This window comes from Solanum dulcamara, chromosome 4 (genome assembly GCF_947179165.1).
Source record: "Solanum dulcamara chromosome 4, daSolDulc1.2, whole genome shotgun sequence".
Taxonomy (NCBI): Eukaryota; Viridiplantae; Streptophyta; class Magnoliopsida; order Solanales; family Solanaceae; genus Solanum; species Solanum dulcamara.
The window spans coordinates 1,735,087-1,805,963 of record NC_077240.1 but is presented as its reverse complement, the minus strand read 5'-3'; the positions used below and the strand labels follow the sequence as shown (position 1 = coordinate 1,805,963).

Here is a 70,877-nt window from a genome sequence, read left to right as displayed (position 1 = left end):
CTGACTTCATTTCTTTGAATGTCAGCTATACATACTAACATTGTTCTATTTTTAGAACACTGGTTTAGAACAATCAACGTTCAATTTGTTTATTTCACTATTCTTTATAATCTGTTTTAGAAAAAAAAGAAGACATTTTCTTGCTTTTGATTCGCTTTCTACGCTTATTATCGTGTATGACATTAAAAATCACAAAAAATTTAAAACAGTTTAATTAATCCCACACCAAATACAAAATAGTAATAATAATAACTTTCTTCATATTAAGTCAAATTAAAATACATAAATTGGAATGGAGAAATACGTAAAATGAACTTATCAATACCTTTATAATAAGTAAAAAAACAAAAACAAAAATTATAGTAAAGTAATAAATATTCATTCATTCTCTGTCAATGCGGATATAGAAAATCAAAATCAAAAAGAGAAAAATAAATAGGGAACATTCAATGCATTGGTGAGTGTGTGTGGTAGTTTATCGTAACGTTAAAGGCAAAGGTAAATGGGCCCATTTTGTATTTACGTCATTAGGTGGGTTGGAGCCCACTAAGAGTGGTGTGATATGTGGTATATATGCTCACTTTTGTTGGTGTTTTCAAATAATATCTCCCTCTTCATCTATAATCATTCAGAATTTCAGTAATGACTTGTGACCACTTTTAATGCTTTCTGACTCACTCTATTCTTCTATACAATTAAAATGATTCAATTTTAATTGACTTCATTTACTTGGGCCCTATCATGGTTTTTTTTGGAAGGATGGGACAATTGGGCCGTAATAAACAGATGGCCCATCGATAATGCGGCCCATATTCCAGCAAATCAATTAATGTAAGAGAGATTTTCCATAAGAATCACTCATTTTTTTACGAGAGAAAACTACACACACTCATTTTTTTTATGAGACAATAAATGCAAGATATGTATGATATAAATTTATACAAGTCAATTGTTGTTAATTGATATACTATATTTTCATGGTTAAATCTTTATTTTACGATTAAGTTTTTTTATTTGATATAAATATCATGGGTGTAAATAAATAATTTTGGGAGAAGTATTGGGGGCATGTCATGTGAACACGTGAAACGGTGGAGTGGTTAGGAATCATTAAGGACGTGCTAACTGTAATGAAAGAACATGGGGTTCTTCTGCCAATAACTGTCGTTTTCTTAAGCTATTTTAATATTTTTTTTCCAATCATTACTTTGGGTAGAAAAATAAAACATCACACAGTGGATTGCTAGCTGTGATATCTGATTTTTGACGAATATGATAAAGGTTATTCATTGATTCTTTGGTTATCGAACACAAAGTGTTTGGCTCCTTAAAGATTGACTCAAATACAAGTACATTATAGCAATAAGAGTAATTAATGGAGTAGGTAAGTCCATTAGCAGACTTCAAATCTAGATCCATTGTCAGAAAGGCAAAGTATCTCCAAAAAAGGATGTCAATTCTAATGAATAATTTATAAATAACGAATAGAAAATAAATTTATGCAATTTTGAAAAGAAGAAAGATCCATCGAATAGAATTATTTGATTATATGTCAATTATGTAAAAAATAATCATGCTATGACCATAGTATGATGACCGTTGAATCTTCTTCTTTTTTTTCCCCTCATGACTGGTCATATGTAGGGGTGTTCACGGATAAAATTGATTCAAGTTAAAAAATTAAAACAAATAAATTAAATAAATTATTTTTTAATTTGATTTGGTTTTATATTTTTAAAAACTGATAATATTTGGTTTGATTTTGAATTTATTTTAAAAAAATGAAAAAATAATCGAACCGAACCAATAAATTATATACATATTTTTTTATAATTATATATACATAATATATTATTTTTTATGAACACTTTTGTATGCAAAAAATATGGAACACTAATTTAAAATAGTAAGGTATGATACGTCTTTTATTTGTACAACTTTATCATTAGCTTATGCATTATTCAGTAAGTTTAAGCAGGAAGTTAAACATAATTAAAATTCTACGATTAGAATTATAACTTTATAAGATCCAAAATGGAATGAAGACACTTTATTTTTTTGAATAAATTATTGTTTTTTCTTCTATTTTGAATGAATTATTTCTTTTATTTTTGTGTATGGTTAATAACTGAATAACCGAATCAAACCAAATCGAAACCGATAACAACCAACCGATGGATGTATATTTTAATTGGTTTGGCTTGATTTTGATAATTTTAAAACCGATTAAATTGATTTGATTTTAATTTTGACCAATAACCGATCCAAACCTACCCGTGAACACCCGTAGTCATATGCATAGAACTACTTTTTTTCCTAAATATGACCATCCCCTCCCATAAAGACAATTTTATTACCTCCATCGATGCACACTATTATTCTGCTATTATCTCCCGCGCTTTTTACTATTTCTTGAGATATTTCTACTAGGCATGAATGTTCGGTAATTCGATTTGCTTTCGATTTTTGAATTTTGTTTTTTTCGATTTTCAAATTATTTGTACCGAGAACCGAACCAAATTAGTTCGCTTCGATTCAATTTTTGTAAATTCGATTTGGTTTAAAAAGATTTCAATTTAATAATTTCGAGTATTATGGTTTAAGGCCGATTTTATGGGTTAAATTTTATTCGTAAATTGGACTACTTTTAAGGCTAAAAATTATTTCATTGACGTTTTTCAATTAAATAGCAGGCAACTCTGAGTCCCCTCATCCTTGGAGGGTGACGTTTGCCGCTGGTGGTCGTAATGTCGCATTCAGTGAAGAAGCTGAAGTGGTCTATGAGGTTATTTTAATTTGGAAAAATTACTTTGCTTAAGTATTTTTTAATAAATAATTATTAATTTTAGTGACATTTTTTAAATTTATTACGATCTATAACAGTACTTAGCAATATTATGATAAATATTTTATGTATTAAAAGTTAATTATGCATGCAATATAAATGTATTATAAGTGTTTTAAAATATATTATGCTTGTTTGGTATGAAATTGACAATTTATTATAAATGCATTAAAGTGTGATAAATGTATTATCCATAAATAAAAATTGTATTATATGTTTGATAAATTATTCTCGATAATATGTATTCAAACTGTATTATAAATATTCAACAAAAAAAAATATTTTTGCTATAAGTGATAAATATTTTCTTAATATAACATATTCATGTACGTTTCCCTTTTAGTTTTTTAGGGCTTGGACTGTTGTATATATTATAATTATATGGGTTGTTGTATATAAGTATACATGAATGGGTGGTCCGATATATATATAAATAAAATAAGTATATTATAAATTTGGTTTAAACCAAAACACCGCATTACACAACCCAATAGTCGAAAACCGAACCAAAATAATAAATAAAATAAATTGAAACTGAACTTTCGAAATAGAAAAATCAAAATAGTTCGATCGGTATTTCGATATTTATGCCCACCTAATTTGTGCTGATGGCCCTTGAATTATAGCCGGAGCAACCTGTACCCAAGGGCTTCCTAGATGCTTGGCTAATGTATTGTCCACTAAAAAGGTTGGACTTGAACGTAATAATTCTCTGGCATGGAGAAATTCTTTTCTTTACAATGTCTCTTCGAAAAATGTAACAAAGAAAAAAAAGAACTCTTTCTTTTAAGGTATATTATGTTAAATTATAACTCATTTGTACAAAGTTGTTAACCTTTCTGCCAATTCAAATACTATTACAATTGATTCAACTATGAATAAACATCTACTTAAGCTCCCAAAAGAATAATGTCAACAATTATATCTCTTCCTATTTTTGAGGCAATATAAATATCTTTTGGAACATCTCTTTAAGCATATAACCGAAGCACAGCAAGGCCAACAGCTGAGATAGAAACAAGGCTTCCTATACAATATTTGATGACTTCATATTTTCCAGCTTCAAGTTGGGCCCTCATGGCATGGATTTCCTATTCAAGTGTCACAATATTAACGTAGCATAGTGAATTTGATTAGGTATTTTATGATACTACACTCATTTTATACATACACAACATTCACATAGCTTTACACTTTGGAGCTTCCCACTTTCAGTATAAGCAAGAGAAAACACTTACTCGATCTAGTTTGTTAGCAAGGTCAGTGGTCCCTGTACTTTGCTTGGCAAGCTCATCGCGAATGCTTCTGCAACCAGTTGCAATTTGGAGTGAGCCTCTACTAGTCATTCATTTATTATGGAGTAGAGAAATGTCTTCATTTTTAGCTAGGAATTCTTGAAAGTCTTACCCTCTTTCGAGATTTAAATCCAAACGTTGGCCAGCAGTAAGCTTATCAATCTCATACCTATATCAGCAAAGAAGTGGTTCACAAAGCATGTGAATACAAGTAATATCAGATTTCACACAATTCAGATGTACCTCAATTCAGTACGCACTTTCTCAATATCATTCCGAAGCTTTTCAGTTTCATGTTGCAGTAGAGAAAAATGATTCTCCTGCAATCAGATTACTTCAGATATCAAACTCCAATATCAGTTTTTGCAAGTCTAGAAACATGAAAAACACAAGACATTACTGTAAGCAATAATCATCAGTCCAACAAATAGAGTTTGAAGCTCCACATCACATTCATCACAAATTTTATGCAAAAGATCAGTAGCTATGACATCATATCACTCAATTAGTTATGGAGATCGACTGAACAATTCAGTCATATGAACAAGGCCGATCTTTCATTTCAAGCCATCGTACTTTCCGTTTATACCATGAGTAAGCTAACATTACTTTAGAATTTGCTATGTAGTAGAAGATTTAATAAATAGCCTGAATTGCTTAAGTGGATTGCTCCTTGAAGCTAGTTCTTCCAGTCAAACAGAGGAATCACGGACTACGTGACAGTGTGATCTAAGGATTCAGTGTTCACATGTGAACACTGAATACTTAGATCACAATGTCACATAGTCCGTCATTCTTCCAATTGGCAAGTTTAACTAGATTTTTATTTGGTCCTTCCTTTGATCCGTTCATAAACTGTGGATGTAGCGAGCCTTGATTAAGGATACGCAGTCTGATCCAATCAACAGAGTCCCATAAAAATCTCTTTCCTGAACTTGGATACATTATTAGAACCTATCTGATTAATCACCGAATAAGTTATACTGGAGTGTTGTTTCGTTGGCTATATTCAGAGTTCACATACTTCTGTACTTATGCATCAAAGTACATGTATGAGTTCACCCTGACCTAGATTGAAATCTTGAAAAATAGGGATAAGGAATGTGTATCTGGAACTAAGAGACGGTCTTTTGAGCATACAACAACAATAACTACGGCTTAGTCTTTTGAGCATACAGTTTAAAGTCCAAATTCAGAGAAAATGTCAGAACAGACTTGAAAAATGGGTATCAAACTACAATCTTCAACTATTGGAGTATGAGTTATGGAAAAACATTAGGAACTATTAGGAGCCATCTACAAGAATTTTGAGAAAATATTTGAAGGATTGTGCTTGGCCCTCTAAAAATGAGTTGAGTGAACTTCTAGCAAAAGCTCTTTCTGACAGGAATTTGATCAATATAGGTAATAAGAGGGTCCAAGCTAATTGTATTTGAATGGATACTTGCAATCATTTCAAGCAGTATATTCAGCATTGGAAGAATTCCTCTTCCACGTCATGTTAGAGTGAGTTAGAGTCCCCACATTCGTTAATAAGCATCTATCTTTCTTTGCGACACTGAAAGGCAAAAACTTTCATAAACTAAGGTTGCTGCAACAGCTGATTAGGAGCAGAAGATCCATGAACCATCAAGTACTTGCAGAAACTTAAGGCATCAATTAGGAGATCCGACAATGTTTAATTGATGTAGCAAATGGGATTAATCCCCAAATAGCCCTGCCTGTCTATCCTAAGAAATATGCGCAGAGCCCTATGAACATCCAACTCGAAATCATACCATCAAATCTCCAATTATAGCCTAATGAAAGGGGTAGAAGACAGAACCATTTATAACGTCCACATTATCATAGCGGATAAGAGAGTTTCTTCTCATGTCATTTGTGCCATGCTCATTGTGTGTTTCACCATGCAGTGTTTAGCCATTTTTATATTTTCTAACAGTTCACAATAAAGTCATGCGATTCTCCAATTTTAAGTTATTCCACCTAACAATTAACACTAACCTAAAATCAAAAAAAAGAAGTAAAGTAGTATATGCAGGATTGCATCTTTTTGCTAACTAAACAATGAATTATACAAGTTTTAGAATATATTTACCTGAGAACTTTTTACATGGGATTTGAACTTGGAAAGATTCGCTTCTTGAACCAAATCAGACTACAGAGACAAACACACAAAAGAACATTTTCATATTGGTACAACAATGGCACATTGTTTTAAAACCAAAAATAAATAAATATATTATCTGTGAATCTCTTACTTTCTGCATTTCAGCTAGTGAAACAAAAGAATTAGCAATGTTTTCCAAGCTGTCGTTTAAAACCTCAGTAATCGCAGATGTTATTGCCTCTGCCTGCTTTGAAGGTACACCGTGTGCTTCTAATCTACGAACCTGTCAACACACCAACTTCCTAATTATAACAACAGCTCGCATCAATTCCAAACAAGTTGAGGTTGGCTATAGAAATCCTCATTAGCAGTGTCCCTCTATTTAAACTCGTCTCAGATCAATATTAAGCAAAACAAAAACAACAATATAAGTGCTAGAAAGCGTGTAAGTATATATATATACACACACACACACACACACTTCAAATTAACACGAACAAACCAGAGCAGTGCCTAAAATTGTAAATTACAATTAGACCTCTCTATAAATGTCATCCATCCTCTATAACTACACTTCACTATAACAACCAGGTTCTCTGTGGAACCAATCTCTCATGTTATGTTATATTACATTACATATAGGTTCTCTATAACAGTATTTTGCTATAGCAATCAAAAAGTATCAAGACAAATGACGTTGTTATAGAGAGGTTTGACCATATCATATTTCAAAACAAGGAAATTGAACAAAGGAGAAACAAAATGGAAATTACCATAGCTAATGTATCAACGAGAAAGGCACGTTTGCTATCCGGTTTAACCAGTTGAGAGATCTGCCTATAATCAAACTTGTTATGAGCATAAGATTTCGACGAAAGTAAACTGGAAAATTTGAAATTATAACCAACGGCCTTGCATTGAGACCTATTTACAAGCAATGAAGCTGCAGGAACGTTAATGGCTACATTGTTAATCCCTCGCAATTTGGACAAACTAATACCGTAATTAACACCTAATGGAATCACTCGCTTAACAGCAGCCATTAAATTTCTTCAAAATTTTGCTCGCATTATTCTAACAGAAACCTGGATTTTGCGAGCAAAAAAAAATAAAGCTAAAAAATTGTTTGGTTCTTTCAGATACTAATAGGAGAAGAAATCAAGAAGAATTTGTAGTCAAATTCCGATTAAAAAAAAAGGAAAAATATATCTAATATATATATTTTAATATTGAAAGGTATGGACTGATGAAAGGAAAATGAGAGAAAAGCGAGATTCAAGCTAAGAATGGTAAGTGACTTGTGTTGGTTAATGAATTTTACAAGTTAGTCGTTCATTGTTTATGGCGGAAGAAATGAATTTCAACGTCTTTTGCAACCTACGGTTACTTTAATTATATTTGTATGCTCTCGTTTTTTTTTTTCGTGTCATTTTATTTTCTTTCTGACATTTAGAGTCCCAATGTTCAATTATTGGAAGGAAAGATTTATAGGTATTATCTTCTATACTACTCCCTGTTTTATAATTAGTTGACACTTGATAATTTTGCAAGCCTCGAAAAAAATAAACTGAAAATGGTAAAAAAGAAAATGCACTTAAAACTATAAGAAATGAATAAAAATATTTTTTATTTATAATTTAATTTAAAAATATTGTTGTCGTTAATATTTTGGTCCAAAAATATTTTTAACGGGTAAAGGATACTTTTTTTCCAAACAAATATGTTATTTATTTTCTTTTTGAACACATTTTGTTCCTAATAATATTTTTTATTAGCAAATGTTCATCCTACTTTAATTCAAATCAAATTTAATTAAAAATATTTCTTATTTTATATTGTTATCTAAATAAAAATTAATAATGAATTTATTATGATCTTATATATATGATATGTATTATCCATTAAGAGGATATATGTAATTATTCTATTTTAATTGATAAAATATGATAAGGAAGGGAAAAATTATTTTCTACATTTTTATTAGTTAAAGTGGTTTTAAAAGAACCAAAACAATAATAGAGTTATGTAAAAGTATTACCTTCGTCTCATATTAGATGGACACTTTGCATTTTACACGGTAATTAAGAAATAATTAATAGATTTTTTCACTTTACTATTTTTTCCTTTGCTCATATTAATTAGTCTCTTGAAAAACGAAGTTTTTGGATCTTCAAAATCTGTTTAAACTTCCAAAGCGTATTAATTGTAAGGGTAAAATGATTTTTTTAATTGATTCTATCTTGATTTAGTAAGTGATTAAGTAATATGAAACAAACATTTTTAGTAAGATGTCCATCTAATATAGATAAGGATGGTAGTAATATTTTTATTAGGAACAAGATGTGTTTAAAAAAAGAAGAAATAGTATATTTATTAGAAAAAAAACATTTTTGACCATTTAGTAACAATAAATATATTTTTGAATCAAACTATCAACGACAAGAGCATTTTTAGAACAAAGTATAAGCGGAGGAACTTTTTTTGCATTTCACATAGTTCAAGGACATTTCTATCCCTTTTTCAAAAAATTTAAAAACATATCAAATTTTAAATTTAATTATTATTATTTTATATATTTATTTAATATTAAAAATATTATAATAAAAAATAATAAATATTTTTTAATTTGCTAAAATAAACAAGTAAACTGAAATATCTATTTTTGATATAAAAACTAAGTAAATAAAACGACGAGTGTATATTTTAAAGGTTCATACTAAGTATTCTACTTATCCCGGGCAAGAAAGTTCTAAAACATGAGGTGTAAGCTTCATCAATCTTTTAATTTTGTAAATTACTAATAAAATATTATAAAAAAATTAATAGGATTAAAGATACTTGTAGAAACAAAATATCTATCATGCTTTTTAAAGTATTTTAAATTACAAATAAATCACGTTTCACATATGCATTTACTATATATTTCAGAATTATCACCGAAATTACACACTAATAAAATTTTCGGCCAAAATTACACATTTTAGAAAGAAAAAAAACACTACTCATCCACAATCTTAAAAAGCCCAAGGAGGAAAGCACAGCCAATTTTTGCCCCAAATTGAACAGGCGCCAAATTTTAAAATCCGCCGAATTCCCGAAAGAAAAGAAATGAAAAGAAGCGAAGTGTGTTGCTACGCTCTTCTCGTTTTCTTCTGATTCCGACTCTCAGAAAGACTCTCGAAATCGGTGAGATTTTTTTAATTTTTTTTTTATAACTTTCTTTCATTTGTATTAATTCATTTGTTATTTCTGGTTCTTCTATTTAATTACTACTTGAATAGTTCATCTTCATTGTTAGGCAGCTTATGAATTTTCCCTTTTTTTTTAAATTTTTTTTGCTTAATTGACATGTGTTATAGATACTACAGGACCTCAATGTGATGAGGTAATTCAAAATATAATGAGTCGAGGTTCCAAGACCTTTTATCAAAATGATTGAATTAAGTTTGGTTTTGAATGAACTTAAATGAAGTAGTGATGATTCATATAGCCGACACTAATTTGTTTTGGAATGAGATGTAGTAGTTGTTGTTGTTGTGTCATCATCCATATTGGATTGAGGGCTTAGTTGTTATTGACTAATTGTGTCGTGTTAGAACACCATTGATGGTGTTCAAGCTCACTCTTCCATAGATGAAAGTGAGCTGAAGAGGAGACGTCTGTGAGGAGAGAAGAGTAGATAGAGAAGAGAAGAGAGAATAAGAAGAGTAAAGTTAGAAAGAGAGAGATTTCCAAAATATCAGTATGTCTCCTATATTATACTGTACTCAATCATGTATTTATACTTGTACATGGATAGGTATGAATACATCTACTAACTACCTCCTAACTGACTCTTAACAGAATACTAACTACTTTTAGTTAGTCTAACAAACTCCTAACAACCATTAGCTTGTCAAATACTCATTTTGTCAACACTCCCCCTCAAACTTATGGTTTAAACAAATTCATGACTCCTAAACCACTTAGGAGTGTTTGGTGTTGTGCTTTGCCCAAGCTCTTTGTGAGTAGATCAGCCAGTTGATCTTCAGTGTGAGTGAACTCAGTTTTCAGAACTCCTTGGCAAATCTTTTCTCTTACAAAGTGACAGTCTATGTCAATGTGTTTAGTCCTTTCATGGAAAATTGGATTTGCTGCAATTTGTATTGCAGATTTGCTGTCACACATCATTCTAACAGGAAGATCAACTTGAATACCAAGTTCTCTGAACAAGCCAATTAGCCAGGTTACCTCTGCTGCACAATTTGCCATACTCCTGAACTCAGCCTCAGCTGAGCTTCTGGAGACTGTCTCTTGTTTCTTGGATTTCCAGGAGATGAGAGCCTCACCAAATTTAACTAAGTAACCTGTGACATGCACCCCAATTTGAGTCACAATAAGCAAGAAGTTGATTTGAGGAGGTTGCTGGCATGAAGAGTCCAAGGCCTGGGGCATCTTTAATGTATCTTACAACTCTGAGTGCTGCAGCCATGTGTGATTCCTTGGGGCAATGCATATATTGACTTAACTTCTGTACTGAGAAAGATAGATCAGGTCTTGTCATTGTAAGGTAGAGAAGCCTTCCAACTAGCCTTTGGTACCTACCAGGGTCCTTCAGCACAGGGTCTGTGTATTCTTCTTTGGGAGGAATACATTCATCAAACTTTACATATGTGAGTTTCAGATTTTGTTCAAGTGGTGTACTTGCAGGTTTAGCTCCCCCTAGACCAGCTTCAGCTATTAATTCCAAGGCATACTTCCTTTGAGACAAGTGTATACCTTGACTGGATCTGGCAACTTCAATTCTTAGGAAGAACTTGAGTTCTCCTAGATCCTTCATCTTGAATTGTTTCTGCAGGTCTTTCCTTGTGCTGTCTATGAGAATTTGTCTGCTCCCAGTGATCAGAAGATCATCTACATAGACTAATATAATGACTATGTCACCTTCATCCTGCTTAGTGAACAGGGAATAGTCATAGTGACTCTGAGTAAATCCCAACTGCAGCAGTGCTTCTGTTAGCTTTAGGTTCCACTGTCTGGGAGCTTGTTTGAGGCCATAGAGTGACTTGTGGAGTTTGCAGACTTTACCCTTCTCCCCTTGTCTAGCAAACCTAGGAGGGATAGTCATGTAGACCTCTTCTAAGAGATCACCATTGAGGAAAGCATTATGGACATCTATTTGATGAATAACCCAGTGTTTAGCAGCAGCAAGAGCAATAACTGACCTGACAGTGACCATCTTGGCAACAGGGCTGAAAGTCTCACTATAATCCAAACCTTCTTGTTGGCTGTACCCTTTTGCAACTAATCTGGCCTTAAATCTTTCAACCTCACCTGAAGCCTTGTACTTGATCTTGTACACCCATTTGCAGCCAATAGGTGTCTTACCAGGGGGCAGATCCACCACAGACCAAGTGTGATTATCCTGCAAGGCAGAAATTTCAAGCTGCATAGCCTGAATCCACTTGGGATCCAGAGAAGCTTCAGAATAGGAGGAAGGTTCAGAGATGGCAGAGTAAGAAGCAAGGGTATGGACATAGGCTGGGGACAGATGAGCATAGGACAAGTGTGCAGAGATGGGGTATGAGGAGGAGCTATGAGCAGCAGTGACAAAGTCCTGAAGCCACAGAGGAGGCTTAGTTTGTCTAGATGACTTCCTAGTGGGAAGAACATGAGGTGGAGAAGAAAGTTCAGGAGAAGAAGGCACAGTAGGACAGACACTAGAGGGAACTGAAGGCACAGGGGAGGAGATTGGGGGTGATTGAGAAGAAGATTCAACAGTGTCTGGGAGAGTAGTGAGAACAGGAAAAAGAGGATTTGAGGAGATGTGGAGCTCTTTGAAAGGGAAGACATCTTTCTTGAATACTACATTTCTATTGACAAACAGTGATTTGGAATGCAGGTCATATAGAAGGTAGCCCTTTTGAGACATAGAGTACCCCATCATGACTGCAGGAATAGCTCTAGGAGCAAATTTGTCTGACACATTTGGACATGCAGCATAGCACAGGCACCCAAAGGTCCTGATGTGAGTGAGTGAAGGAGGCTGTGAATACAGCAATTCAAAAGGAGATTTGTAATGAAGTAGTTTAGAAGGTAGTATGTTGAGCAAATAGACAGCAGTTGTAACACACTCACCCCAAAATTTCAAGGGAATGCTGGCTTGAAATCTGAGAGCCCTGGCCATGTTCAAGATAGTTCTGTGTTTCCTTTCAGCAACACCATTTTGCTGGGGTGTATATGTACATGTACTCTGATGGAGAATCCCAAGGGTGGACAGCAGAGATTGGAATTCATGACTGAAGAATTCACTGCCATTATCAGACCTAAAAGTCTTAACAGTGGTAGAAAAAAAATTGTGAACCTGTGAGAAGAACTTTCTTAGCACCACTATAGTGTCAGCTTTGGAGGTAATAAGAAACACCCAAGTATATCTTGAAAAGTCATCTACTATAGTGACAAAGTATTTCATTCCAGCATGAGTTGGTACTCTATAGGGACCCCATATATCACAATGAACTAGTTCAAACATAGACTTAGACACATTAGAACTAGTTGGGAATGGGAGTTTAGGTTGTTTAGCTAAAGGGCAAACAGTGCAAGATAAATCCACATTTGTTTGTACAAGGTCAAGACCTGTGGACCTCTTTATTACATCTATAGGTGCATGACCTAATCTTCTATGCCACAAAGACATGGACTCAATTTGACTTGATTGATGTGCTGAGGGAACAGGAACAACTGGGACTGAGTTGATGAAGTCTTCCTTGAGGATGTAGAGACCCTGTTCTTCTCTACCAATCCCCCTGACCAGTCCATTAGAGAGATCCTGAAAGATACAAAAATCAGGAAAGAATGCAGCCATACACTGAAGTTCCTTAGTAAGATGTGATACAGATAATAAGTTACACTTGAAGTCTGGAACAAATAGCACATTGTTGATACTTTGGTTTCCAAACACTTTTGTTTTCCCAGTGTGTGAGACAGATGTTACATTTCCAGTGGGAAGTTGTACTTCCCTCTTATCAAAGTTAGGCACTGGTTGAATTGTGTCTAGTGCATCTAGACTAGCAGTCATGTGATCTGTTGCTCCTGTATCAACTATCCATTCCTTAGGCACATGTTTGGATACTAAAGCTGACAAAATACTACCTGCAGAGGCTGCTTTGACTGAGTGCTCCCCTGCATTTTCAGTTCCTTTTGCTAGCATCTGCATGATTTGCTGGTACTGGCTTTGTGTGAAGAAGCCTGTTGGAGCTGGGAGATTTGAACTAGTAACATCAGGTTGTAAGGCCTCTGCTTGATTTGCATAGGAAGTAGCACCTTTCTTCTTTGACTTCCAGCCTGCAGGATAACCTTTAACCTTGAAACATTGTTCTTTGGTGTGTCCCCTGTATCCACACACTTCACACACCACCACAGGTTTCTGAGGCTTCTGTGGATGTGGCTTATATTGAGAGTCATAGTGTCCTCTATTTGGTTGAATGCCTCCACCTCCTCCTGGTTGATGTCCAAAGTTACCACTCCCTTGAGTATGAGCTTTCTGACTGAATATGGCTGTGCTTTCAATAATCCTATGATTGGAAGTTTCAGAATTTGCACTCATCAGATTTCTCTGACTCTCATGATCTAGGATGAGAGAGAAAGCTTTGTTTAGGTTAGGAGTGGGAGTCTGAAGCAGAATTTGACCTCTGGCAGCCGAGTAGGACTCATTCAGTCCCATTAAAAACTGAAGTAATCGTTGATACTCAAAATGTTCTTTGAATTTCCTGGACTCATCACAAGAGCATCCTGGACACGGCATAATTGAGTCAAACTCATTCCATAGACTCTTCAATGTAGTATAATAGTCAGTTACTGACAAAACTCCTTGGTTTAGGCTATGAATCTCCTTATGAAGGTGAAACACATGCACTCCATTGATTTTGTCGAATCTTTCCTTCAAGTCACACCACACTCTGTGAGCATCATCACTATACACAACACTACTGAGCAGTCCTGGTCTCACAGCGTTCATGATCCATGACAGGACAACCGCATTACACTTTTCCCAAATGTCAACATACTCAGGACCAAACTTAGACCTAGGAAATCTACCATCCACAAACCCTAGCTTACTCTTACCTCGAAGTCCAATACGCATGGATCTACTCCAGATTGCGTAATTTTCTGAATCTGTGAGTTGTAAGGAGATCAAGGAGCTTCCTGGAGTGTCGTTTGGTTGAAGATAGAGTGGATGATTGTGGTCTATCACCGGAACTCTAAAGTAGTCTGTTTCAGCTGTGAGATTTATGTTTGGGTTGTTCATTTCTGCAGATCCGCCTTCGGCTTCAGTTGTGACAGCCATTTTTTTTCAATACCTTGAGCTTTGATTTTCTTCTAAATTGCGAGTTGCAGACTCTTGTAGCAGCACACCGTCGCAACCTCGCTCTGATACCATGTTAGAACACCATCGAAGGTGTTCAAACTCACTCTTCCATAGATGAAAGTGAGCTGAAGAGGAGACGTCTGTGAGGAGAGAAGAGTAGATAAAGAAGAGAAGAGAGAATAAGAAGAGTAAAGTTAGAAAGAGAGAGATTTCCAAAATATCAGTATGTCTCCTATATTATACTGTACTCAATCATGTATTTATACTTGTACATGGATAGGTATGAATACATCTACTAACTACCTCCTAACTGACTCTTAACAGAATACTAACTACTTTTAGTTAGTCTAACAAACTCCTAACAACCATTAGCTTGTCAAATACTCATTTTGTCAACATGTCGTCATCGATATTAACTGGCGCCTTGAATAAGACTAATTTGTTTTCCACTTCCATTTTATTTAGTTTTGGTAGGAATTGCCCTGTCGCAAAATTTTCATATGATATTTACAGTATACAACTGGTGAAAGGTGAAAAAGGTTGAGAGGATATAGAAAAAACGGAGAAATTGAAGCATGCAATCGAAGATCAACAGCTTTTTCAAGCCCTCTTCTTCATTTTCTATGTCCAAGAGTGCAGACACATCTCAATGTTGCAGCGTTGAGTTAGATTATGGGAGGATACAGCCAGAAATACTGGTCACATACCAGGGAAGACCTCAAAATTCAACTTGGTATGATATTTGTTGCCATATTTCTCTTCACTTAATAGTTTCTTGTTTTCAGCCATCAACTGTATAAGCACATCCGTTTTAAGTATCTTTGCTATCATTTCCTTAATCTGTTCATGGCTCAGTAACATGTGACTGATGTATTTGTGGGAGGCAGTGTGTTATGTCCCACATCGGTGGGCATTAGGGTCCTTGGCCTCCTTATATAGTCTTGGGCAATTCCCCCCTCATGAGTTAGCTTTTAGGGTTGAGTTAGGCCCAATACTCATTTCTTTATCATTAGAACCAGGCCCAACCCAATTCATTATTTCATCTGATGTTGGGTCCCTATCTTATATTGTTTATGCTTCAGATGTTCAGTCTTGGATGTGTGGGGTAGTGTTAAGTCCCACATCATTGGGCTGAGCTAGTTTTTGGAGTTGAGTTAGGTCAAGGTCCATTTCTTATCAACAATCCATGTCTTTGAGTTACTCTTGGCTGTATCACCCACTCAAAGCTACTGGATCTTCACCTAGCTGATGTGCCAAATATCATAAATAGCTTTAGGGACGTCAGAGACGATATGGGCACAACCATGGACGATGTGACTGAAGCCATAACTCGTAACACCAATTTTGACCTTACCAGCTTCCGTTGGTTTGAACACCTCCTTCTTTTGTCTAACTAATGTACACCTGAAACTCCACCATGCTGCTTCGCCATTTGTCACCACTTCTTGGATCCAAACAGCAAATTAATCAATAGGAGAAGGCATTCTTGTAAAATGAAAATGTAGATGATCAATTAATGAATGAGTGCGCTAACACATATTTCTTCAGCATGTCTGTCATCTACTTACAATTACCTTATTTTTTGACTGGTAATAGCCTTCTCTCTCTTTTTTACAACTAAAGGGCGACATGGCTATTTCAGAGAATCATAGTACTTAAAGTCAGATTACAAAAGTTTCTTAAAATCACACCATTAAATAAATTTTAATGCTTGATCCGAAAGCTTGATCATTACACAATACTTATCAAATCATTTTCTTAATTTTCTTCAACAAATAGGTTTTATGCTAAATTGGTAGCATGTGTTTTTAAAAAATATATTATGTATCAGAGTTTACTACCTAACATTAATGATCTTTTTTATTTCCTCTACTTCAAGTTCTTTTCTTATGCTAAGCTGCTTTTGCAGTGAAAAGAATGGTGCATCAACTGGTGAAGCATCCAAGGAAATAGACTCGGAGAATATTGTGCCAAACCTGGGGGTGGCAAAGTCGGGTAAGGTTCTTAATAAGAAGAGAAAGTATGCCCAATTCTATTTGGAACTGGGTCGGTCTGATTTTTTATTACATACCTGTATTGTCTGTGGCTTCAAGTATGCCAGAAGTGATGAAGAGGATGAAAAGTTTCATAAGACGTTTCACAAGAATTATACGCATGGTATTCCATTTAAGGTAATTCTGCAACAGAATATGGTATTTCAAAATTTTCTATTGTGCTTGATAAAATAAAGTTATTAAAGATTAAAGTTCTATACTGCCGAGCTTTGATAAAATGTCCAGGGTTGGCGGAATGAAAGAAATCTTCAAATTCCTTCACTTGAAATTGGAAGAATAATCCTGGTGCTGGACGATGACCCTCTTCCTCAGAGAAGCAAGGTTTATGTATACTATTTGGTTGTACATGAAAAGACATATTTTGACTTCCACAATTGATATACTTCTAGTTAATCGTGTTAAACATAGTTCATAGACTTAGAGAGAGTGTGTTATTGACAGGTACAGGAAGTTGTGAAGATGATGGAGATGGAACTTGGAGATGGGTTGATATATCATCAGCTAAGCAAGGTTTCCTTCTCTTGCAATTATAAGAAACTTGTAGTAATAGAAAGCAAAGTTCATTGTTGAAAGTTTTGCACTAATCAATAGCAAATCTCAACTGCCCAGCTTCCTACTCTCTGCTACGTTTTATTTTATAACTTGAGTATTAAGTTACTTGAGTTCAATGAGCCTTCGTAGTCATCCTATGACATTGAATGATTGTCCTTATTTTGCTGGCTAATTTTCATGAAGAATTCTCCCTTTGTATGGTGGTTACGTGACAGGCTGAGTTTGACTAGTTCTGTGAATGAAACTCTGAAATATTTGTCCTGTTAACAGGTGTATCTGTTTATATCTTCTCAAAGAATATCTGGATATCTTGCAGCAGAGCCCATAAAGAAGGCTTATAAGCTTCTCTCGAGACCAGAGGGCAACAGGTGTAATGTTTCACCTGAGAAGGAAGCAGCACGGTCTTCAACCACACTCCAATTTGGGGGAGTGAATTTTCAGAGGGAAATGGTAAGAAGAAATCACTCAACCAAAAGCCGTGAAGAGTCGGATGAAAGTGTCAGTGGAGTAGTATTGTGTGAGAATGAAGCTGTATTTGAGTTATGTGGCATTAGAGCCATTTGGGTTACTCCCTCCAACAGAAGAAAACATATTGCCAGCTATTTGCTGGATGCTGCTAGGTAACACCATTTACTTTCTCGGAGTTATGGTTCCTTGAAAATTTGTTGCATGCTTAATGAAGTTAAAATCATCTGACCTTGCGTCTCACACTTTGATGAGTAGAACCTCTTGTCCCTTCTAATCCACTGTGTTCTTAGCGTGCGTGATCTGGTTATAGAGCCTATGGTGGTTGTCAAATGTGGGGTTAGGGTTAGACTATATAGAACCAGAACAATAGATTGATTGACTTTGGTCAAGTCAGAGCCCTCTATTGCCTGTTGGAGGAGATTGATTGGACTTTACACCATACCTTACTTAGTCTACCGCTGGAACTGGATTCTCTAAAGCTTAAATAGAAGTACCCCTCGCAGGAGGATTGAACAAGGAATTGACTTCTCTAAATCTAAAAAGACAACTGTTGGGGTTCAAACTAGTAATTTCTACTTAGTTTCAATTGGAAACAAAAAGGTTTATGTCTGAGAAATGAGACCACTGGAAAAGGAAGAAAGACGACTGTCACTGATCCAACAAACCTAGTTCTCATAGATTGAATAGTCTAATGCTCTGACTTTACTAGAGTGTCTTTGTGAACTTGTAGCTGAATTCTTCTTCACTTGCACTTAAAAATCATTTCTTAAAGGGGTCCTGGTATGCAAGTATTATCTATGTAGGATGAGAAGATCCTACCACAGTGTACTCCATCTATATTGCTCCACGCTGTAAATATGGATGACCACAGTTTTTCTGTAGACTACTTTAGATATGTACAAATATGTTACCTTCTACAAAAGAAAAGGGTAGTAACTATTCTCTTTTTATTAAACTTCCTGTTTGCCATAATTCCTCTTTATTTGATTTGTTACGAAATCATGCAGTCTGGAAAGCCAAAGCTCCACAGATATTTTTGTTGGTTATGACTTACGTTTAGTCTGAACTTGCTTCTCATTCTTCAATTCAGAAAAAGTTTTTGCAAGGATTTAGTTCTTGAACGCTCAGAGTTAGCCTATTCTCAGACCAACCTCAGTTGGAAGGGCCTTCATCTCCAGTTATACAAGCAGTCACTCATTCTTGGTTATACACCTTCTGATCTGTAGTAAGAACAACAACATACCCAGTGTAATCCCACAAGTGGGGTCTGAGGAGGGTAGGATGTATGCAAACCATACCCCTCCCTACCTTTGTGGGGTAGAGAGGCACATTCTGATCTATAGTAAGGATTTTAAGAAATAGCATGTTGATTTTTTTTCAGCCAAGTATGTTTCAGTTAGTATAGTAATTTACTGGATAATCCATCTTTGTTTATGTGTGGAAACTTAGTGATTCATTTGCTTTATGTTTTAACTGGAGCAAACAAAGCTATTCTTACCCTGGATAATACAGGGTTAAGATAAGAGTCGGGCCAACAACAACAACAACAACAACCCAGTGAAATCCCACAACATGGGGTCTGGGGAGGGTAGAATGTACGCAGACCTTACTCCTACCAAGGTAGGACGGCTGTTTCCTGGAGACCCTCGGCTCAGTAAAAGCATAAATGCATAAAAAAATGTTAGATAAGAATAGAAAATTAAAAGCTTTATGAGAAAAACAACAAACAAATAACGAATAAATGACAAATAAATACAAATAAATAAAGACTAATAACAAATAACGATTAAATAAATAATGAAAGCGTCACAGGTAAAATTGAGTAATCAAAGCATAGAAAGTAATAAATAATAACAGAAATAACAGAAATAACAGAAATCAGAAGTCAAAGCGCAAGAGATCGTAATGCACTACTACACCTATGAATAGAGAAGAATAACGAGACTATGAACTAGCCTTCTATCCTAATGTGGGTCCTCCACACCCTCCTATCTAAGGTCATGTCCTCCGTAAGCTGTAACTGCGTCATGTCCTGTCTAATCACCTCTCCCCAATACTTCTTCGGCCTACCCCTACCTCTTCTGTAACCATCCATGGCCAGCCTCTCACACCTCCGCACTGGGGCATCTGTGTCTCTCCTCTTCACATGTCCATACCATCTCAGTCGTATTTCCCGCATCTTGTCTTCCACCGAGGCCACTCCTACCTTGTCCCGAATAGCCTCATTTCTAATCCTGTCGCTCCTGGTGTGCCCACACATCCATCTCAGCATTCTCATCTCAGCAACTTTCATCTTTTGAATGTGAGAAGTCTTAACTGGCCAACACTCCGCCCCATACAGCATAGCCGGTCTAACCACCACTTTGTAGAACTTGCCCTTAAGTTTTGGTGGCACATTCTTGTCACATAGCACTCCGGAAGCGAGCCTCCATTTCATCCACCCTACCCCAATACGATGTGTGACATCATCGTCAATCTCCCCGCTGCCTTGCATGATAGACCCAAGATACTTGCAACTACTTCTCTTTTGGATGACCTGAGCACCAAGCCTAACTTCAACATCAACCTCTTGAGGTGTCTCACTGAACTTGCACTCTAAGTACTCTGTCTTTGTCCTACTCAACTTAAACCCTTTAGACTCCAAGGTATGTCTCCAATCCTCCAGCTTAGCGTTAACTCCGTGGCGAGTCTCATCGATCAGGACTATGTCATCCGCGAAGAGCATACACCATGGCACCGCACCTTGAATTTGTCGCGTCAATCCATCTATCACCAAGGCAAATAAAAAAGGACTAAGAGCTGATCCTTGATGCAACCCCATCACCACTGGGAAGTGTTCTGAGTCCCCTCCTACTGTCCTTACCCTGGTTTTGGCTCCCTCGTACATGTCCTTGATCACCCTAATGTATGCCATAGGTACACCTTTAGCCTTCAAACATGTCCATAGTATTTCTCTTGGGACTTTATCATAAGCCTTTTCTAGGTCGATGAATACCATATGCAAGTCCCTCTTCCTCTCCCTATGCTGCTCCACCAGTCTCCTCATAAGATGGATGGCTTCTGTAGTTGAGCGTCCCGGCATAAATCCAAACTGGTTCTCTGAAATAGACACGTCTCTCCTCACCCTCATCTCTACCACTCTTTCCCACAGTTTCATAGTATGACTTAGTAGCTTAATACCTCTATAGTTGTTGCAACTCTGGATATCCCCTTTATTTTTGTATAGAGGGATCATTATGCTCGACCTCCATTCTTCGGGCATCGTTGCCGTTTTAAAGATGACATTAAATAACCTAGTCAACCACTCCAAACCTACCGAACTCGTGCTCTTCCAAAATTCCCCAGGAATCTCGTCAGGTCCGGTTGCTCTTCCCCAGCGCATCCTACGAACGACACTCTTAACCTCCTCGACCTTAATACTCCTACAATACCCAAAATCGCAACGCCTCTCTGTATGTTCTAAATCTCCCAACACAAAGTCTCTGTCCCCTTCCTCATTCAAGAGTTTATGGAAATAGGACTGCCATCTCTGTTTAATGAGGGTCTCGTCTACCAATACTTTTCCATGCTCGTCCTTAATGCACTTCACTAGGTCCACATCGCGTGCCCTTCTCTCCCGCGCCCTGGCTAGCCTGAACAATTTTCTATCCCCACCTTTCTCTTCTAGTTCAGCATAAAGGCGTTCAAAAGCTGTTGTTTTTGCCGTCGAAACCGCCGACTTCGCCTCCTTTCTCGCTATTTTATAAAGTTCCCTATTCGTCCACTTCTCCACCTCATCTGTGCTTTCTATCAACTTTGCGTACGCCATCTTCTTTGCTTCCACCTTTTCTTGCACTTCTCCATTCCACCACCAGTCTCTTCGATGCCGACTACGACTACCAGTCGAGACTCCCAACACTTCCCTTGCCACAGTCCTAATACAACTAGCCGTCCTATCCCACATACTGGTCGCATCCCCATTACTATCCCAGGCCCCCATAGCCTTCAACTTCTCTCCCATCTCCAGGGCATTTGCAGTGGTCAAACTCCTCCATCTGATCCTAGATCGATCATCCCCGACCCTCTTATTCCTCATCATCTTGATCCCTAAATCCATCACCAAAAGCTTATGTCGGGTTGTAAGGTTGTCTATCGGAATGACCTTACAGTCTTTGCACAGACCTCTATCGACCTTCCTCAGGAGTAAAAAGTCTATCTGAGTCGGGCCAATCTCTGTTATATGTTTTACACTTAATCTATTCAGTTAATAATATTCTCGTCCCAAGAAAACATGGATGTTTCTAGCAGATGGTTTTATATCTTTAACTGGAAGTCAATTACTAGGCTCCATGCAAGAATCAGTTTTCTCTACATTAAGTGCTCTTCTTTGATACCAAAGAATAGAAGTAACACCCTTCTAATAGTATTCTGAGTATATGATTGATTTACTTGTTTGATTTCTACGGCAGTTGCCTCCCATAGGCAGCTCTTCTGTAGAAAGGCATCAATTTTCTACCAATGTTTCAGGCTTTATACTTCACTGTTCACTATAGCATAAAATCGTTCTCTTCAAACACGTTTATTTCTTAGTAATTTGCTGCTGCTGTATTCGAACAGTTGAAATTCTTTAGTCCTATTTAGGTTCTTTTTATCTCCCAATTGTCTAAGCTTTGTTGGATAGAATTTCTTGGTACATGTGACAATAATGAATGTAGCAGGTATCCGGTTAAATAGTCCATGTGAAAGTGAAAATTGGCCTAGGTCCAGTGTTGTTGAAGAGTGGATACTGGACCGTGGGCCATCGGTAGTGGAGGATAACAGGACATTGTATGTCGAGACTGCTAGCAGGTAGCTGTGGTCACGATGATTTGTCACACCTTGAGGCCTTGGGGGGAGGGGAGGACACCAAGCATTTGAATACCTCTCTGGAAGGTTTATAGACCATTCCTTATGAGATACTAACAAATGAAATGTGTCATAGTGATAAGGTGGTGGGTGATGATGTCTTGTACTGCTTGTTCATGAAGTGAGGTTGACATTTGAACTATCTTGGATTTTGGAATTTTAATGTTGATTCCTTTTGTTTTGATTTAGAGCTACCATTGTTTAGAATGGTAACTTTCAGTTAGACGATGGACATTTAATTTGTTGATTCTGCTGGTTGATGAAGAGATTGGGTTTTTGTTATACATGTTTTCTTGGTATATGTGATATTAGTGTTCATGTCTGACAGACTTGAATGTTGGATTTTGGTGTTTTAGACTTTCAATATTGGATCTGAAACATTTTGATTTTTGAAGCATCAGATAACTTTTCATATGGCCCCTGCTCTAGTAGTGAATGAATTTTTCATTATAATTCATGAACTGAATAATTCGTCAGTCTATATAAATTATATTATTCTATAACCCACTAGTCAATTGCCCACATGTGTGTCTGAGTCAGTATTGGCAGTTACCTTCATAACTTCATTGAGTTAGGTTAGTGTACTTTGCACGCCGGTCAAGAAGTTGCATTCCGCTAATTTAATTTTGTTCGAGTGGTTTGGTCAGTTCCTCTCCTTCCTCTTGAACCTCGAACAAAAAATCGATCTCGCCATCAGCGCCTTCTGGCAGTGGGAAAACAACCTTGACAAGGACATTTCTTTCTTTGCTTTAGTCCTAATTTTTAGTGGACAATATTGTACATGGGAGCCTGGAGGCCATAATTTTTTTCAGCTTCACAAAAATGTGCGGAGTGAAAGTGTGTTACGATATTATCGGAAACATTTGGTACTCCTGGGGTCAGAGCACCATAAATTCCCACCAGCAAAATACAGCACTTGGCTTTTTTCTTTCCTACATTACAGGAAGAAGGGATTGTTTTGGTTGTTTTTGATAAATATCTGAATGGGCCTCTTGCTTGTATTTTAGGTAAATGCAGTCACATATAAAAGATAGATCTGCAGATAGATGCAGTGAACCCTTTTGGTAAAATTTCATTAATGAGAAAACAACATACCTATAAGAGTCATTTAATTCGTATTTTGTATGTTAGTACATTAGTTTTATAGTTCTATGTTTCATAAAATTATCACATGAATCGGTATTGAGCATATGATATACTTTAACTAATGTGCATTAGCCTTTGATGGTGCACTTGTCGTCTTTAAATCTTGATTTTGCCTCTATGTTGAATGTCTGTGGTGAGTAGCTCAATGTTAGGTCTTGAGTTTGGAATTTGATGCCTTGTTTATTGCCCAAATTTTGCACATACATGCCATGAGCATATAGCGATCACTAGCTAACCTTTTACATTATGGAAATTAAATATAAAATTTATTTTATTACATGAGCTATCTTGCTTTGCTCCCACAATGAAATGATTAATGTAATTACGACCATGAACCATCCCTAGTGTTATTTGTGGGTCCACATGCGCGGGCCACATCCTCTACATGTCTAGCGCAAAAGACATCTCAAGATAACCTCAAGATAACTTTTGTTCGAACCTAAATGGATAAGATTGAGAGTAATGAATTTTGTCATAGAGAATTGTAGTATGATTAAGGATTGTGTGGTAGTACTTAGTTGATTTGCATTCATAAATAGGAAGCTTTGAACACTTCGATAGCTAGAAATTAGCGTTTCACACACTAAACAATATGGTGTCTTAAGCTTTCAATTAGAGGAAGAAAACAAAAAAAATTGATTTGGAGTTCTCCACATGGACATAAAAGTAGTACCCAAGGAAGAAAAAAAAATGTATGCAACAAGAATAAGTGCGCCCACAAAACATTTATGGTGAAAATTAAAATTCGTGTCAAGTTTTTTAGATACGTAATAGTTTATTGGTCAATTATAGCAATTCAATTAATTGGTGGGTCCTTTTTGTAGATATCGTTTTATTAATTGTTTTGGTATGGCCACTTAGCTAAGGACAGCATCCTTAATTTCTCCTTTTATTTAATACTTTCCTTTTGCGTTTTACTTTGACACATCTTTTAAGGATTAATTTGAATACTAATTATTATATTATTTTTAATTATTATAAATCGTTTAAATATTAAGAAATAAATAATATTTAATAATAAAAATAAAAATAAATAAATTATTTCTTAATTTTTTAAAATTAAACAAAGTAAAAGTGGACAGAGGGAGTAGGTATTAAACCTTGATTTTTATGTCTAGTCTATTTTTATATGTAGCTTTATTTCATTGGCAATGTGTTGTGTCCTATTTCTGCACTATTTAGTACCCTGCTTTCTCTAACTCTTAAGCAAATCACAATTCTTTTCTCCCATCCCACTCAAACAAAAATCCAAAAAGTAGAAAGGCAAAACAGAAAACTATTCGATCCTACTGTTTGTAGATCTTGTAATGTAGGTCTAGGATTTGTGTGGTTGCAAGTTCTTTGCTTTTATTTTTATTCTAAGTGTTCGGTGTTCGAAATTCACTGATCTGACTAATTTAAATTTTCTTTTTAAGAAATTGAATATATGAAGGTTTTAGCATTTTCTACATTTTCCATTTACTAGTAAGGTCTTGTGATTTTTATGTCGATGCGTTTTTTGATTATTTCCGTGTTTTGAACTTTTGATCGAATCAATAGCCTCTGGCTAGTTCAGTGGATAAAATTGTTGTAATTCATCAGCTCACTCAAGAATAGATCGATTCTAATCTTGAACATGGTATATTGATATTCTGAAACATCACCATGAACTTTACTTGGCACAAGCATCAAACTAAAAACAAATTTGTAAAGATAAAAGAGAAAATTCCAAAAAATAAAAGAGAAAAACAAAAATCTATTCGATTTTACTGTTTATAGATCTTGTAAAGTAGGTTAAGGATTTGTGTGGTTACAAGTTCATTGTGTTTTTCCTTCTTCAAGTGTTCAATTAATTTGAATTTATTTCGTGAAAAGTTGAATATGAAGATTTTAACGTTTTCCACCATTATTCCTTTACTCGTAAGGGAAGGCGTTTGTAGTTTCTCATCATTACGTTTCTCGATCCTCTCCTTTTAGTGTTTTGACCAAAATAACAGCACCTAGCTAATTCAATGATTCAACTCATTCAAAAACAAATCAGCAGTGATGATCTGTCAATAAGCTTGATCTTAAGCACAATATATTGATATCCTAAAGCACCGCCGTGAATATTACTATGTGTCCACCTATGCTGTGATAAGACACCATCCCGTTTTGCGAACAACCAACCGACGCCTCAGCTTATAGTTAGTCTCAAATCAAGTCATTCACTTAATTTCTAACGATTCAAACCTGATTCATCTGATTAAAACAAAGAAATCTTTACTATTCCGCTTCACACTTTGGTTGGTGAGTGGTCACTAACCATCACAGTAGCAAGTACTCATGGTGTCCTTTTTAAAATGCCTTAATTAAGGGGATAAGAATATAAATAAAATAAATAAATTCTGGTCCCTTTTCCTAAAATTATTTGATGTTGATATTCAAATAACTCAAATTTTCACTAGTATTCATCAAATTCAATACGTTTTAACTACCCACACGCAGCTAGTCCAAAATTGGAATAAATAAATAAATGTACATATGTATATATACAAACACACACATATAAACTATAAAAAAAAACCAAGAAATATTGTTAAAAAAAAACAAAAAACTGTAACAACTTTATCTCTTTTTCAGGCATATTTATTTTCTTTAGGATGACGCCATTCTAAATGAAGTATAAATGAAGCCTGGTGCAAAAATAAAATAAAGTAAAAAAAAAAAAGTAAACATAAATACTGGCTTTTTATTGTCCTTTTAACCGTCCACTCTCTAGTTGGAGTGTAACCGACGGTTTCTGAACAGAAAGTAAATTGCTTTTTCAACTTCTATTGGGCTATCTATCAGTTTTGCACATCTAGACCGACAATACTTTCCTATTTTATTTTTAAAATTTATGAATTTCAGATTTAATCGAAAACTTTTACTTTATATTTACTCCTATTCAATATTCATCATATGTGCTAAATACTAATAAGTTCAATTTTTAAAGATTTGGTAAATTAATACCTAAGAACTTATCTACTTTTATTATATTTTATCTGTCCATTTTTATTTGTCCACTATTAATTTTGCACAATTTTTAAAGGCTAATTTTACTATATCACCATTTGAATATAATAAATACAATGTCTTGAAAAATATAATAGAAAAATGACTACTAATTAATGATAAGGATAAATTAAGAATTAAGTGTAAATTATCTCTTGATTTCATAAATTAGACAAGTATTATTGGATATTTATTTTTAGTATAGTGTACAAGTAAGATGAACGGAAAATGTAGTGTTATATGCAATCGCATGACATGGAAGGCTGGATGACCTCAAACATTATTAATTGTAGAAAGTTATATACATTTTAAGGAGAAGCTATTAGGTGAATTAAGGTTGTTAATTATTATTATTAGCCTTAAGACTCAAAAGTCAAAATCAAAAATCTAAATTGATAATAAAAATTGAATTAAAAAAATCCAATTCAATTGGAGCTTATTTAGATTGGATTTGAATTGAAATTTTTCAAGACGAAAAATTAAAATTCAAACAAAAATTTTCATATTCCATCCGAATGGCTCGGACACTTCATCCCCTAGTGAAAATGAAGGCGTTTTGTATTTAAAATGAAGATTTCTGATAAAAATAATATAAAATTTAAAACAAGTCTGTAAGAAATTACGAATTAAATCTTTCAAAATTAACAAAGTGTATAATGTAATAAAATATATTTTTAATCTTATAATTTTAAACAAATTGGGTAAGATATTAAAATTTAAAAGTTATTACTTGAACTAATTATATGTATTAAATATGACATGTTATTCTTATAGAGAGGGTCCTTAAGACATGAGAATGTTAAAATTTTAAAAAATATTATATATATATATATATATATATATATATATATATATAAAATCAAATTCCATTAAAATTTGCTTAATAATAAAAACAAAATACACAAAAAGTGATAATGCAAAATAGTTCAAAATCTTGTGATCTTTTTCTTATTTAATCCCCCCCCCCTCCCCCTCCTTCCCCCCACCTTGCCCCCAAAGATGATGAATTGTAGAAAAACAAGTGTGTGGGAATAGTTGGAGTAGGGTAGAAAACAAATATTATGGGGACATAAAAGGAGTCACATTCCTCTCTACATGTGAATTTTAACTGACACTGCCCTCTTTTGTCTTCTGTCGGCGCTTATTTGCTTTCACTTTCCTCATCCTCCAATCCTTGCTCTCCTTTTTTCTTCTCCCGTGATCCCCCTCGTTTACTCTAGTTTTTTTTAAAAAAATTATTTTCTATTTAGTGTTCGGAGTTCATATTAAAATATCGATTAAATTTAGATCATTTACCGTAGAATCTATTTGGACTCGAGATCTTTACTCTAGTTTTGCAATCACTAACACTTCATTTGACAATTTTTTTAGTTTACATATTAAATAAATTGTTTTTAATAAACGTGTTAAATCTAAATATGACAATTAAAAATAAATGAGGAAATAATATATCATATTTAGGAACACATTAATATGAAAATAGTTTTACAAACTGAAACATAATAATACTTCTTTCATTTCATACTGTATTTGATTAGAAGAAAATATTAATGGCTCAAAATAAAGAGGAGTTTAAAACTGAAATATAAATTAATTATAAAAATGTGATGTTTTTTCGCTTTATATTTCGTGTTTTAGATACACTTTTTCATTTTAATTTGTTTTGAGAAAACAAAATAATTTTATACTTGAAAAAATTCTTTAACTCTAGTATCTTCATTAATATTACGTACCTTTAATACTATGATCTTATAACTATAAAAATGCCATGACCTATCGTGGCGAAATCACTCTTTATTCAAAGGAGGTCAATTGCACACTTAGTCGAAGTATTATATTGTATTAAAAATTTGTTTTTATTATAGAGAGAGTATTTGTTGGGGTTTTCCCCCCACTTCTTTGTGTATGTATTTCTTTGTATTTAACTTCTTTAATAAATTTTTTAATTATAGTTAATTAAAAGGTAAGTTATTCAGGTATGAAATCATGCATAAATAATATTATTGTGATTTGATAGAATTTTTTTCATTATAAAAATATAAAATTAAGTCGATATTTAATTTGTAATTCAAAAATCTGCATAACTAGCACATTTATAAAATAATAAAATAATTAATATATAAATAATTATAATATATATATATATATATAATTTTGATATTACTAATATCCGGCGACTCTAACCATCTATCAAATTACCTCTAATAGCTAGCTTATACAGGGGAGCACAAGTTCTAACAATACAAAGTAGTAGTATAATATAAAATAAAACAAAGAGACCCCTATAATATATTACTCCTATTACTACTATAAATTCACGAACCCAACCAAATATTTTTCTCACACCTAGTTGTAGACTTGTAGTAGTAGTAAGAAGAGAAGAAGGTAAGAAAAAAAATGAAGAATAAAATTATTTCATCAAAATTGATGCTGCTGCTGCTTCTTCTTCTTCTTCCATTATTGAGCTGCCATGGAGGCTACCTTGACTATACAGACGCATTAACCAAATCCATTCTCTTCTTCGAAGGCCAACGCTCCGGCTATTTACCGCAAGACCAGAGAATGAACTGGCGAGGACATTCCGGTTTAAGCGATGGATGGACGGTGAACGTTGATTTGACCGGTGGCTACTATGACGCCGGCGATAATGTGAAGTTTAATTTTCCGATGGCATTTACGACGACGTTGCTCGCGTGGAGTGTAATTGAATTTGGGGAAAATATGCCGCCTGCTGAATTACGGAATGCTTTAGTCGCTATCCGTTGGTCCACTGATTATCTTCTAAAAACTGTTTCTCAGCCCAATCGCATTTTCGTCCAGGTTGGTTATTCACCTCTTCTTTTTTTTTAAAGAAATTTATATTAGAGTCATTAATTTAAATTAATGTGACGTAAAATGCCATTAGAGGGAAAGTGCTTCTTAACAAAGATTTTTGTTACACGCTTAATTTTGTTTTGATGTGACTAAATTAACACGATTAAGTAATTAATTTTAGACCTTTTTATGCTTTGTTTTTACTGGACTTTGTGTGTTTTGTGCATGTAAAATTATTACTCCTCTGTTTTAACATTTTGTGGCTATAAACTTATAATGACATTTTGTGGCGGTAAAAATATGTCATAAATTAATTAAAAGAGAACTTAAAAATTGTTTAGAAATGCGAAATTGTCATTAATTTTAAGATAGATTAAGCTTGTGTTCGGTATGAAAAAAATGATTTAAATATAAAATATTTTTCAGGAAAATAAGTATTACAATCAATATGGAATGTGATTTTTTTTTATTAGGTAAGTCATTTTTTTTATTTTTAAAAAACAATTTTAAATTAATTAAACATAAAATATTTTCTAACAGATATACTCCGAAGGTAAATAAGTTCCACGTGAAATGAAACGGATGGAGTGCAGGTCACGAAGAGACACCGATTAGCTTAATAAGTGGCTTGAAGTTCTTAATAAAGTGACTTTGAGCTAGACATTGGTGGTGTGTGTGGGAGTAACTTGTTTTTTTAATTTGTTTATCTTCTAATTTGATATTTGAGCAATTGAAGAATTTTTTTTGAATTGTTATGACATTAAACTAAATAAATACGAAATATAGCAAAATGTTCATAAATTTTATGATCTTATACATATCAGGTAAAATATTAGAATCTAAATTTTTTGGAAAAAATAACTTACTAGTAGCATTATTTTTAATCCTTGCTAGGATTTGAACGTAAATTTGTCATGACTTTAGTTAACTTCATAAACCGTTGGATCACACTTTTGAAGCTGTGAGCTGATGAATAGTTGAGTGAAACTAATAAAGGATGTTTTCCTTTATAATTTCAATGATTTGGTGGGAAAAAACTTGATTTGCTTAAGAATCGGTTGAATGTATAAAAGTGGCAGGTTTAGTGGTTGTGATAAAGAGAAATATGTGATGTGACTTGTGAGTGTAGATATGATGGGTTGGTTGAAATTGATTCTTGGAATAGATGTGTTTTTATTGGTTTATCTTTTGGGTCATACGGCGCCAATTTTTGGTTTTCACCAAAATTTTACCTTTGACACCGTGCAGCTCAACTTCCTATATATAACATTTTGTTTTCTCCGATTCATCAGATGGAGTTATTTTGTTTCGTTTCTGAGAGTCACTTTATCAAAAAAGTTTATTTCAAAATAAATATTATCCCAGAATTTTAATACAAAAATTTGTATATTTTTACAACTTAGAGCTCTATTTAATTTATTAAATAGAATGGATGTTATTTTTTTTTATTGATTTCCTTAATTAATAGACGTGAACAGACTGAAATTCATGGTTCTAGTCCTATATCACCTTAACCTCAGTGCGTGGAACTTTTCTGTCTCTCCAATTTAGTAATATTAGTTCTATTCCTTTTTTTTTTTTGGTTAATTTTTTCCTTTTGATATTTGCATACGCAATAAAACATAATTATCTGCATAATTTAAGGGAAACTTTAGGATATCGGCTGTGAGTTCTAGATAGAACTCATTAATTTTTGCGCTGATTATGCATTTATATTTAGAATAATAATAATTATAATATATTCAATACTCTCTACATTCCATATTAAGTGAATTTTTGAGGGATTTTTCATTGTTCAAAATAATTGAATTGTTCAAAGTTCAAGATAGATGTTTGAATTTTTTTTCATATTTGTCCTTTCATTTATTGAAGTTTTATATTTTTTAGGAGATAAATCACACTAACAAAGGACAATAGTGGAAAGTATGGTTCAAATTATGTCATTGAATGTTTTTCTTAATATGTGTGCATTGTCTCACAAATTCACTTAATATAGAATGGAGGAGGTATAATTTCATAAATGATGTTTAAAAAAAATTAACTCCCCTTGAGCACTTATAATATTTTATTTATTTATTTGAAATGACAGAAACTCATAAACTTTATAATTTGAATCTTCCTCTGCGCACAGTCATGTTGGGTGATATCTTCTAAACATGTCCTTAATTCACGTATCAACCGAATATATGTCTTTATTTCTTGTCTCAAACAAAATTAACTCTAATTTTGTTCATGTGTTGGTATCATTATATAAAATAAAAAAAAGTATAGGTTTTAGCATGGAGCTAATCCATAGGTATAACTTGTGTTTCTCCAAGCACGTTTCCTTGTTTTTAATATATCGGCCCAACTAAAAACAATCAGTGGACCTATAATGTTGGTTCTAAGTTGCTTAAATGGCATTTCTCTTGGTTAAGATTAATTGTCCCTTTTTGCTATGATTTTATTTACAATTCCATCGGTCTCCTTTTATATGACACCTTTTGATTTAACATATTATTTTTTTAAAAAAAAAGAAGATTTTTGAAATTTATAGTCTAAAATAATCATTAGATTATTGTGTGGCTGAGATTTATTTCATTAAGGTAAAATGAGAATTTTAAAGTTAAATTGTTTCTAATTATTGTAAGTGACATTCTTTTTGGGACGAATTAAAAAAGAAAAGGTGTCATATAAAATGGAGAGACGATTTTTTTTCCTAAGCTTCCCCACTTCACTCTCTGTGACTCAAATGGGTAATCTTAAAGATGGAAATGAAGGATAGTTACTATTTGAACAATGCTCTCTGGTATATTATGATTCTACTTAAAAGATTACACAATTTATAAAAATGAGTTTAATTACTAACCCTAAAATTTGGTTAAAATATTGTGATAGTCTAAAAAAAGTTGAATATTACGTTTGGTCTCTCAATTATTGTTAAATTCTTATTTTAGCCTTTGTAATATTGGACTAAGCATATTTAACCTTCAATTATTTGAAATTTTCACTTTTCACCCATTTGTTTGTGAATATTCACAAAATTTCAGAATTCTAACTGTTTCACCATTTAATTATCCATATCTTATGCTAAACGTATTGTCATTCCATGAGGGTGATATGCTTCGAAATATAGTCCTAATATAACATATACATAAAGGGACTAAAATCACACACTTTAATTAATTAAAGATTAAATGTGTTGATCCATAAACAAGAAGCACTAAAACTAGAATTTATAAATAATCGAGGGACCAAATATATTTCAAATCAGCTACTATTAAAAAAAACTAGTGTCTCATGTGATACTTTATTTCTGTGGTTAGAAAAAATTAAATGGGACATTACTAGCCCATAACTTTTGGTATGTAGCTGACATATTTACTTCTTTTGGTATATTAATGTTATTAGGTGGGTGATCCAGTACTAGACCATAACTGTTGGGAAAGGCCAGAAGATATGGACACTGCTAGGACAGTGTACACAGTGGATGCCCCGAATCCGGCATCCGACGTGGCCGGAGAGACTGCAGCTGCCCTGGCAGCTGCATCTCTAGCATTCAGGCCCTCGGATCCCGGATATGCCGAGACACTTTTGAGAACATCCACAAGGGTGTTTGATTTTGCAGATAAGAACCGGGGAGCTTACAGTGATAATCTCAATATTAGAGGTGGAGTTTGTCCATATTATTGTGATTTTGATGGATATCAGGCAAGCATTCTCCTCCTACAAACTAATTAACTCATTATTGTAGATAGAAAGAATTTTTGACCAGCATAAGTTATTTAGAAATTTTGAAAATTATGTTCATATTGTAGTCTCGAATATTAATAGTTTTTAAAAAAACGATCATTAAAAACAAGAAGTCAATTAAGTACATAATTTTTATAAGGGGTATGCAAAAAAGACAAATAATATGGACCTAAAGGAATACAAGTATAACTTAAGTGGGAAACGCTTCATCCTCTAAATTGAAATTTTCCGGCATGAATATGAATTAGTACTAATTAGACTTTAGAGTTAATTCACGTGAATCTTAGGAATTTGGCACTTCATTGATTTTAATTTTCCCCTAACGTGTTTAAGTGTTACATTCTATATATATCTTTATAGTATGTTTTTGTCAAACTTCAAAAACCAGCTAATTAGGAAAAGTTTTTTTTTCTAAAGTACTTTTAGTGAGATTCCATTTGTTTTTGATCAATAAATTTAAAAAACACTTTTGAGAAGAAATTAATGTTTACCAAGTTTTTTAAAGGTGTTTTTAAGTGTATTTTTCTCAAATGTTTAAAACTAATTGTATTGTTTGAATAATAATAATAATAATAATGGTTAGGATGAATTGTTGTGGGGAGCAGCGTGGCTAAGGAGGGCTACTCAGGGGGACAATTATCTAAGTTACATTCAAGAAAATCGGCAGACACTTGGGGCGGATGACAATATTGATGAATTTGGATGGGAAAATAAGCACGCCGGCCTTAATGTTCTTGTTTCTAAGGTCAGATTCATTCATTCACCTACTTCAATTTATACATCCTTTAATTCTACCGACTTTCAGTCTCTAACAATTTTATTTTCAATTTTATGTCCTTTTTATAAGAGATTTTCAATATTACACCTAAGAAATCTACATTTTCCTAAAAAATAACTTGTCATATTAGAAACACATATATAACTAACTAATTTGAAAATAGCGATAAGTGAGACACTCTTCGCCCACATACTATAATCCACCATTAAGTATATATCTAAAAATTTTAAAATTAAGATTCAAGTCGGAGATTATAATGCAGAGATTAATAATGCAGGAAGTGTTGGATGGGAGCGTGTATTCCCTCCAATCTTATAAATCATCAGCAGATAGCTTCATGTGTACATTAATCCCAGAATCACCATCTTCCCATATACAATACTCTCCTGGTGGCCTAATTTACAAGCCTGGTGGAAGCAATTTACAACATGCCACAACAATCACATTCCTACTACTAGTCTATGCAAATTACTTAGAAAAATCATCACAAATCTTGAATTGTGGTACCATCAGTGTTAGTCCATCGATGCTTCGAAAAATTGGTAAGAGGCAAGTTGATTACATTTTAGGAGAAAATCCTAAAGGAATGTCATACATGGTTGGTTATAGTAATTACTATCCCCAAAAAATTCATCATCGTGGCTCGACCCTTCCATCGATCAAAGATCATCCTCGGGTCATCGGGTGCAAGGAGGGCTCGGTTTATTTTAACTCATCGCAGCCTAATCCAAATGTTTTAGTTGGTGCAATTGTTGGTGGTCCTGGAGAAGATGATGCTTATGATGATAATAGGGATGAATTTCGAAAATCCGAGCCAACTACTTATATTAATGCACCATTTGTTGGTGCACTTGCTTATTTTGCAGCTAATCCTAACATTAATTAGTTAATTAGATAAATTCTAGTGATCATGAATTGTATATATATATATATATATATATATATAGTCTCTCATCTTGCACATGCAAAGAAGGAAGAGGCCTTTTTTTTTTTTTTAATTTGGATTTTAAATCACGTGAGAGTGTATTGTCACAATAACTTATTGTGACATTATAGAGAGTGAGCATTATTATTAAGTTGTTCAAGTTTTTAACATGTAAAGATCTTACATGTTGCTTATTTTGGAAAAGAATGAAGTACTACTAAGTGTCAAAGATGATTGTTGTCAAAAGAATGTAAAGGAGCATTCTTTAGTCATGAATTATGTTGTCATTTTGATAAATGTAAGGCTATTTGCAATTGAAATTGTTGGATCCTCTTTCTTTTTCAATTAAATTCAATTTTGCATATCTTCAAAATACAACATGAGAATTTCATCTATTTCTATATCTTCTGCTTTGGTATAATTGTTTACGCTTCCATTGTAATAATTAGTTTGAGCTTTCAATCAAAGGAATTAATTATCTATCAATGAGCATTTTAAGTGTTTGTTACATAAACAATTCTTTCGGAGCTCCATTCAAACTCTAAAACATTTATAAATGATAGTAGATGCAAAGCCCCGTGCCGGCTCACAAATCATACTAAAAGCAGTCTTATGTATTATTTCCTCCGTCCCATATTAAATGGATATTTTTTATTTCATATGGTGATTAAGAAATCATTAATAGATTGATTAATATTACTATTTTGCCCTTTGTCCATATTAATTAGTCTTTTGAAAAAAAAAATTGGGTCTTAAAAATTTGTTTAAACTTTTAAAAACCATATTATTTGTAGGGGTAAAATGGAAAAAAATTAATTAATTATATCCTGATTTAGTATGTAATCAAGTAATATGAGACAAATATTTATAGTAAGATGTCTATCTAATATGGGACAGAGGAAGTATTATTTTTTACCCTAATTTAGGTAATACATATGTCTTTTTAGGCAGTTACAAAAAATATATATATTTTTTATTGATAAATATTTAATGACATTATCAATATTTTATCTATTTTTATATTTCATTTATTTGACAAAGATCTTTTATTGACGGGGCCAAACTATCAGTAGAATATCATCTATAAAACACATTCAAAACATAAATATTAAAATTTCAATAATATCCTCGACATGAAATTAAACACACCGCCAAAAAAAATTTAAAATTTCAAACATACCATTGACATGAAGTAAACACGTCTTCTAGCCTCTTATTGGTATTGATGATGTTGAGGATATCCAAATTCGCCTTTGAAAGAAGAAAAAGAAAATGCATTATTTCATTTCAATTTGCAATTTTCCTTTTAGTATTTGGTCGAAAGGAAAAAGAATAGATAAAAGGAGAAATCAATACACACATATTAAATGACAGGGTATGGGGCAGATAGAGACGCGTGGGCATTCATTTGTCAATAAGGTCCTAGGTCCTTATTGAATTACTCCCTCCCTCCCTTTCTTTTTATTTATTAAATTTTAATTTGACACAATTATTAAAAAAATAATTATTAATATAGTGAGTTTATTATTTTATTTTTATTAATTAATAGAGTTTTAAACATATTTACTCACTACATTTTTCAAAGACATTAATTCAATGTTAATAAATTAAGGATATAATAGGAAGAAAAAAATGTTCTTTCTTGATTTATCAAAATTGATAAGTAAAAAGAAAGATTAAATTAGGAAATATTTGACAAGTAAATAGAAACGGAGGGAGTATTAGATATTAGGTGCCCGTGCTGCCCAATATATATTACTTTTTTATCTCAATTTAGGTAATACAGATGGAATTCGAAGAATCAACCAATTTTTAAAATTAATTTATTGTGATTTATAGTAGTTTTTGCGTAACTTTTAAATAATATGTGTTACTCCTGTTACAATTCACGTAAATAGTCATAATTATTTTCAGTTGTTAATTTATTGTGAATTCTAGAACTTTTGACGTCATTTTCAAATAATATATGTTACTTTTTCTGTTCTAATATACATGGTGCATATGGAATTAGAGAGTCAACCAATTTTTATATGATTTAAAAATATTTTTAATTACTAATTATTATGATTTATAATATTTTTTACGTAATTTTAATAATATATATTGCTCCATCGGTTTAAATTCATATAACATTGATAGAATTTCAAGAATCAATTAATTTTTTTTTAAAAAAAATAAAATTTCAAAGTTGTACCTCTAAAATATAATAGATAGAGTAATTAAATTTCAAAAAGTTAATTTGACACAAAATAAAGAAATCAAAGAAGAAGCTATGGGGCTGAGATAAGGAGAGGAAGTTGCTTAGGTGCAGCCCATATGTTAAAAGGCAGTTGAATAATGAAAATAAAATTGAAAAAAGGTGATCCACATGCATGGAAAATTGGCCTACTTTTCATTTAGGGTACAGCAAAAAAGTAAAATATGGACAGGCTTTTATGTCCAATAAATAAGAAAGTGCAATAGTAAAGTAATCAAGTACAGTATTGTTTCAGCATAAAACATTAAGTAAATTCCCATATTAATCCCTGGCTACAAGCAAGTATGTTGATCATTATTCTGTAATATAGAAATGAATGTTGCGGAGATTAGGGTCAATCAGTCATTTGATCTATTTGTCCTTTTTCTTTAATTCATTCTACATTTGGCTTGTGCTTGTGCGATTTTTTGTATCTAATTTTTTAATAAGTAAAAACAAATTGGGTTACAAGTGAAGGGAAGGGGTATTCGATTTTATAGTCTAAGCCCTTTGTAACGTCTTCCATATATTCAATCCTTCATAATGATCATTATCTACAAGTTGAAGTCATTACATACGTATGTTATATAATTACTAGAGTAAATTTTGGAATTTTTGAAATCAATTACTTGATAACACTTATTCTATCGAGACAAAAAATAACCTATCAACAATTCCACTATGAAATGAGGTAGGATTACCATAACTATACCTTGCTTGGAATAAACTAGGATCATGCTCAAATGACTTGAACATGGGTATAACCTTGAATCAGGATCAAAATTATTTTTATAAAGTCGAATCAGACTAGATTCAAATAACCACATATTATTTTCTAATACGTTCAACTGTCTAGCATTATTTTGATCAAGACACTCCTAAAATACATACTAGTTGCATGCATATGATAAGCTAAAAGTCAACTTTTATTATTTTTTACTTATTTAAAGACTACGGGTGTTGTTTGATGTGGTGGATAGACAAAATAATTTTGGGATAAATTTTTAGTAACCTTCAATTATTTATTTGGTTACAAAGTATGGGATAACTTATCCAGAATTAATAATTATGACTGGGATAAGTTATCTTTCTCTTTGAGAGGTATAGTAATTTCGAGATAACTTATCAGAGGATAAAGTAGGTAAATGACAAAAATATCCCTTTAAATCCTTTTTCTACATCACTTTTCACATTCATAAAAGGGTATTTTTATAAACAAATAATTTCTTTTTTTTAAAATTTATATAATACATATTATTTTGAATGCAACAAATCAAATACTCAATAAAAAATAATCTCATCACAACTTATCTCATCATAACATTTATATTTAAATCAAATGACCGCTAAATGTAATATTTATAATAGATCCATTGTAGTCTAGTTGATTTGGATACTTAGCTCCTACCCGAGGGACCCGGGTTCAAATCCCGCAGCGGAAAAAAAAATTCAACTTCTTTTCTACACACACCACACAAAAAGTACAGCCCAAATCCGTCTATTCAAAGGCCCAAATTCTTTTATTACTTCTTTATTTTCTTTTGCCTTTTGTTTCAGAGAAACGAAACGGTGGGCGGTGGGCATATAAGTAAGCGTGTGTTTTTGGGGTTTTCTCTGTATGTGCTTCGAGATTTTTGAACTGATAAATTAAGGTACCTTGCCATTTCTATAATTCATTTGTTTACTCTCTTTTTTTCTTTCTGGAAAGGAGATGATAAAGTTCAAGCTTTGAAGTTTGGTTTTGATGAAATGGTTTCAATTTTTTCAACCCATTTAACAACTTTGCTGCTATATAAAGTTAGGCGATTTACTGAGTGTTATTCGTCTTGGTTTCAGCTTTTGTTATGTTCCTTTGAAAACTTGATTCGATTATCTTAGGTTATAACTAATAACTTATATGAGGAACTATTGAACTCAATTTTGAGTCTAAAAAACACATTCCTTGCTGAACTGATATGAGATTCTAAATTTTGTTAGAAGAACAATGCATGATTGAAGTGACAAAACTTAACTATTGTGGAATGTCGCTGATTTGGAAAATGTGATTGTAAACGTATTCACTGTTTCATTAGGTCTCAGGTTAAAATTTCAGCAAAGACAAAAATATTAGTGATTTCTTGTCATCTATCTTAATCTTGGTGGGCAGTTGGTAGGAGGTGGCAGGTATCAGTGGACTTAGTCGAAGAGGTCTCGGGTTCAAATTTTAGCTGAGACAAAAACATTTGGTGACCTGGTATTGATGGACAGAGTTATCTGTTATATGTTGTTGTTGGTGGAGGTGGCACGTATCTCGTGGAATTAGTTAAGGTGCGCAAGCTTACTTGGAAACCACGGTTATCAAAAAAAAAAAAAGAAACAACTGTTACATTGGTACATGATAAATTGGATGACTTTGAAGGGCAATATGAAAAGGATTGGGTGCTTTAGCATTTTGCTCGTACTTCATATTTCCTGTATAAAACCTCTACTTTCATTCCAAAGTCAATATGTAAGAAAATTGTTAAGCTAGGACTAAGTCAGTTATTTTCACCTTTTTGTTGTGTGGGAGAGGCTTGAGGTAGCCAGAAGTGGAAAGGAAGGCCCGGTAAGGATGCAAGGTAGGAGCTGTTGGAATGAGCTAGTACTGAATTCGTGTTGTCGTGGAAACTTAATGGATTAAAGGTTATACATTTAAATATTACTCATCATAGAATTGCATCCTTGAGGAATAGTCCATATAATTTGTTTCTATATGTGAAGGACCCCTTTGATTACTCTGATTATTGTCTCTGAATTTCAATTGACATATGTTTCCAAAAATAGGATTTGGCTTATAAGATGTTTAATGTTTTAGCACTGATGTTATAGTATATGCAAATTTAGTGGTTACTTTTTGTCATTCCCAATGATGTTATGTCTGCTGCACCTGCAGTGGTTTTGCCTTTGGATACTAGCGAGTACACCGAGACTTTACATGATGAGTGACGCTTTCATTTGAATGAATTTGCTTCTCTCTTTCCATATGGTCGAGTAGGGAGTAAATTATTGAATCCTCCTTCCCGTGATGCTTCCGTATCTTTAATCCTGGCCTGGTTCGTAGTAGTGACACTCACACCAAGTCTTTTAACTGATTTCATCAATTATAGGCAGTACTAGTCTGCCACAACAGCTGAAGATATTCAGCTGTCTCTTTCTTGCTTGATGTTATAATTCTTTAGGTTTGATCCCGAAGATTGCCCTTGTTGTAAATTGTTGATGCAAGTAACCCACTTTTTTCCATCTTCTTGTTATTGAAAGCTCATTTTCATGACATTTGAAACCATTCTATTGTGGTTTTATTTTAATTGCTTGTGCTTGGAGTCATAAACCGCAAGTGAATAGAGGTCCTGAGATAGAACCCCACTTGGTATCTTGCATCCTATTATAAAATGTTTGTTGATGGTTCATGCAAGTAACCCACTTTTTTCCATCTTCTTGTTATTGAAAGCTCATTTTCATGACATTTGAAACCATTCTATTGTGGTTTTATTTTAATTGCTTGTGCTTGGAGTCATAAACCGCAAGTGAATAGAGGTCCTGAGATAGAACCCCACTTGGTATCTTGCATCCTATTATAAAATGTTTGTTGATGGTTCATGAAGGCTTTACCTATGTACTTTCTGTTGCAGGGCGGTTGTTAAGGAATATGACTGAACTTCTTTCCATGGCCATGGCCATGGCTGTTGATGATGACATGAAAGATGATAGTGTTTCTCCGCTTGACTTCAATTCTATAGGTAGCAACAAGAGTGGAGATGTGCTTTCACCTGAGGATGTAGCATGGGCTGACTCATGCCTCATTAGTGATCTTGCTATATTGGACCATGGCATGGATTCTTTGAAACACGTCTTACTGGACACTTTTCCTTCCCAAACAATCTTTTCTGCAGTGATGAGGGATGACTCCCCTCGAGACTCTCCTATTTTCCCCACCATCGAAAAGACAGGAATTTCAGGGATTGTAGATGACACGATTTATGATTTTTCTCCATCCAATGAACAAGAAGGGGACACTACTCGTCATCTGATTAATAACATAGATACAGATACTTTTTGGTCCAGAATTAACTCAGAAAATGTTTTTTCCCCCACCTATAATGAGGATGTGAGATTAGTTGAACCCTTTGATTCTGAAGTAGATTCAGAGTTTTCAACATTTGTCGAGGATAATTTGGATGACTACATATTCAAGGTCTGGGAACTTGACATTCCTGATGAGGAAGATGTACTTGTTAAACAGCTCAACAAAGCCCTTGTAGGAAGCTTCGTGGACTCCACCCCTCCAGCTTCTGAAAATGTTGTACTGGTTGATAAGTTGCAGTCCACCCCTCCAGCTTCTGAAAATGTTGTACTGGTTGATAAGTTGCTTGATGATATCGTTTCTGGCCTTGATGACCTGTCGTTGAATCCAATAACTGATTAAGTTATGTTGCAAATCCAAATCTGGTCAGGACCATGCTGCTTTAGATGCAAAGCTCGAGTAGTTTAAACAAAAATTCAACGACTCCGTTTTGCAGCTTACTGTTTCTGACTCATTTTCTAGTAGAAAGAGGGTCGCATGTCTGTGTACGGTCCAGGAAGGAAAGACGATCACATACGCTCAGACATAAATTTGCAATGTTGTTCTGTATTTTAGTTACTACCCCTATTTAGCTTGATTATTAAGTAGCAACTAGTGTAAGAAAACAGGTTTTTTTCCTTGAACTTTCCTTGTATATTGTTATAGATTACTTGGGTAATGCTTTCCTTCCTTTGGACTGGAGTGTATTAGCTGATGCAAGAGATTGGATTTTAGATTTGGTGCATGAAATTTTTTGGAGTTATTCATTCGGCTGTGAGACGGGAAGTAATGAGAAATTTTCCGCAATGGGCCAAAGCTTGTCTCTAGAAGGTAGTTAGATATATTTTTCATTTACAACTTTGGGAGGTATCTAGTGGAATAAATGCGGTGCATGCAAATTGTTTCGGACACTATCCTTATTAAAAAAAAGAATTGTTGAATATTTGAAAGTCACTGTCAAACCCAATCCTGGAACTGAACCATGACCACTGATCACCTTGGGATAACCAAAACAAACAGGGAAAATGTTACCAAGCCACTCAAGGTAGGATTGCTAATCAGAGCCTCACGTTTGTCTACCATTACAATAATTCCATCTAAATCAACCACCACTTGTATAATGTGTCAAGTAGACAAACTTAATATTACATGGCAAACAGACATTGGTTGGCTCATAACAACCTCAAATGACACATCTTCAATGACACTTTAGCACAGTTATAAATTTTGGCACTCTGCTTGAGAAATTTGTGTGGCAAAGATTGACATTGAGAAGAGAGTGTGCTGAGAGATAAGGAACTTTGTTTTAGAAAGGGAAATAAAGGGTCAAGAAAAAATGGCCTCAGCATCTCTACTAAAGTCATCCCCAGTTCTTGACAAATCTGAGTTTGTAAAGGGGCAAAGCCTTCGTCAGTCTTCCGTCTCAGTGGTTCGTTGCCACCCCACCAATGCTACTTCTTTCACTATCCGCGCTGCTTCCTCCTATGCTGATGAGCTCATTAAAACCGCTGTAAGTTTTAAATTTGCAAGTTTATGTTTCGTGCACTGTCAGTAGTCTAAGGAATTTTTACAATATCAGTATGTAATTCTCCATGTCATGCCTTATTAGTTAACCTGAAAAATAGAGTAATTTATGTGCTATTATCTGTTAAACTGAAAGATTTCTTATGAATTGTTCATTTTATATTCTCAGTATCTTGGTCAGACCAATGAATAGAGCTGAGAGTTATGGTAAAAGCCATTAATAGGAAACCGAAATAACTAGTTGTAGTTTGCATGAAAGAGCTAATGTAAATTCTAGGATGACTGGCCCTTCCAATTCAGCTAACATATTCTATGCCTTTGATAGTATACAAATTCTTTACATTGTCATTGTATATACTTAAACTCTTAGCTTTGAGTTTGTGTTCCATACACCGATAGTAAAAATATGTATGTGAAAACCTTGAAAAGTAGTATACTAGTATAAATATCAATCCTGAACCCATTAATTTTTTTAATGTTGGATTCGCCTTTGAATTTAAAATAGCAATTTTAAATGGTAAGGCTTTAACAATGAAGTGTTCGTTATGTGTAGAAAACCATTGCATCACCAGGACGTGGAATTTTGGCTATGGATGAGTCAAATGCCACTTGTGGAAAGCGTTTGGCTTCCATTGGTTTGGAAAACACTGAGGCTAACCGCCAAGCTTACCGTACCTTGCTGGTGTCAGCTCCAGGTCTTGGACAGTACATCTCTGGTGCTATTCTTTTTGAGGAGACTCTCTACCAGTCTACCGTTGATGGACGCAAAATAGTTGATGTTCTTATTGAGCAAAACATTGTTCCCGGTATCAAAGTTGACAAGGTATATTTAAGTATCGTCATTCTATATGGCAAGTTTAAGACCACAAGATTTAAAGTACTACACACATCTTTAATTTAAGATGACAAGATTCAAAAGTCTCCCTCAATTTCTTAAACTTCGAGCCTAGTCAAACTAAGACACTAAAATTGGGACGGAGGGAGTATATGGTTAACAAGACCATGTTGTAGGGTGTTCAAACTTAAGTTTGATTCTTGAAGAAATTTAATTTGTTTTAACTTAGAGGATTTCAAGTTTAATGATGAATTGGACTGAAATGAGATTTCTATCAATCTCCTAATCATTTTTATCTGTTGACAGGGTTTGGTTCCCCTTGCTGGTTCAAATGATGAATCATGGTGTCAAGGTCTTGATGGCCTTGCCTCCCGCTCTGCTGCATACTACCAACAGGGAGCACGTTTCGCCAAATGGTACATTTGGATTCACTTTGTTATTTTCCCATGATAGGCACAACGAAAGAAAAAAAAATCTATATGGGCGATATCAATTAGTTGGGAATATGTTTTAGTCATGCTATGTTACATTTACTTTAGGTCCTATCTATTTCAAAGGGTCTTTTGGTCATTTTAGCAGTTTATATGCTACTCTAGCCTTATTTTACATAATGTTGGTCTGAGATGAATTTAAATAGAGTGACAAGTCAGCGAGGATTCGTATAGCCGACCCCATCTTACATGAGATTGAAGTATGATAACTGTTGTTGTGTTGATTTTGTTATGTTTCAAAATTATATGCTAAAATCATGGTACCTTGCAGGCGTACCGTGGTGAGCATTCCCAACGGACCATCTGCATTGGCTGTGAAGGAAGCAGCATGGGGCTTGGCTCGCTACGCTGCCATTTCTCAGGACAATGGTTTGGTCCCAATTGTGGAGCCAGAGATCTTGTTGGACGGTGAACACGGCATTGACAGGACTTTTGAGGTAGCACAGAAGGTCTGGGCTGAAGTCTTCTTCTACTTGTCTGAGAACAATGTCATGTTTGAGGGTATCCTCTTGAAACCAAGCATGGTTACTCCTGGTGCTGAATGCAAAGACAGGGCCACCCCTCAGCAGGTCGCGGACTATACCCTCCGTCTCCTCAAGAGGAGGATTCCCCCAGCTGTGCCTGGAATCATGGCAAGTCTCTCTCCGTTTCAATTTTTTATGGCAGTATTTGATTGAGCAAGGAGTTTAAGAAAGAGAGATTTTGACACATATCAAAAGTACCCTTGAAACTTAGGTATTGAACATTCTAACAGGCTATAAAAGCATGACATTAAGGGTAAAATAAGAAGTTTATAGAACTTTACTTTTCCAACATATAGAATATGAACTGTTAGTCCATTTCTAGTGGTAGATGAATAAATGAATTACATAACTTATGCTAATTGATTCAATATTGTTGGCTTGTGAAACAGTTCTTGTCTGGTGGGCAATCAGAAGTTGAGGCTACATTGAACTTGAATGCCATGAACCAAGCTCCAAACCCATGGCACGTGTCGTTCTCGTACGCAAGGGCTCTTCAGAACACTTGCTTGAAGACATGGGGAGGACAACCTGAGAATGTGAAGGCTGCTCAGGATACTTTACTTGTCAGGGCCAAAGCTAACTCTCTTGCTCAGCTTGGAAAGTACACAGGCGAGGGTGAATCAGATGAAGCTAAACAAGGAATGTTTGTAAAGGGCTATGTCTACTAAGTTATAGGCACTGAAGTCTTGAAGAAGAGATAAAAATATGATGAGCTGAATGGGTATAGTGAAGCAGAGAAATGATGAATTATCTCATACTATGAGTTATGCAATTAGTAAAGCCATAGAGGAGTATTTTTGTTTATTTGATTACCTGTACTTTTTTTAACAACTTTAATAAACTTTCTTGGTGATTGAGACTAGTTAGTGTTGCTTAATGAATGATAAACCAGCAGTGTAAATGTCTTGGAGCAATGCGTGACCTATGGGTTACGGGTTCGAACCATGTAAGCAACCACTGGTTGCCTTAGGGTCCCCTTGGGGCGTGGCCCTTTCCTGGACCATGCTAATGCGAGATGTTTGGTGCATCGACTGCCAAGTGGAAATATCTCGTGAACTCTTCAAGCTTAAACTAGCTTCTTGTTCATTATGCATACTGAATAATGAAAATTACTTATTGTGAGCACATGGTTTTTAAAGATTTTTAAAGCAATACTTGTTTACCAATATCTCCTATTCTTTTATCCAAGGAGGGTACAAATCGTGTTTCCCTGCACTGAGATACATTTAATTACTATACAACAACTAGTGCGACTTAACTCCAAGCAAGTTGAGCTCGACTATATTAAGTCCTCAGCTTTCATGTTTCTCCGTTTAAGATCAATCTCTAAAATTATATAAAATAAAATGAAAAGTGCTAAAGTTCTCTGTATTTTCTAATATATCTTCACAATTGTTTGGGGGGAAATATCTATTTGAACTAGTAATAACGTTTATGTACATTTTGAAAAACTAGCAAGATAGAGAATCAAGATACCTTGTAAAAAAAAACACATTAATATATACATCTTAGAGGAACTCAAATGAAGAAATACTGAAGACAGAAGCTTCATATACTGGAGCTTGGAAGCCATTAACCAAATATGCAGTAAAATATAGTGATCTTCATTCTTTAATAGGATGATCATTATGGATCATTTAAAAAACAAGACCTGTAATCGCTGATACAACACTACAAGAACCACACCCCAAAGGTAGCTATTGAGGTGGGAGGCCCAACGCTATATAAGCCCCACATCAGCTCTCAATTTAACCAATGTGGGACTCAAGTCTCATTCCTTACAATAATATCATACAGTCGCACCCCAAGGGGTGTGACGTAGACAACCTACCACACTGCAAGTAGTAGTGGTTGCTTTCACGGCTCAAGCCACAACCTATAGGTCACATAAAAACAACTTTACCATTGCTCCAAGATCAATTAAGATTAGAAGGAAATATTGTAGAGCTCCTTTTGAGGCAGAGTTTCAAGAAATCTGAAAGGAGGTGCATACCGGTATTTGGATTCCACTGGCCTGATACGTTGCACTTATTACAGGCAGAAGCGCTCCCCATACAAGCGTGTTTTCATTCCAAGGACTCAAACTCGAAACCTCTAGTTTTAAGAATCCACAAGATCACCTAGAGTTAATATCATAGATGGTCATCCAAGCGAAGAAACTGTTAAATCCAGTCCCTCAAAATGCCAGTCATATGATTCCAGAGCACTCTTCTACTTGGTTAAATCGAATTGGACACAACATGTTTGGTACTGGGGATTTTCTCCCCAATAATTTGTGTCAACCTTAAAAGATTATAAAGTTTAACAACAGAATTCAAACCAGGTGAGATTACAATTGTAATGGTGGAAACTTGATGAATAAAAATTACAATTAAATGAATGTCACTGCTATATAGAGTATCAGTTCCTCTTGAATCTGTAAAGATTGTTTTTTTCTCATTACTCATTACAGGAAATTACAGAGGCAAATGTGGTGACTGCAGCCTTATCCTCTCTCCAAAGCGAGATGGCAGAATTTCTTTCTGATCCTCTTCTCAAAGTATATGCATGAAGTGGTTGAATAATGAACTTCAGATAGCTCTTCACTCAAGAAATACCTCAACTTGGTCCCGATTAGTTCAAAGGCCTCTCTTAAAGCTTTGACATTACATAGAACTCAGTTGGGGCCGGCAACTCCAATTCATAATTCAAGTTTGAAATTTGGAATGGCAGCAGCTCACATCTGCAGTTCAAAAATGGAAATGATAAGCATACGAGAGAGAAAGAATTCATGCTTACAAGCCTTATAAACTGAGCAGTATTAGCCAAGTACAATTCCACGAGCTCAAACGTAAACATCTTCAACACCACAAGTTTCGCTTTGTTATAACTTTACATACATTGTCAAAGCAAACATATTGCAGACTGTGAACACGAGTGCTGCAAAATTGACCATGAACATTGTACAATTGAACAACCAAAAATTCTATTATCAAACTAGATATCTTACTGAAAAGCTACATTTTGAAGTACAATTCGGTACCCAGCTCAAGATGAAAAGCTAGCACTCTATTCATTATCTTAGTGCTTTTGAAAGTGGCTTTTTTGCAAATCTATTAGGGGGTCGTTTGGTAAGGTGTATAAGAATAGTCCTGAATAGGGTGTATTAGTAATGCTGATATTAGTTATGTTGTCATCAGTTATGTAGAAATTATGTGAACAGTTTTGAGAGGCAGTTATACCATGCTAATGCATGCATCAAAATTCCTTGCATTGTTAATACCATGGTTTGCCATTTATTAGTTATACATAGCATATATTCTAATGCATCCTAACCAAATGACCCCTTACCCGCAACATGATGAAAGACCAGAATCCACTAGAGGAATAAAAGAAGGGTTACGATTTACGAACGAATTCAAAGGACAAGATGATCATTAATATTATGACATAAAGGTAAACCACCCAAGCAGATTGCAAAGGTGGCACGTGCAAATGCCCTGTCCTTTCAAGGTCCACTTGAGGGACAGCAGTCATTTATATCCAAGTTATGGCCCTAAGTTTCAGTTTTTCACTAATGGGTTCAGTAGCTATTCTACATTTATTTGCATCATTAAAATAGTAAAGAGTTGAAAAAGAATTTAACTTTAAACTTGCCATTTTACCCTTAATGGCATGCTTTTATAGCTACAGAAATTTCATGGCATGTTTAAAATCACAAGTTCCAAAAGTCTTTTTTTCCAAAACTACATACCCAATCATAGACTATTCATTTTCATCAACATCACATATACATGATATACATGAAATGACAGCAATGGAAACTCACAAAGGTAGAAAAATTGCAGTCCTTGGCCAATGATAATCAAGCCTGCTTTTCCTAGTAGTTGTTCTCACGGGAAGGAGGAGAGGAATAGGTGTGACAGGGACTATGGAATCCCCCAGAGAGCCCAAATCACCCAGGAAAGGGTAAAAGTCATTAGGTTTGGGTGGGTATGGGTCAAATTCAGAAAAGACATTCTTCCGATGGTTTGTTTTTTGATTACTAAATATAACAAAAACTGTTGAAGCCAAACCGCAAGATGAGGCCCATGAAAGGGAGAAACATGCAATTCCAGGTGCCTGCATTTCCGTCCATGCCTAGAAAGAATTTCTATATCTCACTAAATATCCATACGTTATCAGTTGTGCGCCATCTTAGAGAAAGTACTTATTTTACTAAGTGCCTTCATTATTCCTACATGACCAGAACAAATTTCTATCTCTTACTAAATATCTTATCAGACCTTACTTTGTGGGATTTCACTGGGTATGTTGTTGTTGTTGCTAAATATCCTATCAGCTTTGAAATGTTTTTCTTGAGCCAAGGGTCTATCCAAAACAGCCTCTATACCTCACAGGATAGGAGTAAGGTCTGCATACGCTCTACCCGTATGCTATGTTGTACTAAATATCCTAGAATTAAAGTCTACTCAAGGTATTTGAATTTTGAACATCCTTCTCTTCTTTTTGTTAAACTTGATACACAATCCCCATCATGTAACTGCCTAGCAGCAGCGAGGCACTCAAGAAAAATCGCAGCAACAACACATCTCAGCCGAAAAGGTGTAAATGCCTCTCAAGTATCTTTCGTAACCCAGCCACCTTGAGGTGCACCTAAATGTCCTTAAATACTTCTTTAGAATCTGCAATTAAGTACAGCAAAGATCCTTTTGCAGAAAGTGACAATTATTCTTTCATTGCTTATATTCGTCCACTCTTAATGGAAAAAGGTGTCAAAACCCATAAGAATGTGTGACTGAATAGAATATGGCTTATGTACGTGCACATTGTAATTTGTAATGGTAAAATTCATTGTACCATTCAAAATACTCCAAGACTTTAACAAAGTTGAGAGAAGGACATTCAAAACTCAAATACATTGAGTAGAGTACACACCTTGATCACTTCTTTGGTTCTCTTTTGAAGGGTCCATCAGGAACCACACCGACTGACTCATGATTGCTGCCACCAAGCATGTCCATTCCTTGTTCCTGCATTAAATTTTATAATTACTGGGGACCGATAGCTGAACAAAGTGACTGAGATAGTACTTCCAATTTGAGTAGATTACCTGATTATTTGACGTTTGACCATGCATCCTTTGAGGTCTGGAGTTAAGGTCAATCAACTCATTCTCCATTTTCACGCTATTATTCACGTTATTTTCTACCACTACCATAGCGGTCTCCCTGTTTGGTTGGTGATTTTCTATCATAGGGAGCTTAAAGGGTTGTGCAGGCTCTCTCCTTACATCACCCTGTTCAGTAGATGGCAATCCTAGCTCATTTGAAGGGCCCAACTTATCTCCCGGAAACTACAGGAGGACACAAAAGGAAGTAATAAATAGACTCTTCCCTAAACACAAGAAGAACCTGAACCAGGGTTTGTCTTAGCATGAATTTACAAACCTCAATTCTCTGCCTTATAAGGAGATATCTTCCATGGGTTCTTTTACCTCCAACATGGACAATCATATCACATTGCAAACAAAGGGAACTTCCATCGATCTCACAATAAAAGAAAGCTACATACAGGTATCCAGCAAAGAAGCAAAAAGTTCATATAATGTTGTCATCTTGGCCAACAGAATAAGGAATAAGGAAAGAGAAGAAATGAAACTACATACCAGGTGCATTTTCACATATGTCACAACGCTGGATTTTACTGGGGTCAGCTAGCCCAACTCTTACATGTCGACTTGCAAGCTTGTTGCACATATGGACCTAATATCAGATATAACAAGGACCGTGAATTTCTTTCAGTAGAAACTAGATGAATTAATACTTGTGAGTTATGAAAGCAAAGAAGCAGATACTGACCAAATGTGCCACAAGATCATATTTTACCAAATTAGTTCCTTATAAGTGAATGTTCTTCTATCCTACAACTTGTATATCACTTTTGTGTTCCCAAACACTAGAAGTTTCTTGGAAGATCAGACAAGGGCAGTAAATATAGGTGAGACGAGGCATGAATAAGTAAATGATGAATATGGAGAAGTTTCCATACACGCATCAGAAAATACAAGCCTAACTAGGTAAAAGTGTTATGAAGACAATAATTCCAAAGAAGGACTTAACAGTCCATTAGAACCCAAGGGTGTGGTTTAGCGGTCGATGAAAACCATCAGAAACCAAGGTTAGAATCACACCAGGGACAACAGAATGTAATGATTTCTTCTCACCTTGCCTAAGCCTTGGGGGCAGAGTACTGTTGCCTAAATTGGCGGGAGATAGCAGGTACTTGGTGGAATAATCGAGGTGAGGTGATGGGCGGGACACCACCGTTATCAAACAAAATAAGGCCTCTAGTCCATTCAGGTTGATCAATGGGTGGATTGGAATTTCAGAAGATGCAGTACCACAAGGGATTGCATTGAATTGTATACTCTAAAAGAACAGGCATGGTATAAGTAGTAAGTACAAAGAAAGAAAACGTAGACCACCATATGCACTACATCAGTGGAAGATGTAAAATTTTTGCAAATCCTAGATTCCTCTCTGCACAACAAAGAGGAAAACTAACAGAATGGACCTCAGAGAAGATAATTCCATCCCTGTAGTTAGATAGTTTGTATTATTTCATAAAGTAGAAACCTTGAGTTAGAATACAACAAATAACAACATACCCAGTGTAGTGGGGTCTCGGGAGGATAGCATATACTCAAACCTTACCCCTACCTAGATAGAGAGGCTGTTTCCCAAATACCCTCGATGCAAGTGTAGCAGATCAAGTAGTTATGGGGGGGGGGGGGGGGATGGCAGTAAAGAAAATCTGGCAATTAATAAGGAAAGCAGTACAAAGCATCCAAAAAGGGACCAGCAACAAGGTTAGTGTGATAACCGAAACACAATGGACTAAAGATGGTAACAGATACTAAAAGCAAGAAACAATATGAATAAGGCTAATTCTACGACATACAAATAACCAAGCCTAATCCCTTCGAAAAGCAAAAAACTTGAGTTAGAATACGGATCAATAATGAATCAACCAATTCATACAACAAAAGGGCATTCTTTAAACATAAACAACAAGAATTCGACCCACCAGTAACCCATGATTTAGACAATTTATTTTCTATCGTAATAAGGGATTACAAAAGGCAACAAGATTAATACTGAAAAAATGGAATTCAATAAATACCTTTTCGTCACAAGAACGACAGAGAGCAGCCTCATCAGCAGCACAGAAAAGTATGGCGGCAGCACTTTCACAAACATCACAAAGGGTTCTCATATTCGTTTGTATATTTTCACTCTTCAATTTCCTTTACTCATTTTCCAAGAATTCACTTCAGGTCATGGATTCACTTACCCTACTATTGATTTAACAAAAAACAAATAACACCCACAAATCTGTATGAAATAAAGTTAAGTTTTTTTAATCAAGGATAGGTGAAGAGTGAAAGAGGAGACAAAAAGAGATAATTGGGGTTTTGACAAGAAAAGAAGAAAAAGAACTGATGGTTGAGCTGTGTTAAGAAAAGAGGAAGAATTGAAAGAGAGGAGAAAAGAAGAAGAAGAAAAAGATGAAAGTCGTGGAGGACAAATGGGATCAACAGAGAGACCCACACAAGAGACAACCAAAAGGTGACTCCTTTTTTGAGTCATCCAGCTATAATGTTGGTAATTTTCTTGTCTAAATTGCCTTTTTTAATCAATTATATGTTTGCCAAATTAGCATGTTAAGTGGTTTGGTTTGGTTGATGTTGCTTTGGCACGCAGATGATGTTGCTTGTGTTGCATCCAATTAGCATGTTACATGGTTACATTTGCGGAGGTACAAAAAACAAAAATATTGCTTGTATTACATTCAAATAGCATGTTGCATGGTTTGATGATATAACCAAGAACACTTCAGGTCATTTCAGCGGCCTAAGCCTTGAGGAGGTAGCGATTGTCCAATAAATACTTGAGGAGGGTTGGTGGGAGGTACTTGGATCAAATAGTTGAGCTGTGGAAGCTGATCTGCACAACATCGTTATAAAACATTCAATTGACATGTTACATCATTTACATGGTTTGGTGATAAAAATATGAATATGTAAGGTGATTTCTTCGGCCTAAATCGAGTATACTTATTTGATATGTATGTTGGAGAAAAATAGCAATTATCCCGTGAAATAATCAAAATATGTTACTAAAGATATTTGATAAAATAGTTGAGGTATGAAAGTTGATGCGGACAACGTGAACTATAAAAAAATGTTGGTTGTATTGCATTCTATTAGAATGACAATTGAACCAACCTAGTTTATGAAATTGAATTGAAATGTTAGCAAATAGAGAAAAATAACAACCAAAAAAAAAACAATCTTTTCTTGGTGTTGATAATTAATAAGGCCACTCAGCCATTCAAAGAAATGCAGAATGTCATCTTTAGACAAAATCTTAAGATATATTCCTAGATATTTTAACAAAATAATTTATAAGTTAGCTAGATTTTTTATTTTTTTATTGCATGAGATTTCTTGGGCGAAGCTTTTTCCAAGCTAGATTGTACACGAGGCTAAGAGTATATTTGAATTATGTAGTTTCTTTATACAGTAATACAAAGTGATTAGTTCCGATGAAAAAAAAGAGAATATGTTGTGACATTAATTCACAGTCTTGATGAAAAAATCAAATAAACCCTCCCCACAGTCCTCGACCTAAGACCCTTACTTTGGCCACTTATAAGTTGTCATTGTGACATTGCCACCACAATCCATTTTCCCTATAATCCCTCTTATTCCTCTTGTCATGCCCCGACACTTCCCTAGCCTTTTGTTCTATCTTCTATGATATGAAAGGCTAAAACAAATTTCATAAATGATGGCAATAGTTCTAGATTTGAAATGCCAATTATCCTACACAACACCAATTACTTGTTTCATCTTTCAAAAGATATAGAATAACAAAATTGTACCATATACGAATCATATGCTAATAAGCGATTAACTTATACACAGTGATAATTAAAAAAAAATTATAACTAAAAAAGAATCTAAAATATGATCAAAAATTGTATATGTTTGAGAAGCGGAAAGTCACTCGACTAAGAGCCCGTTTGGATGGGTTTTAAGTTGGTCAAACCAACTTATAAGCCTCTTTTAAGCTTTTGAACGTGTTTGTCTAATGCTAACTTTAAGCCATAAAGTTCTTAAAGCCAATCAAAAATGAAAAGTTAGGATTTCTATCTTTTTTTTTAAGTGCTTAAAGTCATTTTATTTGACCATGAAAATTATTTTTATATCCCTTATATTTTAACTAAATTCTCAAACTACCTTTTTTAGTCTTTTAACCCTAAAATTCAAACATTTATTTTCAATATAAACACTTTTATCCAAACACTCAACTGCTTATTTATAAAAATAACTTTCAGCATTTTAAAATTTTAAAAGCATTTCATACATAAAAGTTACTCTTTTAAGCCTATTCAAACGGGCTCTAAATACTATCAATATGATCTAACCTATTGTCAATATGCCTATTAAAAAATATTGAAGGTTTCAAACCTAATTAATAAAAAAAACAATTTATATTCTTAGGGTGGGGATGTTTTGGCATAGAAAAGCAGATAAAGAAGAGGTCCACAAATAATCCAATAAGATGGGCCATTGTCATTTGGACACGTGAGAATCAGGAAGGGTGTGGCAAGCGTGGCTGTTGGAGATTTTGTTGTTATAGATTGTCCTAATAAAAGTAGGATCAAAACAACAATTCTTAGCCACACACTTCTAAAGTCTTGAAAGCTACCTCTCCCTTTTTTTCATCCACTAATTACTTCTCTTCCATGTCCAACTTTTTTCCCCCTAATTTTTAAAAATAGAGACTATTGGATAACTATGCTTGTCGAGATTTAGGTATAGTTTGACCATAAATATATTTGAGAAAAAAATTGAAAATTAATGTTTAGCTATATAATTTGACAAATATATTTAATAAACATCTCAAGTATTAAAAATACTTGTGAATTTGTGGTCAAATGCTGACTTATACAAATGAAAATAAGATAGTAGTAACACTTCAAGTATTTTTGTTTTCTATTGAAATTTGTCGTCTGAACTTTTATAAAGTAATTTTTTCGTCTTAGTTTATGTGGTATTTCTTTAGTTATTTCAAAAAATAATGATGTCTTTTTAGTAATTTAATTTTTCATTTTTTTATTATTTTTCTTGATAAAATAATTTATATTCACATAAAAATTTAATGTTTATGTCCTTTCATTGTTAAAATTTATGTTCAATGCATACCTTCGCATAAATTTAGAGAAGGGTGGAGTACTATCCACTTCACTAATTGCTACTCTTTCTATTCTAATTTATGTAACACATTTTGTAATACATTCTGGAAAAAAGTGACATACTTTTTAATTCAAAAACAATTGAACTTGCACTTTTCATTTTGTCTAAATATCAAGTTTTTATAGTCGCGTAAATATTTTGACATATTTAAAATTATAAATTTTAAAATCATTATTTCTTTCTTGAATTTTTGCATCTATGTCCAAACCATTTCACAATATTAAATGCTCTATAAGTCTATTTTACTATAACACTATAATTTTATATTTTAGCTCATTTATTTTAATTATTTATTTTTTGATGGTTAGTTACAACTTTAATGCCATTATTTTTCATGATATTTTGATGATCGACTCCACTCTCTACCTATTTTTAATGATGAATATTATTTACTACTCATGACAATGCTTCCAACATCTTTTACCCATCTTCTAGATTTCTAACTCTCGATTCAATTATGTTTGAGGTCTACTAGTATAATTAGTATGTTATCCACTAATAATATAACAATTACATCTAAAACTCTGGTTATTATGCGTCTACCAAAGTCAAAGAAAGATAATTTAAAGTCTTAAACAAGTAGGATTTGAGATTATCAATTATTCTTTCCATTCATTTTTACTTGTCTATTCTAAACTTTACAAGATTATTTCTCATATTAATCTCCAATTTTAATTTTTAAAAACATTTATTATGTGTATCTAGTTAGATTACGACATGCTTCTACAATAAAGATTCGCCATTTGATTGAAACAAGTTTCGTGATACTCATCACTCTTCGAGGCCAAGATGGGGTTGTTATTTTTTGTCATTCACCCTTTTAAATGTAAAAATAATTTTAAATTTATATTTTTATGAATAAACTCCAAATGCATTTCAATCATTTTAATGAAATTCTGTCTATAATCACTATTTTATCAAACACATTAACGGTTTATTATCAAACATTTTTACTCATACATATAATTGCTAATTCTAAAAAGACAGTAAGACACCTTCAACGGGAAAGATGTTTTTCAGTAGTCAATACTTGATACTTATCAACTATTTTCAAATTTCAATCAGCTAACCTAAATGGTTTCTAGATATTTTTTTTAAAAAAAATAGTTACCTAAATAATATACAACTTATTTTATCATAATTTTTAAATTTTTCTACTATCTAAAAAAATGTCAAAAATTCTCTCTCGGGTACATCACTCATCTCTCGCAAATATATCCCTATCTCCCTCTCGGATACATCCCTCTCCTATGTATCCGGATTTCCTATTATAATTTGACTACTTGTCTTTCCCTCCTATCCAATGATTGAACAAAAAAAAAGACCAATTCATTCTTTTTCTAATCAAGGGGAACGTTTCTAATTCTTAATTCTATAAGGTTGAATAAAAATTCGATTGACCATTTGATATAATTGCTATGCTTAGTGTGTGACTCGTTGGTTTTCTTAGGGTTAGGATTAAAAAAGCCCAGCCCACATAGTATGAACTAAAAACTATAGAACTAATAACCATCCTCTCCTATGTATTCGGATTTCCTATCCCCTCTCTGATACATGTCTATCCCCTATCTGATACATCACTTCCCTCTCGGATAAATGTCTCCCCTATGTATCCAGATCTCCTAATCCCTATTTGATACATCTCTATCCCCTATCTGATACATCCCTTTCCTTTCGGACACCATCCCTCCCCCATGTATCCGGATGCGTGCTAATGTATCTGAAAGTCCAGTGATGTATTCGAAATCCGTAAATTTCAAGAAATTTTTATAATTTAAAATAAATATAAGAAATAATATAATTAACTCTTAACACTATGAAATTTATATAAATTACGCACAAAAAAAAGAAGAGGATTTTGTTTTTAAAAATTGAGACAATTCCACCAATTGACTTGAAATTTTGATTGCTTTCCTTAATTGTACCTGCTAAGTGCTGATGTCGGACCGATACAACAATGGGCTAAGCTGTTTAGGCCCATTATTAAATTGGATATACGGGGCCAGGCCTTCTCAAGCATATTTTCATGTAATAATTACGCCACATGGTCATTCGGCAAAAGTAATTATCAAATAAATGGTCATTCACTGTATAAGCTTGTATAATCAGTGTATATTTTTTGTATAGTCAAGTTATATTCAATTTTCGAGTGTATCATAATGTATATTCAGTAAATAGATCATGTATAAGTAATTTATATTGTATAGTCAATGTATACTTCTAGGACTTTTGACAAGCTATATTGTATAATCACCATATATTTCCTATGCTTTTGGTTATTTTTTATGTAAATAAAACATGACTATATTTATTATAAACTATATGCTTTTGGTTATTTTTTATGTAAATAAAACATGACTATATTTATTATAAACTAATTAATTTATTGTATATATTTGAAATTGTCCCTATTTTCCTAACATCTAATATGGCCCAAATAAATTGGTCCATTAAAATCTCTCAAAGCACCTCCGTCGACTCCGCTGGACTTGATTATCCTTTCATGGACCCTGTGAATCCATAAATTTGATGACCATGCAGCAATAAAAGGATTGTCCCTGTTATTTTTGTGATTATACAGATATATAAATTTTGAATTTCCCGAACAATACGAAAGAAGTGAGCTCAGTGGTGCAGGACATTCAAGCTGCATCCCAACGTTCAAGTTTCCATTTTCATGAATTGCATTATTTTTTATATTTTTATTTTTTAAATTCACTGACTGAAAATTTTAGATCCACAACTAATCAGGATGAGATAGATGCCTCCCAGTTGAGGAACAAATCGAATTGGAATTTTCTTAAATAGTCATCAACCTAATTATCCCCGTTCGCGACAAAGAACTACACAGCAAGTGAGCATACTTTTGTTCTTTTTTCACGAGAGATTTGTGAAAATGTTTTTGCTTGTGTACCAAGACACTGTTCATAATAACTAACAGAACGTTATAACTAAATTATCATTTTTGACTTGACAAGAATTTTAAGAAAGTAAAAAAAACTTTTAAATTTTGTGGTTTTAATTAAGTATATGTAAATTGTATCAAAATGCTTTTATTATTGTGATTTAAATATGTCATGTGAGAAGTTATAATTAAGTAGTTGTCAAAAAGGTAAAGAAACATTCATTTTAAAATGGATTAAAAAAAGTAGGACAAACAACAAATAGAGTATTTAAATGAGTTTGAACTTCACTTTCTCCGTCATTTAAAAGCAAATGGAAAAAAAAGAAGATGACTTTATTCGTATTTCTTAATTATTTACCAAATAATAGCAACTTATCCACCTAAACAAATTAATTTAGACTATATTTAAGCAACCACCAACAGACAAAGCTTTGTTAATTAGTTTAACAAGTAATAGACGTTCCTAACGTGGTAGCCTTAAATGAACCTAACACTAATGATCTTTGTAATTAGACCATAAACAAATTTCATTGATGTTAGGTTTATACTCAAACGAGTTTTTTAAGCTTCGTTTGAAGTAATAAAAAATGGTAAATTAAACTAACCAAGTCTAATAAGATAATTAAGGAGCACGATGTTGATTGTTTTTTTTTTTAAAAAAAAGAACTAGTTGAGGAAGTGAAGGGCTTAATCTTTTTTTCTCTTTAACTTTCTAATTTAAAGTTCTATATATGAAGGTCCAAAAAATTATTTCCACAATCAGAGTACTTTTTAAATAAAAAAAAAGGCAGCCCGATGTACTAAAGCTCCCGCTATGCACGGGGTCCGGGGAAATTACTTTTTAAATAAAGAATTACAAATAAATCTTTAGTAGATATTGTTATTGTAAGCTAATAAATCTTTATAGTATTGATAAACTAGCTAAGTAACATGCTATCATAAGCTAGTAATCATCGATAATATAATTTATTTATTTATTGCAAAGCCTTTTCATGGTTTAATTTGACTATGGAAAAAATGTGAGTTGATTATCTCAATTAGTGAATGGAGGGTCGGGTGATTAATTATGGCATTTGAAAAAAAAAAACGACATAAAAGGGTGTCTATCGATTCAATGGAGCGAGAATTTACTCTGCACAATTATCTCATTTCAACTTTCATTGAAAATCTCGTCAATTAAATGATCAAAAATCGTTTGCTTCTTTTAGAAAGAAGAGAAAATGATCGTTGGATCTATCCAAATTCAATGATTTGGTATGGAGAATTTTCCTTTTTTTTCATATTTGATTGATCAAAAGTTTTGAAAAGAAAGTGATTAAAAAAAAGAATAGAAAAAATAAATTCTATAAATGACATTTTACATTAATTGTGTCCTCCAACAAATCTCATCCTCCCGTAACCTCCATCCCCACAACCCTACCCCTAATCCCCACCTCCATAGTATTAGTTTAGATTATGGGTGTATTCGATATGGAGAAAAATATTTTTCAGAAAAATAAGTGAATATCTTACTTATTTTCTTGTGTTCGGACAGTAAGCAAAAAATAATATCCTAAAATTATTTGTATATAATCTAAACAAATATTGATTACTATGAGAGGTGGAGATAGGGGTTGGATATGTGGAAGAGTGTCTACAGGGATGAGAGATGAGGTGTGATGGAGGGTGGAAGACATAATAAATTATAAATGTGATGTCACCTGTAAAACTTATTTTTTTTATTTTCGTACTAAAAATTATTTTCTTTATTTTTAAAAAACTTATTCTCCTAAAAAAATATTTTCCAAATAATTTTGACCAACAAAATATGAGAATTTTTTTTAAAAAAAATATTTTCATCCCTACCAAATCCATCAGATACACAAAAAATTTTAATATAATAATATTCTATCTACATACCAAACATAAATAAATAAATAGATAACTCACTTAATTTCTTAAAAATTATTTTTATTAATGTGGAAAAAGTTTCCAAGAAGCAATTGATCGACATACTTGCTCGGTGCTCCCGTCTTATTTCACCTGTCCGACATGACAATTTTAATAATTATTGATTATTAAAATTATTTTTAGTACTAATTTGCCTTTTTAGGTTTTGATTTGATATGTTTGTTATGAGAAGGGGTTGAATATACTAGTTAATGCTATAATTTACTCCCATTGTTGTTTTGTGCTATATTATTTGGTCAACTTACTAAAACATACTAAAACATACATGTTTCAAATAATTTGTCAATTTATTAAATTAAGATAAAATTAATTTAATATTTTTTATAATTAATAATCTTTAGAAGCCTAAATAAATCTAGAAGTTTCAAAAATTCCTTTGCCAAGAGTTCGTTAATTACTTTATATCTATTTCAATAATATTTATTCATATGTCCTAAGTCCTATGCAATTAAACATATTTTTCATAAATTATTTTGATGGACATAAATATGGATAAAGGGTAAATTAGTAAAAAATAATAATTAACCATCGTATAAAATTAAAAATAATTAATTAATATGAGATGGATGGAGTACTATTTTGATGATTTAATATTGTAAAATTCTGCCGAAACCTTTTATTGTTGAATTAAACATGTTCTACTAATTATAGGAAAAATTAATAATTTGTTGTTCGGCTTCGAATGGTGCGCGGTTGGTTGGTTTGTGGGGGCGGGGGAGGGGGAGGGGGGGGGGTTGGAATAAATAACTAGAGTACTAATATTGTTTCTGACTTTTCCAATTAACTAAAAAACAAAAATAAGATGGTTTTTCTGGTGAAGGAAAACCAATTTCACCAAATGTTAAATTGAAACGGTCCTTAAATTAATTATAAGTAGTATGAAGCCTGGACCTGTCAAATCAGGCTGTGCCAATTCCTCTAGTTTTATGAGTTGTGTTACATTGAGTAAAAAATACTTGCACTGTCAAAAATGTTTCAGAAGGTAATTTAACATGTTATGATAACAGTGACCTGCAATTTAAAAATTACTGTTTTTCTTTTAATTTGACTGTAACATAAACTTTAGTTGTACTTTAAAGTATGAGAAAATTGCGGTGGGTGTCACGATAAGTCGAGCACATTCATAAATCATAATTATTAAACCATGTGAACTATGCCCTTTTCATCTGCAATTTCTTTTACTTTTCAACCATACCTTATATGATATTCTTAATAATAAGTAATAAATAAGCCTTCTTTTTGGGTCTTGATAATAATAATAAAAGTCTGCAACAATCAAGTTAAAGTTCCATTAACTAAAAAAAATTATTACAGTAAAGTGATAAATATTTTTTTTATTTTTAATAAAAAATTTCAAATTTAAACTTTAAATATTAAATTATTGTCGGAGAAAATGCTTTACTCCAAAGTGGAACTTTAGGAAGCGAATTGAAATACCAAGTGGAAAAGTAATAATTGCAAAGCTGTACTGAATTACTAGACAGCTGAAGCGATCACTGATGCGTGAATGCCGGACTTGACATTATATTAACTAAATTGTTTCAGCTGTCTTAGCAAGTTATCAACATTTTAATTACAGATTTGATTCCCTTTTGGGAAATGAGAACAAATTAAAGGCCTTGTTTTTTTCTTTCTTTTCCTCCTGGCAAGAAGTGAATTATCATTTTATGAGGTACGGACTAGTGTAATTTTATGATGTTGAAGTAAAAGTTCATTTCATCTGAAATATTAAATGGTTAAAGAATTATTTTTTTTATAATTTATTTAATTATATCTTTGATACATTTTTTTTCTCATGTGCGTGATTAACTACGTGAAATATTTTTTTAATGTGAAATTCGAAATCAAAACCTCTATCTATTGGGACATCATATTAAAATATATGATCATTATATGTTATTGTAGATTAACCTCATTATATATATATGAAAAAAGTTTGGGAGAAAAAAGATAAATTTATAAATCCAAGCAGTTATTTTTGTAAGTGCATGGAAGTTGGTTCAACCGACAAAAGCCCATGACTACTCATTTCAACTTTTCCTATAACTTCTCATCCTTTGGTTTACCTTTCAATTTTCATGATGATTGAAATTCCTTTTTTTTTTAAAAAAAATAAAATAAATAATATTCCCATTTTGGCTTTCTAAAAAAAAAAATTATATTTAGATCTGAAAGTTATATCCATATGTTATTAGAGACACTCTGAACTATTAAACTATATATTGAATTTAACAAGAATGTTAAATTCAATTATTTTGATAATAACATTTTGAAAAAGATATCTCCTTACTGTGGTAAATATGACTCTATTTATTTTAATTTATTTGTCATATTTTTATTTTTAATCAATTTAAAAAAGAATATTTCTTTTTCTTTTCGATAATTTTTCACATGACATACTTAAGTAAAATTAAATAAAAATTTAGTACTCATTCAACAAATTCTTAACTTAAAATCACAAAATTCATTTTTTTTTCTTAAACTTCTTACCAAGTTAAAAATCAACTATTAATTTAAACGGGAGAGAGTATTTTGATTGGACCAAATATTCCAAAGGCCGAATGGAAGAAAGTCATGCCAATCATGTAAGTTCAAAAGTTTACCGGTGGGAATGTGTCTAAGCATGCCAAACCAATTTTTTAAAAGTTACATTAAAATTTCTTAGAAAAATATTTATATATAATTTAAATAAATGCTATGAAAGATGAGATGGAGAATAAGGATTTTGGGAATGGGGCCTCGGGTTAAGACGTGTTGAAAGGTTGAGAGGATATAAGAAATATCACCCAAAAAATTTATTTTTTTAATTTATTCTGGGGAAACCATATTACTCATTTTAAGACACTGAGAAATATTTTATCTATACCAAACACACAATATATGATTTTAGTGAGGAAATGAGAATTCTTGACCACTGACAAATTGAATAGAAGAAAATTATATTTTTAGTTTTTTTATATAAAAAAATTAAAATCTGAAATAAATAAATTATAAATATTCCACAAATACTAACTATCACACGCTATTTGACAAAAGTCATACTAATTTTGACAATTGTTTTGTCTAATAAAATACTCATAGAATCGTGAAACTAAATTAAAAAGTTCCCCAATTAATTTAAGTTTTGTTTGGTATGAGAATGACCAAACAAGAGAAATACTAATAAAATATTACAACAGAATTAAAAATTTTAAAAATAAATAATCCCAAAATTGTCCCTGTAACACACAAATCTCGCACAGTTTTCTTCCTCCAGCCGTTTAAGTAGACCACTACCCCAAAATGAAACGTGTCATCAATCCATACGGTTAAAATAAAGCATCGTATTTACTCACCGATATTTCTGAACCACGTGGTCACGTGGTTCATACAAAGAGAGGGTACTTTAGTCATTACACAGTCCTTACCGTCACACGAAAAAAAGACGTTGACGCTCTCTCTTCGATCCATAAAACTGTTTGCAGTTCCCAGAAGTGGAAATTTTGTGAAACTGCGTGTTTTTATGTGTGTTAGTGTGTGTTTTTTTTCCCTTCTTCTTCTGTGAAAATTGTTGTTCTTTTAATGGAGGATTTGAAAATGGAGGTAAGATTACTTTTATAATTTTTTTTCTTTTTTCTCATTCATTAATTTTGACTTTATTCGACGCGTAAAGCTTCATCTTCCACTGAGATTCTGAGAATGATGCTTCAGTATTCTATTAGCTTCAAGCTCACTCTGTTTTTTTTTTTGGTTAATTAGTTGAAGAAAAGGACTTTTCAGTTTTCAAGCTCTTTTTTTTAAAATTGTTCGATTTGCTGAAAATCGAATAATCCGGATCTTGTTCTTTTAATATTTTTTCCGTTGCAATTTTATGCTCAATCTGAATAAACTGATAATTTTTTACCGTTAAGATCTTATAATTTTTATTGTGAGAATTTCATATTTAGGATTATTTAACGTTACAATTTTTCTTATTTAAATCTCAGCACAAGGATTGAAGCAGAGAAAGTTGTGACCGTTGAATTGAAAATCCTCATCTATCTGTGAGGTACCTATTTTTCAGCGGAAACAACAGAGAAGGTGAACAGTTAACTATTTTTGTCAATGTGACTTTTCTTGTTATATGAGTATTCGTGCTGTATCGAAAGCAATCTCTCTATCTCGGAAAGGTTGGGTAAGCTCTGGCTATTTTCTACATTCTCCAACGCAATGTGTGGGGATTGCAATGGGTTTGTTGTTGTTGTTTGGATATTTGTATTCTATATAGGTTTTGGGGTCCACCATTGCTGGAAGTTTCAAAAGCTTCAGAGCTACTGTGGAAATTTCTTAGAATAGTACTGTCACTTGGACTTGAAGCATACTTGGGTCCCAATATTGGTCCCCGTTAAGCAAAGTAAAGTGGATTAAGTTATGGCGCTTTTGATGGAATTTTAGGTCTTGAAAAATTGGTATTAAGGGTTTTAAGCAAAGTGCTTAATCACAACTAACACATGAATTGACCTACCTAATCGTGTAGTTAATTGTTTAAATACTTTCTACAATTAGTTATATATCATTCAATAGCTACTGTATGTTTTTAGCGATCACAACCACCATGTCTCAAACATTCTAACTGTCTTTCCTTTTTCTGTCGGGTGTTGGCAGCAGCAATATGAGGCAGTGAGAAGTTTTCATCTTTTTACGCTTTTCTTTGGGTGACCCTAGAATCATGGGTGTATTGTTGGCAATGTGATTGGAGTGGCTACGAAGAGAGGAGGGGGAAAAGATAGGCATGGGAGCTATTGGTGGGGAAGAGTTGAAGAAGTGGGAGAAAATGCAAGGGGCTGCATTGGGCGGTGAAGAGAAGATCCTGGTGTTGGTAAGGCTGAGGCCTCTAAGTGAAAAGGAAATTTCGAGGAATGAGGTTTCAGATTGGGAGTGTATCAATGAGACCACCATCTTATATAGGAACAGTCTCCAGGAACGGTCTGGATTGCCAACTGCTTATACCTTCGGTAAGAAAATTCCATATTTCATCCTTTGCATTTAGACCTGTTTGTTGTAGATGAGAAATGAGTAGTGAGAGGTAAATTGAGGGTTAGATCTGGTTATTTTAGTTTGCAAACTTCGGCTGACATCACTTCCTGGGTTGGGCTGTTCTACTCTGCAGAACCATATATATATTTATTGGGGGTAATTTAATTGGTAGCTCAAGTGCAATTTATAAATGATTTACTAATGCTACATATCTTCTTGCTTTTCTTTTCTGAGATTAGACAGGGTATATAGAGGTGATTGCTCAACAAGGGAAGTGTATGAAGGAGGAACAAAGGACATTGCTCTCTCTGTTGTCAGCGGAATCAACTGTGAGTGTTCCAGTCATATGCCTTTCACATTTTGTTGCAGATTCCTTATTCATTCGATAGAAAACTTACTGTTATGACTACCTAAAACATTTTATGCAGCAACAATATTCGCGTATGGGCAAACAAGCAGCGGAAAGACATACACAATGAATGGAATTACAGAGTTTACAGTGGCGGACATATATGATTATATGCAAAGGGTAATTTAATGTTAACTGTCAAATCACCTGTTGGTCTATATAGCAACATATTATATTCTTTGACTTGGAATGTTTGGGCAGTGCATGAGATAATGCATCTTATCTTCTATTGTTTTTGTTTATTGCAAACATAATATTTTCTTCTTGTGTCCAGCATGAAGAAAGAGCTTTTGTTTTGAAGTTTTCTGCAATGGAGATCTACAATGAAGTTGTCCGAGACCTCCTCAGCTCAGATAGTTCTCCACTAAGGCTGCTTGATGATCCTGAAGTGAGTTTCTGTTTCTTAGTTTTAACAGTGAGCAGATGAAGTTTTCTAATGATTTTGAGTTTTGTAGAAAGGGACCATTATTGAGAAACTCACAGAAGAAACTTTAAGGGATTGGGACCATCTGAAAGATCTCTTATCCGTATGTGAAGGTAGTGCGAATTCCAACTCCATGCTTCAGTTTTTATCAAAATATAGAAATTAGCACGTATATATATTTCTCCAGAATTTACTTGTTTTATGGCCTTTATGCAGCTCAAAGACAAATTGGCGAGACTTATCTTAATGAAAATAGCTCCAGGTCTCATCAAATTCTTAGACTGGTATTGCCTTCCTGTCCTTTTTTTCTTTTGATAAAGTTGGTATTGCCATGTTTTCTTCTCTCTGTACGGAACAGTAAAATACTATCATGGAATAGAGACGTGGGAATACTTCTGATACTTTTTGGTCGTTCTGTTTCAGACAATTGAAAGTTCAGCCCGTGAGTTTATAGGGAAGGACAACAAAACAACTCTTTCTGCTAGTGTGGTATGCATCAATTAGTTCACTTTAGGATTTTATTGACATTCTCTACATGGACGCATGAATTGCTGATGGCAAATATATGATTTTTGAATGCAGAATTTTGTTGATCTGGCTGGAAGCGAACGTGCATCTCAGTCTCTGTCAGTTGGGCAGAGACTGAAAGAAGGCTGTCATATTAATCGTAGTTTGTTGACTTTGGGAACTGTTATTCGCAAGCTAAGGTTGATTGCTTGTTTCTTAAGTCATCTTGCTAAGACATCTGGATTTGCTGCACTTAGCTACATATCTGAATGGTCTTTAAACATTAATTCAGTCTTGCTGTTCACATTGCAAGTTGGGGATTTTTTTCTTTTTCGTTTCTCAGATTAGCGAAGATAAGCTTTATGGTACTGAATAGTGTTGCTATGTGAATTGCGTGTACATGAAATGATGTTAACCACATTATGGACATCCATCCCACCCTTTGGCTGTTTATATATACATGCAAGATGCGTGCATTCAATTTATCTTTTTCCACTACCTTATTGTTGAAGCTTCACTGCATGTAACGACTTAACTTAATTGCAGCAAGGGAAGACATGGGCATGTCAATTACAGAGATTCTAAGCTAACTCGTATCCTTCAACCTGCTTTGGGAGGCAATGCAAGAACTGGCATAATCTGCACCCTGAGTCCTGCCCGAAGCCATGTAGAACAATCTAGAAATACACTTCTATTTGCCTGTTGTGCCAAAGAAGTGACCACTAATGCACAAGTCAATGTTGTAATGTCTGACAAGGCATTGGTGAAGCATTTGCAGAAAGAGTTGGCTAGATTAGAGAGTGAATTAAAAACCCCCACAACTACTTGTGATCATGTGGTATTGCTGAGAAAGAAAGACCAGCAGATTGAAAAGGCAAGTCTTCTTTCTTACTGTTGCTTCTCCTGGAAATTTCAGCTACTAGATTTTGGACTGGTTACCACGAGCAGTTGAATTGATCCGATGAACCAAATGTTAATCTATTTTCTGTTCATGCCAAGGCTTTTATCTAACTGCTGATTTCACTTATTCTTCACTCAGTTATTTTGCCTTTAATTTGTTAAGGCATGCTTACTTCATGTTACAGCAAAAATTTTAATTTCCAATTTTATCTGTCCATCTGAAAATTGTTGGTTCCACAGTTATATTAAAATGGAGTTCAACTAGATGTGATTTTTGTTTGTTCATAGAATGTTCATATAGTTTATCTGGTAAAAATCTGCAGCTAGAGAAAGAAGTGAGGGAACTAACTAAGCAACGTGATCTTGCTCAATCGCGGGTTGAGGATTTGCTGCAGACACTTAAAAGTGATAAAACCTCCAGCCAAAAGGTTTGTATTAACTATTAAGTAACCTGTTTGAATTATCCATTAGATATGTTCCTTTATCTGTTACTTAATTTTTGCAAAGTTTCAGGACATATCAAGTCTACCTTCTGAAGCGAACACATATGAAGATGAATGCTCTGTGTCTTGCTCATCAGCTGTAGCGGAGTCCTACATCAGGGACAATGAAAGTGATGCTACATCCTATGCTGTGCCTGCTACTGATCGACAGCAGAGGGGTAAAGGATCTACAAATTTGACAGGAGAAGATTCTGATGACCATTGCAAGGAAGTTCGATGTATTGAGATGGATGAGTCTAGTGAAAAGCAAACCTTTGGATCCATCAGCTTGTCAAACACAGAGTATGGAGAAAGAATGTCAATGCCTCCTGCTTCCAGTATCAGACATTCTGACCTACAACAGCAATCACCAATGTTACTCGGACAAGCAAGCAGCACCAGCAGTCGTTCTCTTCATGGGGCCTGGGAGCAGAAAATGCACGATATCCAGAATACAATCAATTCTCTTGTCAGACCTTTCCCTGATGATTCTTCTTCACCTTCCCTTTCAACAAGTATATCAGGTTCCAGAAGCCGGAAATTGACAAGAAGTAGGAGCTGTAGAGCTAATTTTATGATTGGCTCGCTTTCACCCGACTCTGAGACAGTTGAAGAAAACCAGACCACCCCACCTAATGTGCTAGATAAGGATTTTCCAGGAAGACCTGAGGGTTCCCAACGGAAGCACTGGAAACTTCCGCTATTAATTTATGGAGCAAACAAACCTAAATTATCGAGAAACAATTCACAGTCTTCCATTGGTAGTGCTTTTGTGGATGGGAGGAGTAATGCCCCTGGAGATGAGGATATCCCGAGTGTTGACAATTTTGTGGCAGGTCTTAAGGAGATGGCTAAGCTTGATTATGATAATCAACTTCATGATCAGGTTTGAAATATCTTGGTCCCAGCTGTATGTTAAGAGTTACTCGCTCTTTTCTGCTTGTGTTTTTTTATATGCATGGGATTACTGGAACATGCTTGCATCATTTGGTTTTAGTGCATCATTTTACTTTGGTTGATTTGAGGACAGATACTGCTTGAATGATCAGTTCTTGCTCTTTGTTCTGTTCTTGCTTTATCTTATTTTGGGTAGCATGACAGGGAAACTGTGCTAGCGAATGCAAAAACAACTATTCAGATTGAATTATGCGTATATAGATAACAAATTTAGAGAATTGTGTAAGCTATTTTTGCAATGATTTGTTTAGTAAGCATTAAGTTTATAACTATTAACTTGACGGAACTTGATTTATGTCACTTTGTCATCATTACATGTATTAATATCTATGTCAGGGTCAAGAGGCTGGAAAGTCGAAAAGGAGCGTCAAAAGTGTTGGAGTGGACCCGATGCTGGACTCGTTGGAGGCTCCTTCAGATTGGCCTCTTGAATTTGGAAGGCTACAGAGAATGATCATTGGACTATGGCAAACTTGCCATATTTCATTGATCCACAGGACATACTTCCTCCTGCTGTTTAAAGGCGACCGTATGGATTCTATTTACATGGAGGTAGAGGTAAGAAGACTTTCTTTCCTCAAGGAAATACTTTCAAATGGAAATTCAACTGTGCAAGGCGGTCAGACAATCACACTTGCATCCAGGTATATTCTCTACCTTGCTTCTCTCATATTCTTATTCCCGTCCCAAATTTTTGTGTGTGTATGTCCTTGCCTACATACTAGTCTTGTGTATTAATGTAACAGTTTTAAGTCAAGTGATGCCAATGTAAATTTGTTAGAGCCATATGGACTGAAAATACTAGCTTATACTTTATTTATAACCTGGTATCATTACAATTTTGTAACTTCCATCTCTGCTACATCTGCTAATATAATTCATTCTCATTCTTGATTTAACAGCCTCAAAGCTATTAGACGCGAGAGAGATATGCTCTGTAGGCTCATATATAAAAGGTTACCGGGAGCTGAAAGAAATGAAATATATCAGAAATGGGGCATAAACTTGAACTCCAAAAGGAGGAGACACCAACTGGTTCATAGTCTTTGGAATGACACAGATTTGAATCATGTGATAGAGAGTGCTGCCATTGTTGCGAAGCTGATTGGGTTCTCTGATCAGGGTCCGGCCCTCAAGGAGATGTTTGGGCTTAGCATTACACCTCCGAGGAAGAGCAGGAGATCTTTTGGCTGGAAGAACAGTATGGCATCCCTTATCTGAGCTTTTTGAAAGTTCGGTAGGAAAAGAAAGATATAGGTGAAATTAGCAATAGTCTGATTATGAATGGAATTGGATTGGATACATGTTGCCAATTCACTGATTAGGATTGTATCATCTCCTTTATTAGTTTTGCTTAGGTTTGTGCATTACTACTCTGGGAATCAATTATAATTTGTAGCTTCAGATTTGATAGTAATAGATAATTTTCTTAACAATCTAACTCTGGAATTGGAGAAGCGTTCAAGTAATTTTTTTGGCATATGATGTTATTATAAAACTAACTACTTGTAAGTTGTAACTATCCTATACAAATCAAAAATTGGTTATGAAATATAACCTGCTATAATAAGTTAAAATAATAAGAGCTCTATATATCTTTTACAAACACATGGGTGGCCTTTTTGTTAGTAATATAAATTAACTCCCTTTTGCGCAAAAAAACAACAACAATCGTGTCAGTTGATATATGCAAGAATTTTAGCTATATTTTTCTTAATATATTTGAAATTTGTTAATTTCAACTTGTAAGAACAATGAGATGTAGACACATGTTCTTTTAATTCTATATTTCTTTGTGTTTGGAACTTTGACTGATTCGAACTCATGTCGCATAAAATTTATTAAAAAGAAAATGTTTCCTACCAAAAATATTTCTTTCTGTATTTATGGCTTAGAGACCCCTGATTAAGGCTTAAGAGTGAAGAGATCATTCATTTCATCAGAATTATTATAGTCAAAGCGTTTTTCAATATTTTTTTTACTCATCGTATATATAATTTTTTGTTCCAACTTAGCATTAGTTTATAAACTCAAGTTATTACTTAATTCAAAAATAAAAATCGTTAAATAGTTCTAAGAATAATTTGGGTAGGATCATAGGAATTAGAGCAAAATATTACCAATTTCATCATCATCATAGTGTCAAGGAAGACTAGGCATTATATATTTTGTATTTTATATTATAGAATAAAGCTGAATTTGATTTTAAGCCTAAGTTGGATAGGACAAACTTAAAAGAGGGATGCTAATGAAAAGAGATCTAACATTAAAAAATAAAGTGTTGACATCTAATTACATTTAATTTCAATTCCCTTGTCTATCATAATCTACATCTTTCTTAATTATTCTTTTATTTGCATTCACATTTCTTCAAAGTTCAAACCCAACC

The 70,877-nt window shown here is 33.8% G+C and overlaps 6 protein-coding genes and 1 pseudogene across 10 annotated transcripts; 5 read left to right on the top strand and 2 right to left on the bottom strand.

The window, feature by feature from the left end:
• Positions 1–3,676: 3,676 nt before the first annotated feature.
• LOC129884466 (protein FMP32, mitochondrial-like) lies at positions 3,677–7,409 on the bottom strand. Its single transcript, XM_055958763.1, has 7 exons — positions 7,024–7,409; positions 6,402–6,533; positions 6,239–6,298; positions 4,384–4,460; positions 4,253–4,309; positions 4,084–4,150; positions 3,677–3,936 (listed from the first exon to the last, which is right to left on the bottom strand). Exons 1-7 carry the CDS (start codon positions 7,291–7,293, stop codon positions 3,817–3,819), a joined length of 783 nt encoding a protein of 260 aa, XP_055814738.1. The 5' UTR covers positions 7,294–7,409; the 3' UTR covers positions 3,677–3,816.
• Positions 7,410–9,221: 1,812 nt separating this feature from the next.
• Positions 9,222–19,125, top strand: LOC129885403 (protein CHROMOSOME TRANSMISSION FIDELITY 7-like; annotated as a pseudogene).
• A 9,864-nt stretch (positions 19,126–28,989) lies between these two features.
• LOC129885402 (endoglucanase 24-like) lies at positions 28,990–35,285 on the top strand. Its single transcript, XM_055959665.1, has 4 exons — positions 28,990–29,536; positions 32,921–33,220; positions 33,846–34,007; positions 34,318–35,285. Exons 1-4 carry the CDS (start codon positions 29,114–29,116, stop codon positions 34,924–34,926), a joined length of 1,494 nt encoding a protein of 497 aa, XP_055815640.1. The 5' UTR covers positions 28,990–29,113; the 3' UTR covers positions 34,927–35,285.
• A 3,433-nt stretch (positions 35,286–38,718) lies between these two features.
• LOC129885401 (uncharacterized) lies at positions 38,719–42,044 on the top strand. 3 transcript variants are annotated; one of them, XM_055959664.1, is made up of 3 exons: positions 38,746–38,853; positions 39,348–39,862; positions 40,849–42,044. In XM_055959664.1, the coding sequence occupies exon 3, from the start codon at positions 40,866–40,868 to the stop codon at positions 41,640–41,642; it is 777 nt and encodes a 258-aa protein (XP_055815639.1). In that variant the 5' UTR covers positions 38,746–38,853; positions 39,348–39,862; positions 40,849–40,865; the 3' UTR covers positions 41,643–42,044. The 3 variants fall into 3 exon arrangements, with proteins under 3 accessions (XP_055815637.1, XP_055815639.1, XP_055815638.1); XM_055959662.1 differs by lacking the exon at positions 39,348–39,862 and having other exon boundaries at positions 38,719–38,853; XM_055959663.1 differs by lacking the exon at positions 38,746–38,853 and having other exon boundaries at positions 39,150–39,862.
• A 312-nt stretch (positions 42,045–42,356) lies between these two features.
• LOC129885400 (fructose-bisphosphate aldolase 1, chloroplastic-like) lies at positions 42,357–45,515 on the top strand. The gene is made up of 5 exons (XM_055959661.1): positions 42,357–42,789; positions 43,357–43,626; positions 43,945–44,054; positions 44,401–44,761; positions 45,043–45,515. The coding sequence occupies exons 1-5, from the start codon at positions 42,616–42,618 to the stop codon at positions 45,319–45,321; spliced, it is 1,194 nt and encodes a 397-aa protein (XP_055815636.1). The 5' UTR covers positions 42,357–42,615; the 3' UTR covers positions 45,322–45,515.
• A 1,381-nt stretch (positions 45,516–46,896) lies between these two features.
• Positions 46,897–52,465, bottom strand: LOC129885399 (B-box zinc finger protein 19-like). The gene is made up of 6 exons (XM_055959660.1): positions 51,818–52,465; positions 50,301–50,397; positions 50,083–50,198; positions 49,746–49,988; positions 49,571–49,665; positions 46,897–47,375 (listed from the first exon to the last, which is right to left on the bottom strand). The coding sequence occupies exons 1-5, from the start codon at positions 51,908–51,910 to the stop codon at positions 49,576–49,578; spliced, it is 639 nt and encodes a 212-aa protein (XP_055815635.1). The 5' UTR covers positions 51,911–52,465; the 3' UTR covers positions 46,897–47,375; positions 49,571–49,575.
• Positions 52,466–63,258: 10,793 nt separating this feature from the next.
• LOC129885397 (kinesin-like protein KIN-7E) lies at positions 63,259–69,929 on the top strand. 3 transcript variants are annotated; one of them, XM_055959659.1, is made up of 15 exons: positions 63,259–63,396; positions 63,780–63,873; positions 64,441–64,787; positions 65,049–65,138; positions 65,238–65,338; positions 65,493–65,606; positions 65,674–65,755; positions 65,859–65,926; positions 66,066–66,131; positions 66,225–66,349; positions 66,696–67,023; positions 67,373–67,477; positions 67,563–68,417; positions 68,825–69,132; positions 69,391–69,929. In XM_055959659.1, the coding sequence occupies exons 3-15, from the start codon at positions 64,565–64,567 to the stop codon at positions 69,707–69,709; spliced, it is 2,784 nt and encodes a 927-aa protein (XP_055815634.1). In that variant the 5' UTR covers positions 63,259–63,396; positions 63,780–63,873; positions 64,441–64,564; the 3' UTR covers positions 69,710–69,929. The 3 variants fall into 3 exon arrangements, with proteins under 3 accessions (XP_055815634.1, XP_055815632.1, XP_055815633.1); XM_055959657.1 differs by having other exon boundaries at positions 67,557–68,417; XM_055959658.1 differs by having other exon boundaries at positions 64,438–64,787; positions 67,557–68,417.
• Positions 69,930–70,877: the final 948 nt, after the last annotated feature.

Excerpts from the sequence above, each read along its gene's own strand:
- LOC129885399 (XM_055959660.1), bottom strand. The coding sequence starts at position 51,910 with ATGAGAACCCTTTGTGATGTTTGTGAAAGTGCTGCCGCCATACTTTTC. Across the intron at positions 50,398-51,817 it reads GTCGTTCTTGTGACGAAAAG|GTCCATATGTGCAACAAGCT; the intron begins GTATTTATTGAA and ends ATCTGATATTAG. Across the intron at positions 49,666-49,745 it reads GTCAAACGTCAAATAATCAG|GAACAAGGAATGGACATGCT; the intron begins GTAATCTACTCA and ends AATTTAATGCAG.
- LOC129884466 (XM_055958763.1), bottom strand. The coding sequence starts at position 7,293 with ATGGCTGCTGTTAAGCGAGTGATTCCATTAGGTGTTAATTACGGTATT. Across the intron at positions 4,151-4,252 it reads GATTTAAATCTCGAAAGAGG|AAGCATTCGCGATGAGCTTG; the intron begins GTAAGACTTTCA and ends AACTGGTTGCAG. Across the intron at positions 3,937-4,083 it reads TTGCTAACAAACTAGATCGA|GAAATCCATGCCATGAGGGC; the intron begins GTAAGTGTTTTC and ends ACACTTGAATAG.
- LOC129885402 (XM_055959665.1), top strand. The coding sequence starts at position 29,114 with ATGAAGAATAAAATTATTTCATCAAAATTGATGCTGCTGCTGCTTCTT. Across the intron at positions 29,537-32,920 it reads CCAATCGCATTTTCGTCCAG|GTGGGTGATCCAGTACTAGA; the intron begins GTTGGTTATTCA and ends TAATGTTATTAG. Across the intron at positions 34,008-34,317 it reads TTAATGTTCTTGTTTCTAAG|GAAGTGTTGGATGGGAGCGT; the intron begins GTCAGATTCATT and ends TTAATAATGCAG.
- LOC129885401 (XM_055959662.1), top strand. The coding sequence starts at position 40,866 with ATGACTGAACTTCTTTCCATGGCCATGGCCATGGCTGTTGATGATGAC.
- LOC129885400 (XM_055959661.1), top strand. The coding sequence starts at position 42,616 with ATGGCCTCAGCATCTCTACTAAAGTCATCCCCAGTTCTTGACAAATCT. Across the intron at positions 44,055-44,400 it reads GGAGCACGTTTCGCCAAATG|GCGTACCGTGGTGAGCATTC; the intron begins GTACATTTGGAT and ends GGTACCTTGCAG. Across the intron at positions 44,762-45,042 it reads CAGCTGTGCCTGGAATCATG|TTCTTGTCTGGTGGGCAATC; the intron begins GCAAGTCTCTCT and ends CTTGTGAAACAG.
- LOC129885397 (XM_055959657.1), top strand. The coding sequence starts at position 64,565 with ATGGGAGCTATTGGTGGGGAAGAGTTGAAGAAGTGGGAGAAAATGCAA. Across the intron at positions 65,607-65,673 it reads GGCTGCTTGATGATCCTGAA|AAAGGGACCATTATTGAGAA; the intron begins GTGAGTTTCTGT and ends TGAGTTTTGTAG. Across the intron at positions 68,418-68,824 it reads ATAATCAACTTCATGATCAG|GGTCAAGAGGCTGGAAAGTC; the intron begins GTTTGAAATATC and ends TATCTATGTCAG.